The sequence below is a fragment of the Dipodomys merriami genome, unplaced genomic scaffold (assembly GCF_024711535.1).
Source record: "Dipodomys merriami isolate MVZ:Mamm:240054 unplaced genomic scaffold, mDipMer1.0.p SCAF_6, whole genome shotgun sequence".
In the NCBI taxonomy this organism is placed as follows: domain Eukaryota; kingdom Metazoa; phylum Chordata; class Mammalia; order Rodentia; family Heteromyidae; genus Dipodomys; species Dipodomys merriami.
In genome coordinates this window covers 5,321,617-5,393,705 of record NW_027206179.1, presented here as the reverse complement: position 1 = coordinate 5,393,705, position 72,089 = coordinate 5,321,617, and the positions used below count along the sequence as shown (strand labels likewise).

Below are 72,089 nucleotides of genomic sequence, written 5' to 3'. Positions count from 1 at the left end.
TTACCCTTCACTTCCCTTCCCCGCCTCCCCCCTCCCCCCACCCAAATTTACCCCCCTCCCCCCACCCAATTATACCCCCCTCCCCCCCCACACCGACATTGTAAAGCTGGTTTTGACATGACATTTTGTACTTCTCATTGTTGCAACAGGTCTACCTGAATCCTTAAACGACTTGTTTGTCCCCATCTCCTCCACATGTTATACTGACATCAAATATAGTGAAAGCGGGGGTTACACTGTGGGGGAGGGACATACAAAGCAACAAAGAAATAATCCTGTAAATGCGTTAGAAACACATGCATGAAAGAAACGAAAACATTAAAATACATATTTAAGGGTTCATTTTCCTAACATCACATTATCTGACCTTTTCCGCTTGACTCATACCTATACTAGATATTGCAAATAAGGGAAACCATGGGACCTATGCTTCTTTGGGCCTGGCTTACTTCACTTAATATAATTTTTTCCAAGTTTTTCCATTTCCTAACAAATGGGGAAATGTCATTCTTTCTGATGGAGGCATAGAATTCCATTGTGTATATATACCACATTTTCTTGATCCATTCATCTACTGAGGGGCATCTGGGTTGGTTCCAGATCTTAGCTATGGTAAATAATGCTGCAATAAACATCGTTGTGCTGGTAGCTTTAGTGTGGTCTTGTTTGTAAACATTTGGGTAAATGCCCAAAAGTGGGATTGCTGGATCATAGGGGAGATCTATGTGAAGTCTTTTGAGGAACCTCCATACTGCTTTCCAAAGTGGTTGAACAAGTTTACATGCCCACCAACAATGAAGTAAGGTTCCTTTCTGTCCACATCCCCTCCAGCATCTGTTGTTGTTAGAGTTCTTGATTTTTGCTGTTCTAACTGGAGTGAGGTGATATCTCAATGTTGTTTTGATTTGCATTTCTTTTATGGCTAGGGATGTTGAACATTTCTTCATGTGTCTATTGGCCATCCTTCTTTCTTCTTCAGAGAAGCTTCTCTTTAAGTCTTTCGCCCACTTATTTATTGGGCAGTTGTTTCTTTGAGGATTTGTTGTTGGGTGGTTTAATTTTTTGAGTTCCAAGTATATTTTAGATATGAGACCCTTGTCCGTTGTATGGCTAGTAAAGATCTTCTCCCAATCGGTGGGCTTTCTATTGATCTTGCCAGCTATGTCATTTGCCCTGCAGAAGCTCTGCAACTTTATGCAATCCCATTTGACCAACCTTTCTTTGATTTGTTGTGCTTCTGGGTCTCTATTCAGAAAATTTCGACCTGAGCCAAGGAGACCTAGGGTTTCTCCTATTCCATCCTGTAATGTTTTCAGAGTGTCTGCTTTGAGTTCAAGGTCTTTGATCCATTTGGAGTTGATTCTGGTGCAGGGTGATATATAAGGATCTAGCTTTAGTTTTCTACATGTAGTTAACCAATTTTGCCAGCACCATTTACTGAAGAGGCTGTCTTTATTCCATTCTATTGTTTTAGCTTCCTTATCAAAGATTAGATGGCTATAGGTCTGTAGGTTCATTTCTGGGTTTTCAATTCTATTCCATTTGTCCTGAGGTCTGTTCTTATGCCAATACCAAGCTGTTTTGATTACTATGGCTTTATAGTAGAGTTTGAAATTTGGTATTGATATTCCTCCAGCAGTGTTCTTTCCGTTGAGGAGCGTTTTTGCTATTCGGGGTCTTTTATTGTTCCATATGAATTTTTGGATTGCCTCCTCTATTTCCTTGAAGAATGAGGGTGGAATTTTGATAGGTATCGCATTGAATTTGTAGATAGCCTTGGGAAGTATTGCCATTTTCATGATGTTAATCTTGCCAATCCTGGAGCATGGGAGGTTTTGCCATTTTTTAAGCTCTGTTTTGATTTCCTTTTTCAAGATTTTAAAGTTTTCATCATAGAGGTCCTTAACTTCTTTGGTTAAGTTAATTCCTAGGTATTTTATTTTTTGTGGGGCTATTACAAATGGAGTTGCTTTCCTAATTTCAGCCACACTTTTCTCATTGTTGGCATATAGAAAAGCCATTGATTTTTGGGGGTTAATTTTATAACCTGCTACTTTGCCAAAGTTTTGAATCAGCTTGAGTAATTTGGGAGTGGAGTCTATGGGATTCTTTAAATACAAGATCATGTCATCTGCAAAGAGGGAGAGTTTTATTTCTTCTTTCCCTATTTGGATCCCCTTTATGTCTGCATCTTGTCTTATTGCTGTAGCTAGGCATTCTAATACTAGATTGAAGAGAAGTGGAGAGAGTGGGCATCCTTGTCTTATTCCTGAGTTAAGAGGAAATGGCTTTAGTTTTTCACCATTGAGTATAATGCTGGCTGTAGGTTTGTCATATACAGCCTTTATTGTATTGAGGAATGTTCCATGGATTCCTAATTTTTCCAGAACCTTCATCATAAAGGGGTGTTGGATCTTGTCAAATGCTTTTTCTGCATCTATTGAGATAACCATGTGGTTCTTATTCTTGCTCCTGTTGATGTGATGAATAATATTAATTGATTTGCGTATATTGAACCAGCTTTGCATCCCTGAAATGAATCCTGTTTGATCATGGTGTATGATTTTTTGGATGAATTGTTGAAGTCGATTGGCCAAAATTTTGTTGAGAAGTTTTGCATCAATGTTCATCAAAGAAATGGGTCTATAGTTCTCTTTCTTTGATGAGTCCCTGCCTGGTTTTGGGATGAGGGTTATGATGGCTTCATAGAATGTGTTCGGTAGTGAGCTTTCTCTTTCAATTTCATTGAAGAGTTGGAGGAGTATTGGTGTGAGCTCTGCTTTGAAGGCCTTGTAAAATTCCGCTGTAAAACCATCTGGTCCTGGACTTTTCTTAGCTGGGAGGTCTCTTATTGCTGTTTCTATTTCAATGCTTGATATGGGCCTGTTAAGCTGGTTTAACTCATCTTGGTTTAGTTTTGGCATGTCAATATTTGCTAGGAAAAGGTCCATTTCTGTCAAGTTCTCAAACTTATTAGCATAAAGTTTTGAGAAGTATTCCCTTATAATGTTCTGAATCTTGGTTGTTTCTGTGGTGATGTTTCCATTCTCATCTCTGAGTTTATTAATTTGGGTGTGTTCTCTCCTTTTTCTGATAAGGTTTGCTAAGGGTCTGTCAATTTTGTTAAGTTTTTCGAAGAACCAACTCTTTGTTTTGTTGATTCTTTCTATAGTTTTTTTGGATTCTAATTCATTTAATTCTGATTTAATTTTGATTATTTCTTTCCGTCTACTGGATTGGGGTTTATCTTGCTGCTCTTTTTCAAGGAGGTTTAGATGTGTCATTAAATTGTTAGTTTCCGATCTCTCCAATTTGTTGATGTAGGAGCTCAGAGCTATAAACTTGCCTCTGAGTACTGCCTTTGCTGTGTCCCAGAGGAGCTGGTAATTTGTGTGTTCATTTTTGTTGAATAGCATGAACATTTGAATTTCCTTTCTAATCTCTTCCATGACCCACTCATGATTCAGCAGTGTGTTGTTCAGCCTCCATGTGATACCGGACTTTCTTTGGTGGCTTTTGGTGTTGAGATCTAATTTTATTCCCTTGTGGTCAGAGAGAATGCAAGGTATAACTTCAATGTTTCTGAATTTAGACAAGTTTGCTTTGTGGCTTAAAATGTGGTCTATTTTAGAAAACGTTCCATATGCTGCTGAGAAGAACGTGTATTCTGTTGCTGCTGGGTGAAATGTTCGGTAAATGTCTGTTAAGTCTAGTTGATCTATGCAGCTGTTTAGATCTGGGGTTTCTCTGTTGAGTTTTTGCCGAGTTGATCTATCTAGTGGGGAGAGTGGTGTGTTAAAATCCCCAACAATTAATGTCTTTGGATCTATATGGGATTTGAGGGACAGTAGTGTTTCTTTGATAAATTTGGGTGCTCCATTGTTTGGCGAATAGATATTTAGAATTGTAATATCCTCCTGAAGGAGAGATCCTTTAATTAGTATGTAGCGACCTTCTTTATCTCTTCTCACGAATATTAGTTTGAAGTCTATTTTATCTGATATTAGGATTGCAACTCCCGCCTGTTTATGAGGGCCGTTTGCTTGGTAGATTTTGTTCCAGCCTTTAACTTTGAAAATATGTTTGTTTTTATGGGCAAGATGTGACTCCTGCAGGCAGCAGATAGAGGGGTCTTGTTTTTTAATCCAACTAGACAGTCTAGGTCGCTTAATTGGAGAGTTCAGTCCGTTAACATTAAGAGATAGGACTGAGAGGTATTTGGGGGTTCCTGCCATGTTATCCACCTTCTTGGGGGCTGTGAAAACTGGGTTCTTCCTAAGGTTCTTGGATTCTCAGTTTGGGTGCAGTTTCTTGGCCTTTGTTGCGTTCTTGTTGGTTTTCTATGTGTAGGACATATTTAAGAATCTTTTGCAGGGCTGGTTTGGTGGAGATGTATTGTTTCAATTTTTCTTTGCTATGGAAAGTTTTTATTTGGCCTTCAGTTATGAAGGAGAGTTTAGCTGGGTACAGTATTCTTGGTTGATAGTTGTTTGTTTTTAGGGCATGGCATACGTCATTCCAGGCTCTTCTTGCTTTGATTGTCTCTGCTGAGAAATCTGAGGTAATTCTAATTGGTTTCCCTTTATAGGTGATTAACCTTTTCTCCTTGACAGCTTTAAGGATCTTTTCCTTGGTCTGGGTTGATCCTGTGTGGATTATAATATGACGGTGGGATGTCCTATTCTGGTCTGCTCTATTTGGGGTTCTAAAAGCTTCTTGTATCTGAATAGGCCTATCTTTTTGTATGTTTGGGAAGTTCTCTGCTAGGATCCTGTTAAACAAATTTCCTAGACCATTAACTTCTGTTTCTAGGTGCTCCTCTACACCCATTATCCTTAGATTGGGCCTTCTGATGGTGTCTTCCAGGTGTTGGATAGACCTATCATATTTCTTGGACTTGTCTTGGATGGTTGTATGTTCTTTCTCTATAATATCTAGGCTGTCTTCAATCCCTGAGATTCGATCTTCTGCATGGTCTAACCTGCTGTCAAGACTCTCTACTTTGTTTTTTATCTCTTTTCCTTCTAATTGGTCAGCTTTGATGGCTTCAAGTTCTTTGTTGAAGCTCTGTTTTAGGTCTTGTATGATTTTCTTTACTTCCTTAATTTGGTGTTCAGTGTTTGTTCTCAAATCACTTAGTTGATTGGTTATGGTTTCTTTGGACTCCCATTCCTTCTGTTGGGTTCCATTCAGCATTCCCTTTGTGGTCTCCTTGACTTCCTTCAGCTCTTTGTTAATGGATTCCATGAATGCCTTTAGTGATCTTTGTGTATTCTCTACCTGGTCTCTTAATTCGTGAATTACTCTTTGATTAGTTTCCTCCCTTCTGTGGGATTCCTGCAGTTCTCTTTGAGTGTTCTCTGCCTGCTCACGCCATTCCTCCCTTTCTCTTTGAGTATTCTCAAGTTGTTCATGCAAATCCTGTATCAGTTTTTGAGAAGCTTCCTCACGCTTATGATATTCCTGTATAAACTTCTGGGATGCCTCCTCTCTCTCCCTATCACACTCATACAGAGTCCTTTGTACATTGTCAAACTTCTCATTTATCATGTTTGCTATTAGTGTTTGTAGAGCTATTTGGGAACTCTCCTCTGGATTATTCTTTATCTGTTCTAATCCCTGATTATCAAGGTTGGGAATTGAGATACCCGAATTTGCCATTTTTCTTGTGTTTTTCCGGCTTACTCGGCCCATTTGAGATAAAGATTGCACCAGTTTTGTGCTAGAACACTATCTTAAGGCAACCATCAACCAAAGTTTGCATTTGTACAGTCAATAGTCTACAGATACAATCTAGTTCAACAGATACATTTATTCAACATCAAACGACTATATGTTAAAGGACTTCGAACCGCAGAAAAGAATTTGGAAAACCAGAAATTATTAGGATTAGGGAGAGATGTGGGTAAAAAATAGGAATAGATTGGTGTGGGGAGGCACAGGGAGAGTTAACTATGTCCTAATCACAGTGCAGGAAATGGGTTGGGTAGGATGCAAGTAGAGAGATAGAGAAAAAGAAGAGACGGAAAGTGGAATAAAGAGAGACCAGAAAAAGAATAGAAACGTAAAAATTAATGTTATTATAGACGTTAAAAGACCGTCTATTGAGAGAGGAATGTGAATATGTTCAGAGAAGGGGAGGGACATAGAGGAGATGTGAAAAGCTTTAAGGATGGGAAAGGGAGAAGAAAAGATCAGAAGTTCAGTAGAGCTAGATAAAAAACAAAAAGATAATTAAGAAAGAAAGAAAAAGAGAAAGAACACAAGAAAAGAAAGGAAAACTCTCATTCACGTATTCCTAAAATAAAAATTATAAGATGAGGAAAAAAAAGTTACTGGAAAACAATTATTTTTTCAGAAGAGGCAAAAATTAAAGATTAATAAAAGTTTTAGAAGGGAAAAATTTATATATATATATATATATATATATATATATATATATATGGTAACAAAAAACAAAAAACAAGCAAAAAAAAAGAAAAGAAGAAGAAGAAGAAAAAAAGAAAAAAAAAGAAAAAAAAAGAAAAAAAAGTCTTTTGATTTTTTTTTTGTTGGGGGGGGGGAGGAGTGGGAAGAATCCTGTATCTCCCTTTTGTCTGCAACCAGTCTCTTGTTGGAGTCTCTGGTCAGCTTGAGGTCCTGTGGCTTGATTGGTTTCTTAAGTCGGTTGGTTGGAAGAGGCAGAAAAATGCTCTGCTTTACCCAAGATTTTGAGATCCCCCTCCCAGGTTAGTTTTCTGGGAGGGTGGTCTGCTTTGAGAGTCACAAAAGAGGGGGATGTGGTGATGAGGCTAGGTTCTGGGTAGAGTTGAGGCCTTTCAATAAACAGTAGCTTTTCCCTGGGGCTATTTTGTGATAAAGCTCACAGCGCCCAGCCTGGAGCCATTCTCCAGGTTTCCGTTTTTCAATTGATTGTGGTGGCTGCTAGAGGGAGGGGCAGCCTCTGGCTCTGGTTACCCAGTGAAGCAGGGCACTCCGCTGGCGCCTGAGCTGGGTGACTTTTCCCTGGATGGAGCTGAGTCTGGCAGGTCACTTCGCCGTTAAGTTCTTGTGACCTGCTAAATGACTCGTTTTATTCCAAGGCCTGAGCTGGAGCTAGCAGCTCCTCCGAGCTTTGTCGGTATCCAAGATGGAGATCACCGGTGCTGGGGGGGGGAGGGGTGGCCTTCCCTCCTCTGCTCCCTGAGGAGTGAGGATGTTGGGCTTGTACTCACGCCGAGTCTTGGATCCTGGGTCGTCTCTGGTCTGCAAACAGCAGGATGAAGATGTTCGCTCCTTGTCGGTTCTTGTTGGTGTTGAGTAGAATCCGCTCGTCTGCTGCGTCTGGCTCCTTCGTCCCCGACTCTCTGTGTCTCAGGTATTACTCCACGGCGGTGGTCGCCGCCGCGGCCCCGCCGCCGGAGCGGCAGCTGCTGCGTTTCCTTGGCTTCCCCTCTCTTGTCTAACTCTCTGTCCTGTGATGACACACTTGGTGTGATTCTCTGGCTTAGGACTGTTCACTGGAACTCTAAAACTCCTTTCTATGGGAGAGCTTGTTCAGATTCCAGCTTCTCCTTCGCCATCTTCCCGGAACCGTGGCTATATTTCTTAAATCTTATTTTGTAAAAATTACATACATGGAATGGACTTAGTCAAGCTATTTGAACCAATTAGTAATGCTTTCCTTATCAGAGTTTTGAAATGTGACAAATAAAAATGTTCATGTTTAAACAGATTGTAAGAAATGATAGTATAGGAAATAATCTTTTATATTTCATATGCAAAATTCTTTTTGTCAAGTTAATACATAGTGATGAATCAAACATAAAATAAAAATGATATTCAGGCAAGAAGGGGCTTATTATTATTAATAATGGACTTTAATATTAGAAGAAAATTCAAAAACTCTTATGAATTATAATCTTGAATGAAAGTTTATTTTTTGCAACACATACATGTCATTCTTAACTTATATGAGTGAAGCAGTGTGAGAGGGAAAAGGAAGAAAATGAAGGAGATGGAAAGAGACAAAAAGAAAATACTACTGGGACAGAGAGAACGGTCCCACAAAAGAGTCAGCATAATTTCAAAAGGTGAATGTGTGAGTGGAAATATACAGTTAGTGAACAAAACAGTATCTATGGACAACATTAAAAGATGTAAATTTATGAAGAAGAAAATATTAAGGAAATGGATTTGAGGACTCTGCAACAAATGTGGTGTGCAGACAGAAGTCAATATACTGAAAAATTTAAAATGAGATGTACAAGATGCCATGTCCAAAACGAACTTTACAATTTTGGTGGGGGTGGGGGGTGTAAAGGTAGAGAGACTGTAACTGAGCTGGTGGGAGGGAAGGGATGGTAGGGAAAAACAAAGAAGGAGGCAACAATGATGGATAAGATTTGTGCTGAATACCTTGCCCATGGAATTGCAACCCCTATGTATGGTATTTTCCCATTAAAAAATTTTAGAAGAGTTATTGAGAAAGACAAGAGTGAAAAGACATTAAGAGGAGGGGATAATAGAATTAACTGCAGATTGAATAGGTGGAGCCAAAAATACAGAAGCAAAACTCCAGTTTAAATTGTGACCACCATCACTTTTGACTAACACTGCTAAGAAAATGCACACTAGTTCCTTAGTCTTTGAAATAAAAATTCTATAATACAAATTATGACAAAAGAAGACATAATTACTGTAGTTTTAAATCAGACCTTGTGAATACTAAGCAAACCTATGTGCTTAATCTTAAGAATGACTATTTCTACTACTGTCTTTCATACTGAAGTCATGCAGAGAATTTCTATTTGGCATTAACAAGATGTTGTAACACTTTAGGACAAAAATGCATCCCAGGAGGCCCACACTGGAGGCCAAGATAGAGAGGACTTCCACGGCCACCATAATCTTCCCCTTGGCACTGTGGTAGACAGGCAGGAAAGTGAGCCACACACTGCAGAACACCAGCAGCATGCTGAAGGTCAGTAATTAGGCTTCATTGAAGGTGTCAGGCAGGTTCCTGGCCACAAAAGCTACAGTGAAGCTGGCCAGTGCCAGGGAGCCCAGGTATCCCAGGACACAGTAGAAGGCAGTGAGGGAGCCTGTGTTGCAATGAATGATGATGTGACCATGTTCAGAGTACAACTGTGTCCACAAAGGGAGGAGAGGTTCCCAGCCAGAGTCCACAGAGAATCACCTGGATGAGGGTGCAGATGGGGATGATGAATTTAGGAGCCCCTGATACCAGCAGCCACCTCATCCTTATTCCTCGGGAAATGGCCTTGAAGCCCAGGACCACAGTCACTATTTTGGCCAGCACTGTGGAAACAGCCACAGTGAACACAACCCCAAACGTGATCTGCTGCCGGATGCAGGTGACTGTGTTTGGTCTGCCTAGAAAGAGCAAGGAACAGAGGAAACAGAAGATGAGGGAGATCAGCAAGATATGGCTGAGAGCCCTGTTATTGGCCTTGACAATGGCAGTGTCTTGGTATTTCACAAACATTCCATGAACAGCAGCAGTTAGCATGGAGAAGCAAAGAGCCATGCTAGCCCAAGGGATCTTCAAATGCCAGGAAACTTGCAGTTTTCAAGAAGCACTGAGTCCTGTGTGTGTTGGCATACTGATGAACTGGACACTTCACACATTGCTCCATATCTGGTGAGACATGTATACTACAATTACTTTTATAAATGATCATTATTTTCTTCAAAGCTTTTAGGAAATTTTTCACTTAGGTGAAATCCTTAGATGTCAGTATTTAGTATCATAAATACGTCTTTGTATTTTTTCCCTGGCCATAACTGCCTCCCATTTTTATCTTATTCATTCAGACTTTTATTATTGTCAAGGTGATTGCAGAGTGATTACTATTAAATAAATAAGGTAATAATTATATTTCTTGTCAAACTTGCTACCTCTTCCTTCATTTTTCTCCTACTTTCCCTCCTCCAAAAACTCCCCACACAAGTTGTACAGAGATCATTTCCAACATACTGTCTTGTGTTGCATTGATTCCCCCTTGTCCTTTCTGTTACCATTTTGTTGTTTCCTTTCTCTAATTCAGCTAAACATTTCTAGGGTACCAAAATCAAATACTGTGACAAAAGGGGATACCAATAGGGGAAAGAATATACAAAAGATTCATGAAATAACATAGTACATTAAAAAAAACAACAACAACAAAGAAAAAGCTCTTCTGCTCATATCTTGGAGAACATTTTATTAGCCTCATCTTATAGGGTGATATGAACATAGCTATTGAGCTATTCTGCTCATCTGCTAAGATTATCCTAGACATATACTAATTATCGTAAATAAAGGAAACCAAGGACCCTATATTTATTTGGGTCTGGCTTATTTCACTTAATATGATTTTTTCCAAGTCTTTCCATTTCCTTACAACTGAGGTGGTATTTATGCTTCCATCAGTCTTTATTATTCAACCTTTTTTTCACTCAATGACTATTACATGCATTGATAATGTAACAGTTGGGCTACTATAGTATCTTTTTTTTTAATTGTGAAAATACCATACAGAGAGGTTACAATTACATGGACAAGGTAATGAGTACAATACTTACCAAGAACTGTTGCCTCCTCTTTGTTTCTGCTTACCATCCCTTCCGGTCTCCCCTGCCCCTGGGGCACCCCCGCACCCTGGGCCAAAGTTGTAAAGTTCATTTTTCGACATAATGTCTTGTACATCTCATTGTTGCAATGAGTCCATCTGTATCTCTATTTAAATGATTCGTTTTTTCCCTTCCCCTCCACAATTTATACCAACATCAAATACAATGAAAAGAGGGGATACCATGGGGAAGGGATATACAAAGCAACAAAGAAATCATCTTATAAATATGTTAGAAACAATAGCAAGAAACAAAATAATAGCAACTGAGTCCTTATCTTGATCTTTTTTACACTACTTCTCACTCATTAACAATTCTTCAATTGGATTAAAATTGTAATTATACAGCTTAAATTTCCCTACATGTTTTTGTAAAACAATTTTGCCCTGTGGCATATTATCCTTGATTCATCTCATTAGATTTGGCTTGCCTGCTCCCCTGTGAAGCTGTAGTTACAGATTGACCATTCTTGGGCACTCTATATTCATGCTCATTTTTTATACTGAATCTAACTTACTGGGCCCTTGTCCTGTGCCTGGGTACTGAGGAATGAAGATATGTGAGACCCATGTTTTCTGTGCATATAAAATATAACTTTTAAGATGAACACTCTCCTCAATAAGACATTTAATTTCCTGTTAGAATTTAGACTTGTCTTAATGATTAATTATAATAAGGATTCCTGGAGATAACTTTGCCTGGAATAGCCTGGAAAATATTACTAAATATATAATTCAAAGCTATGGTCTACTGTATTGCAATTAGCAATACCATCTCTTGTCAGAAGTTAGTTATTAACAGGGAGAGAGAATGGGCTCTGTAATCCTAATACACAATTTTTGCATTAATTTCTTTGGAATGAGGAAAACTAGGGAGAGATAAAGAATTTCTTCATTTAAGAGATAAAGTTTTGTGTAAGTTTACTGAAATCCTAACTCAGAAAAATTAGCGGGAGTATAAAAGAATATGTAACTTCACTGAAATCACATACTCTCCCAATAATTTCACATGATACAATGAGGATTCTGCATTTTACTCAATGATATAAGCTCAACTCTATTAATGAAATTTCTTAAATAGACAAGGAAGAAAGTACAAAATGCAATAGAAAGTGATGAGTATTTTGATTATATCTTGATTAACTTACTGAGGAAGTTGAAAATTAATTACATTTTCTTTCTTTCTTTTTTTTTTTTTTTTGTCAGTCATGGGCTTTGAACTCTGGGCCTGAGTGCTGTCCTTCAGCTCTTCAGCTCAAGGCTAGCACTCTACAACTTGAGCTACAGCAACACTTTGGTTTTCCTGGTGCTTTATTGGAGATAAGAGTTTCTCAGACTTTGCTGCCTGGGTTGGCTTTGAACCATGATTCTCAGGTCTCAGCCTCCTGAGAATCTAGGCATGAGCCACCAGCACCCGGCTTACATTTTCTTTGTTAAACATCATGCCCTCAACAAAAGAATAAGCACACAATATATTTTGCTGAACATTTTTATTGTCAACTAAAATTTTAATTTATAGAAAGCTATGGTAAGTTACTTAGCCATGTATGATTTAGAAATTTAAATGTGAGAAAAGGTATGAAATCAGCCTGATCAGGTAAGGGTATGAGACTCTTATTTCCAATAAGATGTCGAACAGCTAGAAAAGGAATGGTAATTCAAGTGGTAAAAGAAAAAAAAGCCTTGAGTGAGAAAGGTAAAGGAGATTATAGGCCCTGATTATAAGTATGCATAAATGAATCAAATTATTATCAGAAGAAACCTGTAAAGAACTCTTGAACAGACAAGAAATGAGTGCAATTATGTATATTTCTCTTAAATATGTAATTCTGTTAACATAGTATAGAGCCCACTAAATCAACCTATTTGAAACAATAATTACAGCTTGCCTTCTCAAGATTTGGACATGTGGCACATAAAAATTTTCCAGTTTAACAGATTGTAAGTAGTGATGAAATTACAAGAAATAATCTTATATATATTTAGTATTCGAAATACTTGGTGTCAAATTAATGCAGAGTGATTAACCAACCATAAAATAAAATGTATATCCAGGCAAGAGGACACATATTATTATGCATGACCGATTTTAATCTTAAGAGAAAATTCAAAACATCTCATAAATTGTAACCTTGAATCAAAATGCATTTTTGTACCATTTACAAGTCATTCCTAAGTTATATGAGGGAAGCAATGTGAGAGAGAAAAGAAAGATAAAGAAGGAGATGGAGAGAGAAAAAGAGAAAGATTGGGACAGAGAGGAAGGTCCCACAAGAGAGATAGCATAATTTCAAAAGGTGAAGGTTTTAGTAGAAATATACAAGTATTGAACAAAGCAATATCTAAGGACAACATTAAAAGATGTAAATTTGTGAAGAAGAAAATACTAATGAAATGGATTTGAGGACTCTGCAACATGGGAGTGTGCAACAGGAAGTTAATATACTGAAAAATTTAGAAGAGTTGTTGAGAAAGATAAGAGTGAAAAGATATTAAGAAGAGGGGATAATAGAATTAAGTGAAGACTGGATAGGATTAAGCAAAAATATAGAAGCAAAACTCCAGTTTAAATTGTGATCACAATCACATGTGTCTACCACTGCTAGGAAAATGCACACTAGATCCTTAGTCTTTGAAGTATACATTCCATAATATAAACTATGACAAGAAGAGATAATTACTATAGAATTAGATCAGACCTTCTGCATACTAATCAAACCCATGTGTTTAATCTTAAGAATGATTATTTCTCCTACTGTCTTTTATATCTGAAGACATGCAGAGAAGTTCTTTTTGGCATTAACAAGATGGTGTAACACTTTGGGACAAAAATGCAGCCTAGGAGCCCTGCACCAGAGGCCAAGATGGAAAAGACCTCCACAGCCACCATGATCTTCCCTGTGGCACTGTGGTAGACAGGTAGAAAGGTGAGCCACACACTGCAGAACACCAGCATGCTGAAGGTCAGGAACTTGGCTTCATTGAAGGTGTCAGGCAGATTCCTTGCCAGAAAAGCCACAGTGAAGCTGGCAAGGGCTAAGGAGCCCAGATATCCCAGGACACAGTAGAAGGCAGTGAGGGAGCCCATGTTGCACAGAATGATGATATGGCCATGTTCAGAGTGTGCATTTATGTCTACAAAGGGAGGAGAGGTTCCCAACCAGAGTCCACAGACAGTCACCTGGATGAGAGTGCAGATGGGGATGATGAAGTTAGGAGCCCCTGATACCAGCAGCCACCTCATCCTTCTTCCTGGGGAAGTGGCCTTGAAGGCCAGGACCACAGTCACTGTTTTAGCCAGCACTGTGGAAACAGCCACAGTGAACACAACCCCAAATGTGATCTGCTGCAGGATACAGGTGACTATGTTGGGACGGCCAAGAAAGAGCAAGGAACAGAGGAAACAGAAGATGAGGGAGATCAGCAAGATGTAGCTGAGTGCCCTATTATTGGCCTTGACGATGGCAGTGTCTTGGTATTTCACAAACATTCCAAGAACAGCAGCAGTTAGCAAGGAGAAGCAAAGAGCCATACTAGCAAGAGCTATGCCTAAGGGATCTTCAAAAGCCAGGAAACTTGCAGTTTTCAAGAAGCATTGAGTCCTGTGTGTGTTGGCATACTGATGATCTGGACACTTCACACATTGCTCCATATCTGTTGAGACATGTACACTATGATTATTTCTTTTTATGAACCTCGTTTGTTCCAAATAATTTAGGAAAATTTTCACTCAGGTGAAATCCACAGATGTCAGCATTTACTATAATTAAAGTGTTTTTATATTTTATATATTTATATTTTTCTTTTTATTCTGAATTTTTTATTGTCAAGGTGATGTACAGAGGGGTTACAGTTACATATGTAAGGTAATAAGTACATCTCTTTTCAAACTTGTTACCCCTTCCCTCATTTTTCTCCAGTTTCCCTCTCTGCCACTTTCTCCCCACAAGTTTTATGCATCATTTCTGATATAGTTTTGTGTATATTGCTGTGGCATTGGTTCCTCCCTTGGCCTTAATCTCACCCTTCTGTTGTTTCAATTCTCTTCCCTAATTCAAATAAACATAAACATATTTCTAGGTTACCAAAAGCAAATATAGCTAAAGCAGGGGATATAATATAGGGAGGAAAAGGTACAAAAAATTCACAAAATCACATAGTACATTAAAAAAACAAAAACAAAGAAAATCTCTTGTGTCCATATCTTGGAACTCATTTTGCTTATCATCAGCTTATATGGTCATATGTACATATCCATTGAACTTTTCTGTTCATCTGCTAAGATTATCTTAGATGTTTACTAATTATTTCATCGAGCCTATGTTTCTTTGGGTTGAGATTACCTCACTTTCCAAGTCTTTCCATTTCCTTACAAATGGGGTGGAGTTTTGCTTCTTTTTGATTCAACATTTTGTCACTCAATGGCTCTCACATGTATTGATGATATAACAGTTTGGGCATTATAATATCTTAAATTTTTTCTACACTAATTCAAACTCTCATTAACAGTTGTTCAATCATAATTGTAATTATATAGCTTAAGTTTTTCTACATGTTTCTGTAAAGCATTAATTTTACCCTGTCATATATTATCCTTGATTTCATCTCATAATGTTTGTCTCACCTGTGAACCTGTGGGAACAGATTGACCGCTCTTGGACACTCTATAATCATGCTCACTTCTTACACTGAATCTAGCTTACTGGACCCTTGTCCTTTGCCAAGAAGAGTTCTAGACACTAAGAAATAAAGATATGTGAGTTCTATGTTTTCTGTGTGCATAAAATATCTTTTAAGATGAATACTCTCCATAATAAAATATGTTTAATTTTCTATGAGAGTTTAGACTTGTCCTATTGATTATTGATAAGAAGGATTCTTGGAGATAACTTTTTCTGCAATAATCTGAAACATGTTACTAAATATATAATTCAAATCCATGAGATATCATATTACAATTACCAATACCACCACTTTTCAGAATTTAGTTATAAATAGGGAGAGGAGCATGAGCTCTGTATTCCTAATACACAGCTTTTGCATTAACTTGTTTGGAAAACTAGGGAGAGATAAAGAATTTCTTCATAAGTCACAGACTCACCTGTGCTATTAGCAATCTGATTTTCTGGGCAAGGTGTACAATCAAAGCAACAGACAGCCATTCCCTCCTTAGGAGATTTTCTGAATCCAGGATCACAACTCTTACTGCAGACAGAGAGAGGAGTCTGAGGAAAGGCAGGGATATGCCAGTGACTGTTCGGACTCATATCAAACGCTGCAAAAATCCATCATTTTAAAGACTGCGATTTTTAAGATTATGTTTTATACAGGTACGTGCAGTCGATTTATTGAATTCTGTTATAGATCCCATATTCCATGATTCCCAAAGGGTATGCGATACAACATTGATTTCTAGCCTGTTGAATGACTGAAAGTAATGGGATCTTTAAAAGGCTGAATGTATGGGTGAAAATGAAATTTCTATTGCACAGCCCTATGGGATTTTGGGATTTTCTTGAATTAATATTATTACAAGTTTCTGTATAAAATTTTATTGTAAAAATTCTATACAGACGTGTGACAGTTACATGAGAAAGGTTATGATTACATTATCTTTTTTTAAATTATATTAAGTGAAGTGAGCCAAGCCCAAAGAAACATAGGTCCCATGGTTTCCCTTATTTGCAATATCTAATATATGTATGAGTCAAGCAGAAAAGGTCAGATATGGTGATGTTAGGAAAATGAACCCTCAGATATGTATTCAAAAGTTATTTTTTCTTTCATGCAATTGTTTTTTTATTTTTTATTGTGAAAATACTGTACAGAGGGGTTACAATTAGATGGGCAAGATAATGAGTACATTTCCTAACAAGCATTGTAGCCTCCTCCCTTGTTTCCCCTTCTCATCCCTTCCAAGCCTCACCCCGCCTCCACACCCAATTCTCCCCCAACACCAAAGTTGTAAAGTTGGTTTTCGACATGACAACTTGTACTTCTCATTGTTGCAACGGGTCCACCTGTATCCTTATTTAAACGTCTTGTATTTCCCCTTCCCCTCTACAAATTATACCGACATCAAATACAGTGAAAGCAGGGGTTATACTGTGGGGGAGGGACATACAAAGCAACAAAGAAATAAACTTATAAATGCATTAGAAACAAATGCATGAAAGAAAAAAAAACTTGAATACATATCTTAGGGTTCATTTTCCTGATATCACCTTCTCTGACCTTTTCTGGTCGACTCATACATATACTAGATATTGCAAATAAGGGAAACCATGGGACCTATATTTCTTTGGGCTTGGCTTACTTCACTTAATATACTTTTTTTCCAAGTCTTTCCATTTCCTAATTAATGGGGCAATGTCATACTTTCTGATGGAGGCATAGAATTCCATTATGGATATATACCACATTTTCTTGATCCATTCATCTACTGAGGGGCATCTGGGTTGGTTCCATATCTTAGCTATAGTAAATAATGCTGCAATAAACACAGTTGTGCTGGTAGCTTTAGTGTGGTCTTGTTTATAAACATTTGGGTAAATGCCCAAAAGTGGGATTGCTGGGTTATAGGGGAGCTTTATGTAGAGTCTTTTGAGGAACTTCCATACTACTTTCCAAATTGGTTGAACAAGTTTACACTCCCACCAACAATGAAGTAAGGTTCCCTTCTGTCCACATTCCCTCCAGCATCTGTTGTTATTAGAGTTCTTGATTTTTGCCAGTCTAACTTGGGTGAGATGGTATCTTAATGTTGTTTTGATTCGCATTTCTTTTATGGCTAGTGAGGTTGAGCATTTCTTTTTGTGTCTATTGGCCATCCTACTTTCTTCTTCAGAGAAGTTTCTCTTTAAGTCTTTCATGCGATTGTTTCTAACACATTTATAAGATTATTTCTTTGTTGCTTTGTATGCCCCTCCCTCACAGTATAACCCCTGCTTTCTCTGTATTTGATGTCAGTATTATTTGTGGAGGGGAAGGGAAAAACAAGTCGTTTAAATAAGGATACAGGTGGACCCGTTGCAACACTGAGAAGTACAGGTTGTCATGTCGAAAACGAACTTCACAACTTTGGTGGTGGGGGGGGAGGATTGGGTGGGTGGGGCAGAGGGAAGATTGGAAGGGATTGGAAGGGGAAACAAAGGAAGAGGCTACAATGCTTGATAAGAAATGTACTCATTATATTGCCCATGTAATTGTAACTCCTCTGTACACTATTTTCACAATAAAAAATAAATAAAAAAAAACATTGTCTTTTTTTCTGTGTGTGTTGGGGTCTGGTCGCAGGGCCTGAACTGTGGGCCTGGGCTCTGTCCCTCAGCTCTTCAGCTCAAGGCTAATGCTCTACCACGTGAGCCACATTACCACTTTTGGCTTTTTACTTTTTGCTTATGTGGTGCTGAGGAATCAAACCCAGGGCCTCAGGCATGCAAGGCAAGTGTTCTACCACTGAGCCACCTTCCTATCCCCACATTGTATATCAAGCATTGTAACCTCCTCCTTGTTTTTCCACTACTATCTCTTTCTTCCCCAAATCCTCCCTCCTCCCCCGCCCAATTTGTAAAGTTACTTTTCAACATAGTGTCTTGTACATCTTATTGTTACAGTGGGTCAACATGTATCCTTATTTCAACATTTTGTTATTTTCCTTCCACTCCACCAATTAGAAACACACACACACAGACACACAGACACACAGACACACAGACACACACACACACACACACACACACACACACACACACACACACACACACACACACACACACACACACACACAGGACTCAGGGCACCTGAAGCAAATAGAGTGAAAACAGGAATTATATCATGGGGGAAGAAAAAATCACTGTTGTCTCCTAGTCATCTGTGCTATGGGGAAGAGCAAGGAGTAAACCTCCACTTTATAGGGTTATGTGAACACCGGGTCACATTATCTTTCTCATTGTTTCCAGTGACCAAGACATGAGACTCTTGACACAGATTCCTTCAATGATTCCTCTAAACAAAGATAGTTAAATAGCAACTCAATTAACCATTACATAAACCTCCACAGAAAGGAGCAAAAGAAACATTTCAACCAATTGAATTTACTCCTCAGGTACTTTATCACAGTGTTAGATACCTACTGGGAAAAATGTAATTTACAATATTCAAAATCAACATGTAGAAACACATTTAACTTTTTTGGTTCTGATCCTTGGGCTTGAACTCAAGTCCTGTGCACTGGACTTGAGCTATTTTTGCTCAAGGATAACATTACACTACCAGAGTCACAGTTCTTCTTCCAGATTTTTGGAGGTTAATTGGAGATAAAATTCTCACAGACTTTCCTGTGTGAGCTGACTCTAAACTATTATATTTCCATATAAGCTCTATTAATTGGTAGGATTATAGGAGAAAGTTGCTGGCATTCAGCCAGGTATAAATTTAAAGGGTGACTCTTGCTGATTTGTGTGTGCTTAAAATTATTAGGGTAGATCCAACTCACCTCTGTAGTTCCAATGGCCCACTCTACCATATCTTCAGATAAAGACAGTTGATTACCATGTGGAGCATATGGAGAAAACTTCCCTATCCTCACTGCAAGTTCCAAACCTTCTGGAAAATTCCAAATGTTCAGAATGTCATACTCTGGCTCCAGTTTCCTTTTCTCATCCCAAATCATTTTAGCTCTAGTTGGATTGTAAAACTGGATGCTCTTCAGAAAAGTGTGCAGCTAAAAGAGAGACCTCATCTGTGGTTAAGTGAATCCCAAAGTTAAGACAGAAAACATGAAGTAAGAAATGCTCCTGATTGCCTTTAATCTCTGATTCTGAATTCAAAAAGAGTAGAGACACCCAATGAAGTATCTCAGAAATTAAATCTATGGAGGAATTAAAAATAATCACTTCTTTCCTGATCACTCAGAAAAGTAGTAGAAAGACTTTTTTCCAGAGAAATCATTTTAACCCATCTTGCCACAACCACTGTTTTATGAATGTCTATAATTTGTGGTTGTTAGATGGTTAATGCCAAAAGTTGAATGAAACTTGGTCACTTATGAAAAATATGGATAATTTTCTTCATTTGGTTATCCTATGATTTGACTGAATAAAGTCATAGGGAAAAGCTCTATTTGCAGTTTTCAAAAAACTAGCTATGAACATGTTGAGGTTATTAGTAACTAATGGAATTCATGAGAAAGTTCCTATCGGCTTATGGATGTAAACTGAGCTATGCAAGTAGCTCAGTTCAGAATCATGCTTGGAAGCCAGCTTAGGCAGAAAAGTTCGTGAGAATCATGTCTCCAATAAACAATTCAGAAAAAGCCAGAAAAATGCTGTGCTTAAGTGGTTGAGCAATAGCTTTGCACATAAAGAGACTCAGTCACTTGCCAAAATTAATTTATAGAAAGATGGAATATATTTTATCCTTGTTACTGGAAGATAGTTTTCTTAACAGCATATCCATACATATCTAGAATACTTAAAAGACACTGAAAGAACGAATCATATAGGGTTTTGAAAAACACCTGAAATATTTAATATTTTAAATGTGAATCTACATTTTTTTTCAATTTTTGTGTTTATGGTTGTTTCTAATACTAGAAAATAAAAAGTTTAAGAGTTGAGAGAATTACTTCAAATATTGAAATATTCATTAATTTCAGCAACCAAGTTATGTATGACATATGAATAAAAACTAACATATATATTTGTGAATATAAACACACATCATATATGCATATACATATCCAGGAACACACATGCATACATACAAAAATATTTAATTTCATACATTAAGGAACCCCTCTAGAAAGTGCCTTTGCTCTTAGTGTGTTCTCCAACATGGAAGAAATTACCTGTTCAGGGGAAGGCACTTTTTCTTTTCTATTGTCCATTGTTTGAATTTCTGTTTGATGAAGAAGCATCACATGGAGAGTCTGGGCCACAGCATACACAGCGTTGTAAACATTGTAACTCTCTCTAGACATAGTCATATCAAAAATATGCACAGGCAACAAATCCAAAGAGGCATCATGAACACAGTTGTCCCATGTTACACAGTCAGACTCAGAAGCTGAGCAATTAAAAGACAGAAACCACAGCCTCGCAAGAAAAATGTCTTCTGGGTATTTTGAAGGCTTAGCTGCCTTGATAAAATCTTTGAATCCAGAAACATCTACATAATGGTGTGTAAAAATAAGAGGCACATGCAATGAGCCTAGCATGAAATATCTCCTTTTCAGTGTGAAATCCCACTGTGAGTTCATAATGCAAACTTTGCCATGTATAAAAATTTGCTCGATAAATACCACTAAACCTATCAGTGAATCATTATCACCATATATGATGAGAACACTTGCTGAAGATAGATTTATCTCATTATGAACTGCTACGAGTTTGAATATATGTGACGTGTCTTGGGTTGACATCACTAGCTCATAGGCTATACAAACTCTGTTCTTGGCCATCTCTTCTTTCAATTCAGCAAGAACCCATGAAGCATTCTCATCTTGTGAGGTCAACAGTCCCACCCAGTTCCAGCTGAAATGAAGAAGTAATGAGACCATGGCAGTGGCTATTGGTGTGTCTTTTGGGGCCATCTGATAGAGAGCAGGAAACTTGTTATGATCACTCAGGGCACGATCAAAAGGCCCAAAGGTAAACTAAAGAGAAAGAAAATTGGACACTTCATGAATGAGAAGATTGCCATGTATCACAATCTTAGTCTTGAAGTCTGTTAAAAAACAGTTGAAGTTGAAGTAGGTTTTATTTCAGTTTTGAAAAAAAATAATTTGTTTTTGTACAACATATCAATTGACTTGTAATTATCTCTTGATCTTCAACACTATTCCTATCAACTCTTCTCAACTATATCAACATTACCTACTCCTAATTCCATTTTCACATATGCCCATTGTATATTATGGGTTCTTTTCACCAACAACTGATTCCATATTCCTTTCTATTTTCCCCTTAACACCTACCCCTCTCAGACAAGATATTCTTCACGTTTTTGGTGTTCATTTTTCATGCTGTCAGTAGATCAGAAAAGTTTCACCATGGAGTTCCACCCTTATGTATATCATACTTTAGTCAGATTGATCATCTGTATATGTAAGTGGCTATGTGCATCTTCCATATTTCATATTAAATGTTCATATTTTAGATCTAACTTTCATATAAGACAGGACACATTTATCCTTTCTTGTTTTGAGCCAGATTTACTTCATTCATCATGGTATCTTTCATGTGTGTGTGTGTGTGTGTGTGTGTGTGTGTGTGTGTGTGTACATGAATGCCAGTACAAGGGCACAAATTCATGACTTCTTGCACTTCACTGTCAATCTTCCTCAAGACTTGTGCTGTACCAATGGAGTCACATATCCACCTTGTGCCCTTTGCAGGTTAATTAGACATACAAATTACCTGATTAGCTAGGATTATAGTGTGAGTCATCAGTACCTTGCTCAGTCTGTACACTGCAAAGTCCTCTCCATTTCCTGATTCATTAAAGAAAATTATTGCTATCAATTTAAACAGTGAATTATCTATTTGTTGGCTCAAATCTTCTTTTTCCAAAGTGTGAAAATATATATTTCCAACTATCTTTGAGTGAATACTCTTTGATACTACAAAAATGGATGGGTTCATAAAAAGAATCTCTTCCTATCATTCTCTTCTATCACCTGAAATGCCACCAAATTAGACATTATTATATACTTCTACACTTTGCATCTCACCTGTGGAAATCTGTAGAGACTTAGCAATGTCCCAATCTGGTCAGATGTTATTCCTGATGGTCCTGTAAGTACTGCTATTGTCATGCTGTCTAGAATGCAGGAGTAGTTTGGAATCTTGTACTTCCCAAAGAGACAAGTGAAGGGATTCTTAAACATTGTCCAAGTTCTGAATTCAACATCATAGATATCATATCCCAGAGTCAAGTTATGTAAAAGATGAGGATTTTTGTTGATCTCCTCAATAGCAAAAGCCAAGGCCAAAACAAACTGATAGTTCTTGAACATAAATCTGTATAATGAGCAAAGAAATTGAGGAGGAATATTTCAAAACTTAAGACTTCAATACTTTAAATGCTTGGTTAGAATTGAATCTGAATGCAGTGTCTTATGTTTGTGTAAATATCTACAAAAGACATGAAGAGCATTTGTCATAAATGAGATTCATAAAGTTATTTAAGTTGAGAGAGAGCTTGTTTTCCCTATCACCGCATGCACTAGAGCGAAACTCTGTTGTCTTTGATTCAGTTTTCATGAGACACCAAATGTTGTATTGCCTTTACATTAGGGCAATTAGCTATACCAGTGTGGAAAATGATTCTGGTGTTTCCAGTCACCCATTTTATATTATAATATATTAAATTATATTTGACATGTCAGGCTAACTAAGGAATGTTTAATTTGACTGCAATGTTCAGAAGACAAGTGTTATTTATGAATAATTCTATAGCAAGCTCTGCTCACAGACCATCATATTGAATAGTTCTTACTGATAACAAGAAAAAGAGCTAAACTATTGTTGATGGAGATTTAATTTTTGCTTATATAACAAAACAAAAAGGATGCATCCAATTTCAAGGAAGTCAATTTGAAATAAGAAACCCATGGCATGAGGGTTCAGGAGAAAATTGTAGGTAAGGTTTGCATAGAAAGCTCAGTTCCAAGGCCTCCATGGTTAAATTCATTTTTCGTTACTCTCTTCCCAATATGTTTAATTAGAGACTGGAAAGGAAGCAATAGAACAAAATAAAGAGGATCAAAGTACTTTTCCTTCTTTCTCTGTGTTCTGTTTGTGTGTGACAAGGTATGTGTGAGTGTCTGTGTGTGTTTGTGTGTATTTACATGCAAGCTTGAGAGTGGGCATATTCTAAAGAAAGTAATATAATGAAATCACTTGGTATTGTTTAAAAGGAAACAATGAAGGCACGTTGGGTATACTAGTGAAATGTTCAATATATACTAAAGGTATATGTGAAATGATCACAATTAAAGTCTGTCATATTTTAAAAGCTCTAAACAGAAGAAAATAGTGAGCTTGTACATACACATGTGGAGGAATAAAATTTAGTAATGAAGATGTGTGAAAGAGGTTTTTAAAAAGTTGAAGGTTGAGCTCCCCTGTGACCCAGCAATCCCACCTTTGGGCATTTACCCAAACAATCATAAACAAGGCTATACTAAAGTTACCAGCACAACTATGTTTATCACAGGATTATTCACCATAGTTCAGATATGGAACCAACCCAGTTGCCCCACGGTAGATGAATGAATCAAAAATGTTTTATATATATATATAACATTATATATATAAAACATTATATATATATATATAATGGAATTTTATGCCTCCATCATAAAGAATGACACTGCCCCAGTTGTTAGGAAATACAAAGACTTAGAAAAATTACATCAAGTGAAGTAAGCAGGCTCAGAGAAACATAGATCCCATAGTTTCCTTTTTCTGCAATAACTAGTAAATGTCTAGGACAAGCAGAAGAGGTCTATATATATATATATATATATATATATATATATATATATATATATATGACCTTATAAGCTGATGCTAAGTGAAATAAGCTGCAAGATAAAAATATTTCTTCTGGGTCGTTTTAATGTATTTATCATGTATAGCTAGAAAGAAACAGGAAGAAGAGATTTAGACTGCCACATCCAGACACAGAGGCCCCTCAAGAAGACTCCTGGGGGCTGGGAAGGTGGCTCAGTGGTAGAGCGCTTGCCTTGCATGCTCGAGGCCCTGGGTTCGATTCCTCAGCACCACATAAGCAAAAAGAAAAAAGCCGGAAGTGGTGCTGTGGCTCAAGTGGTAGAGCGCTAGCCTTGAGCTGAAGAGCTGAGGGATAGCGCCCAAGCCCAGAGTTCATGCCCCATGACCGGACCAAAAAAAAAATTAAAAAAAAAAAAAGAAGACTCCTGATACCCAGCTCAAAATTGACACTGGAATCTGTGAGTACCTCCTAGAGGACTCCTTCCTTGGATGACTAGTTCCAGGTGGTGGTCTAATAGCCAATAATAGTTAAGGCAATTGAAATGACCTAAAGCCTCCCATTCATGAAAACCTCAAGACTAAATGTATTCACAGGAGGAATCTTTAAGTTCTTCAAATATGAGCACACTCTATACTCCACAAACTCCAGGTATGAAATCAAACCACAGAAATGAGTAGCCTTCCTGTATGGCAACAGTGAGAAGACTGGTACTGAAATCAAGAAAGCAATGTCATTTGTAATAGCTTCACAATAATACATAAGAATTAACTTAACCAAAGATGGGAAGGATCTATATTGTGAAAATGTTTAAAACTCTTATAAAGGCATTGAAGCTGACTTTAGGAAATGGGAAAATATCACATGCTCCTGGTATGAAAGAATGAACATCATGAAAATAGCAATTCTGTACAGAACAATATACAAATCCAATGCAATACCAATCAAAATTCCAGCAACATTCTTCCAAGAAAGAGAGAAATTCATGTGAAATAATTAAAGATCTAGAGTAACAAAAATAAACTCCTTAGCAGGAGGAACAGTGCTGTAGTAAGATCAATACCAAACTTGAATATTACAGAGCAATAGTAATAAAAACATTTTGGTATTGGCACAAGAAAAGGCCTGAAGCCCAATGAAACAGAACAAAAGACACAGAAACAATCTCACAAACATATAGCCACCTAATAGTTGATAATGCATCCAGAAACAGAGCTTCCAAGGAAGATAGCCTCTTACAAAAACAGTGCTGGCAAAATTGGCTATCTACATGCAGAAAACAGAGGCTTTATATCCATATATCACAGTGCATCAGAATGAACTCTAAATGGATCAAATATCTCCATGTAAGGCCAGATATTGTGAAAATATTACAGGAAGGACTAGGGAAACACCTAATCCTTATAGCATCATGGTAAAAATTCTAAACAAAGATCCAGAATCACAACAAATAAAAGGAAGACTGGATAAATGGGACCGTATTAAACTGAAGAGATTCTGCATAGCAAGAGACTTAGCTAGTAGGATAAATGAATAGCTTACAGAATGGGAGAAAAAAATTTGACTAGCTCTATGTCAGACAAAGGGGTCATATCTAACACATACCTAGATCTCAAAAATTAATAGCACAGAATGAAACTTTCCAAGTCAACAACCCAATCAATAAAAGGGCCAAATACCTTAAGAAGGACGTCTCAGAGGAAGAAAATTGGTCAATTGATACATAAACAAACCACAGACAAAAGTAATGTTCCCAGAAGTGTGTTCATAACTTCTGGGAACATTACTTTTGTCTGTGGTTTGTTTCTGCTCTGGTTTATTCCCTGTGATTTCAGTCCCCATATTCTTCTATATAAGTTTATGAGAGCTGAGAAGGGAATGGGAATCAGAGAAACAGGGGGATAGAATGAACCATTGCAACAGTGATATTCACAAGAAACTATGTAGAAAATAAACTGGATATGTTGTGGGTGATATGGCTGGGAAAGACAGCGAGAGCTTGTTGAAAGAACAGACAAGATTCAAAAACAATTGTACTCATTACTCTTGTACTTATAAGCCCTCTACATATCAATTCTACAGTACCAATAATATATGATAAATAAAGTAAATTCCCATTAATAAAATAAACAGGCCATTCACAAGCAAGGAAATTGCATTGGCAGTAACAGACCTCCCTCTCCAGAAATGCCCAGAACCTGATGGAGTTACAAATGAATTCTAAAAGACTTTTAAAGGAGAATTTTCACCAGTACTCTTCAAACACTTTAATGACATAGAAAGGAGGGAACACTGATCATTCTATGAAGCCAACATTACACTCATTTCCAAACAAGAGAAGGCCACACTGAGAAAAAACAACTCTGTATCTTTCTCCTCAATTAATCTTAATAAAATACCTTTCAACAAAATACAGGCAAATAGAACCCAACAACTGATGCAGAAAATCATACCTTATGATTGAAGGGATGCATGCCAGGGATGCAAACCTGGTTTAACATATGCAATTCAATTAACATATTATAGAACATCAGCAGAAGCAAGGGCAAAAGCTGCATGGTTAACTCAACTGAAGCAGAAAAAATGTTTAATTGATATCCATACTCCTTCCTGATGAAAGGTCTGGAGAAGCTAGGAATCTTTGGAACATTACTCAATGTAAGAAAGACTGTATATGAACAATCCACAGCCAGTTTTATGCTTAATAGTGAACAACTAAAGATATTTACTCTAAATTCAGGAAACAAGGATGTCCACACTCTTTATTACTCTTCAATATAGTATTAAAATTTGTAGCAAGAGCAGTATGCAGGGGTAAAGCATTTGGTGAACCAAATAGGGAAGGATGAGTACAACCATCCCTTTATACAGATGACATGATCATGTACTTAAGGGAACCCCAAATCTCCTCTTCCGTTTCTACTACAATTGATCCTGAACTTTGACAAAATAGCCAGGTTCAAAATCAACGCACAAAAATGAATTGCATTTCTCTTTGCCATTGACAAAGTTCAAGGCTGAAATTAAAATAGCACCCCATTTGCAATTGTCTCAAAAATATAAAATAACTGGGAGCGAACAAATACTGGAAAGACCACTCTAATGAAAATTCTAACAATTTGAAAAAGGAAAGCAAGGAGGATTTAAGAAGATAGGAAGATATTCTGTGTTCCTGGGCTGGAAAAATTAGTGTTGTGTAAATGGAAAATCTGTCCAAAGTAATTTACAAATTCAATGCAATATCCAAAAATCTAAACAAAATTATTGAGACAGAGAAAGCAATCCAAAACGCAAAGGGAATTAGAAAAGACCATGCAAAGCAAAGCTATTATTAGTGGTCAGAAATGTGTTCGACAAATGACAATACTGAAATTCAAGCTCTATAAGAGCAGCATAGTAATGAAAACAGCATGATAAAAAGACAAGCCAGAGAAGCAATGGAACAGAAGTCCATGAAATGATCTTAAAGACCTATAGCCATCTAATATTTGATAAAGGGGTGACAAATATAGGCATAAAGAATGATGCTGGCAATACTAGACATCCATGTGTAGAAAATTGAAACTAGATATCTATACATCACCTTGCACCAACGTCAATTTAAACTGTATCCAAGAACAGAATGTAAAGCCAGAAAACATCAAACTTTTTCAGGAAGCGCAGGGCCCCTCAAAACAGATTAAAAATTTTCTAAGTGAAATTCCAGAATCAAAACAAATAAAATTTACAATGACTGATAAATGGGACTATACCAAACATAAAATTTTCTGCTCTGCAAACCACGTAGGGAACAATAGAAAGACCATAGAACAGGAGATTTTTACCAGGTATCCATCAGAGAAAGGTTGCATATCCAAAATATATGTCGAGCTCAAAATGTTGATTCCTCCAAGATTCAACATCCAATTTGTAAAGAAATGGAATGACTAGGAGAAGATTACATTAAGTGAAAAAGCCAGACCCAGAGAAGCACAGGTTGCATGATTTCCCTCCTTAATGGGAACTAGTATGTGTCCTATACATCTAGAAGTAAGCAAACTGGATTGCACCCAAGGAATTATCAATGAATTAACCAAAATATAATTCCTTAGCAAGATAAAGACAAAGGCCAACAAAATGAGTGCTTGGTGGGTTGTGGGAGGCCAAATGCAGAGGAATAGAAGCATGGATGTGGAAAATGAGTAAAACGCAGCTAAGTATGCATTGTATATGCCACAGAACTGGGGAAAATAGGGGAAGGACTAGGTAGAACAGGTGAAGCACGTTGAAGGGGTGAAATAGATCCAGATGCTTTGTATACATAAATTGCTATGTTAAATGGTAAACATCCAAGACATAATGTACATTTAAGAAAATTGAGGGATGGGCTTGTGGTGGGTGTGGTGGGTCAGAATCTTCAAAGGGGTGACATTGATCAAGACACACTGTATTCATTAACTGCTCTGTACAACTACTTTGTACAATTCTATAAAGAAAATAATATTTGAAAATGTATTAAATTTACTGGTAAGAGTATATATATTATATAATATATATTACAAATACAATATATATTATATATAATGTATAAAGAACATGTATATAACTGTATATTTATATATATATATATATAAATGTACAAGAAGTTTACTGATGTTTGGAACAAATATAAATGAAAACACAATATCAGAATCTATAGATATAGAAAAAGAGCAAAGAATTGAAACTGCAACACTTTGATGAAATTAGGAGTACACATGCTGTACTAAAGAATCTATGCTGAATCTCAAGCAACTAGAGAAACAAACCCAAAATTAGCACAAAGAATGAAAGTAGAAGAAAAAGAATTAGAGACTAAAAACAAAATGCCAATAATCAATAAAGCAAAATGGAGGTTCTACAAGAAAAGCAGGGTGATAGAACGGAAGTAAAATTAGCTAACCATAAAATGGGTAAATCATATTATACCACATATGAATCCACACCTTCCATTATACTGCATGCCAGAACCACTATAGTATAAATAGCTGTATTTCTGAAAAAACATCCATACAAGATTCAGTCTATATAAAAATTCCTATCACTTCCTTTACAAAAAAAAGGCAAAATTGAATTTTATGAATAAGAAAATTCTCCATAGGCCAGAGCTATTTTAAGACACAAGAACAACATGAAATCATCCTTATGCCTGTTGTAATACTTATAATAGCAGAAAACATTCTGACAATAACAGACACATGTATCAAAGAAATAGAAGACCATAAAGTAATTGTAAACAATAGATATCTGATTGTTGGAGAAGGTGTCAAATAAAACATGCCCAAACATGACACCCTTAGCAAGCGGTGGCATTGTGAGACTAGGCATGCCTGTGTGAAACACTTAAACTAGACCATATATTTTTAATTTCAAAATTGATTAGTTCTTAATAGAGACTTGAACTTTGCAAATAAAGTGAAAATGAGGGGAAATATAAATACACAGGTAACTTCAACAAAAGTCAATAGCTTATAAAAGAATAAGAAGAAATATTCTCTGGGTTTGATTAAATGTGAGAATTCTTAATCTCATTTACTAGGCCATAACTTCCACCCAAGCACTGGAATTGTAAAGTAACTGTGCTTTTCCAATTGAAAAGCTTCAGCACAGTGAAAGAAATGTTGGGAAAGCCAAATGAGAAGTTAACCATCTTGCTAGCTATCCATCTCACAGAGGATGAATAATGTAGGGGAAAAGTTCTAAAAATTAAATATTAGGATAGAAAAAATCCAATCAAGGAACAGACAAGTAAAAATTAGATAAGCACAACAGAAAACTGATATTCAATCATTTGGGTATTCATGACACCCATTAGTTATTTATTAACCCAGAGAAAAATTACAGTCTTGGTAATGGTATAAAATAATTAAAGTTTAGAGATTCTTCAAGAAATTCAAATTATCTCTACTGGTGGATAATACCTGCAATCCTACCTATAGAATTTAACTTGGACAGGTAAATGCCCCCACAAGAAATCATTCATAACACTGATCTTCCTGGTAACACCTGTGTTGTGGAGACTATCTGACATGAAACAATTCCACAAAGCTTAAGTTGTAAAAGTAACTGCTTGTGTGTGCTAAGAATGTGTATATATGTAACTGTGAGTGTGTTTGTGCATATGCACATGTGCACACTAGTTCTAGGGCATGAAATCAGTGCCTGGGCACGGTTCTTGTGCTTTTTTGGTAAAGGCTCACACACTATCACTTGAGACACAAAATCATTTCCAGCATTTGGCTGTTTAATTGGAGATAAAAGTCACATAGACACAATTAAAAATAGTCACATAGATTTTCCTGCTTGGGCTCATTTCAAACCTCCATCAATTCCATGAGTAATTAGGATTACAGACATAAGCCACCATAAGAAATTTTATTGACATTCTCAAAATATACATGTTACTAAAGAAAAGTTCTCAGAACACTGGTATAAGGGATAAGGAAATGAAGTGGCATCCTTTTAATACAGAACTCATGCCAGTGACTCAGGTTGATTGTAGTAACATCACTACATATTCCACAGTGACAGCTTAAATGGAAGAGATACAGGGATGCTAGAGTAAAGGGAAGAAATTACAGACCTGGAAAGTAGAAGATATATGGAAGTAAATGGAGTCCTCCCCTGCCAGCAGGCAGAAAATCAGTCAAAAGGAGATGTAAGACAACATAATAAAACTTAGCTGCTCTGAATGCAATAGTGATCAAGGTCAGTGTAGAGGAGAAAGAGATCGTTGATGTGTTCAACCTGAGTTTCCTCACCCATTGACCATCCTCAGAATAAAACAGTAATGGAAATAAAATATGAAAGTACTTACATCTTGTTCTCTTCTTGCCTGGAAGCATGGCTGTTACTGTGATCTACTCCCAAAGTGTAGAGAGGGAAAAACCCAGTGATCATCACATCTCCATGCATGTGTGCTCGGTGCTTCATTGTTGAAAAGCAGCTAGTGCTAGCCAAGGACCTGACAGGGAGAGGAAGATAGAGAAGGAGGAGTGTGAAAGCCAAAGGGCACATCCTTGAATCCTCTGCCAAGCAGAAAAGCTGGCAGGAAGTGATACCCAGAGTTTCGGTTATGTATATGTGCATATGTATCTTTTTATTGACAGAGATCTACACTATAACTCACCTCTAATCAAAGCCTCTTGTTAGTCCCCAGAAGTAATGTATAAGAGTATTCCCAGGGGCTCTGCATTTGTAGCCTTACATCAGGAAGAAAAACGTGAGTTAGAAAACATGTTTTCAGATTTGTCTTCTTCGCTGCAGGTGCTGTGATTTCATCTAAGACCACATTTAATGAGGCCCCAGAGATGGATTTATCTTGGTTGCAGTTTGTCCAAAGTCTGTGTCTAGACTATTTGCATGAAAGTTATTTGGGATGATGCAACTGGATTGCATGGGATGATATCATGTCTCGTGAATGGTGAAGTGGCCAGAAAATGTCTATGCATCTGAGTGGTCAACTAAAGTTATGAGGGCATTGTGCTTAGAGGATCGATTCACAGTCACCATATCCAGGTAAACATCCTCTTTTTGTAAATGATATGTCAGTTTTAATGCCATAAAGATACAAGCAGAAGGCTTTCCACCAACACAAACTCACTAATGAAGAACCTCTGTACACACTTGTCTGCCACAGCCTCCAAAGATGTCTAAGGGAAATTCAATCTACAGCATAAAAATCCACTATCAGACTTGAAAACCAGAGGATGTAGAAGAAAGAATCAGAGAATAGAACAGGTAGTACTTTCATTTTTCTGGATGAGAATGAATATGATTGAAATGCCCAGTTTACAAAGAAACTTGCTAGTTCATGTTCTTTCCAAATTTCAATGTTGTCCTAGGAAAAAATAATCTTTTAAAATTTATTTGGATTCACACAATGAAAAAACAAAATCATAAGGAAAATTTACAATGCTGGAAATATGGGAAACCTGATTTCAAATGATACTACACAACCACTGAAAGAAAATCACATTGACACTGGTCCCAAGAACATATGGAAGCCAGTAAACATAATGGATGATTCAGAACAATCCAGTTAACTGATTGTTGACAACATGGCCAATTACATATAGTGGACACAAGATTGCTTCTGTTACAAAATTTGTTTGTGAAACTGCATTGCCACTTGTTGAAGACTGGAAATAGTTCCCTGTCATTCCATTAGAGTCCTCAACTTAAGCACTTCAAATATGAAACTACATAGATAAATAAGGGAAACACTTGAAGCAATAGACAGAGGTAAAGATTTTCTAAGGAGTAATGCAATAGCTTAAGACAGAAGAGCAAAACTGGATGAATATGTCCTGGACAGTGGCTCAGGTAAAGGTCTTGGGTTGCCTCTACACACTAAGGAATTGAGGGAGGCATTGAGACTCATGACTAGTGCAACATGCTCACATGGCTGAGACTGGGATCACAGTTCACAAACAGCTTAGGCACAACTTTCATGAGACCCTATTAAGGTATTTGGGTCTGTGTGTGTGTGTGTGTGTGTGTGTGTGTGTGTGTGTGTGTGTGTGTGTGTGCGTGTGTATGTACATCTGTGTCTGTGTGTCTGTGTAGGTGTATATGGATGTATGCTGATGTGGTGAGTGTGCTGAGGAGGATGGCTGAGATCAGGAAGATTGTGATTCCAAGCCAGCCCAGGCTAAACACAAGATCCTGAGATTCTGTTTAAATAGAAGAAGGTGGATATTGAGGCATATGCCTCTCATTCCAATTGTGGCAACAAGCAACATTAGAAAGACTAGAGCCCAGGCATGGACATAGAGCAAAAGCAAGATACTATCATAGAAATACTCAGTGCAAAGAAGGGCTGGAGATAGGACACATTCTATAGTAACTCCCTATCATGGTCCTCAAGAAAGCATTGACAAATGGGTGTGCATCAGATTGGAAGAATCTGCATAGTCCACAAAGATGCAAAGGGATATCACTCAGGCCCCAAGTTCAAGCCATAGTATTGACACAAAAATTTTAAACAAAATAAATGGCAGAAATGAAATACAGGTCATGGCTTGTGGTGTAGAAAGAAGGTCAATGGAGATGTAACAGATTCCACATAACCAACATACTGAATATATGTTTGTGAATATGGGATAATCAAAACTGTATTTAATGGTTTTAAGAAGGGATGTTGTTGACAGATGTTACTTTTTGTGCTATAAAAAAAGAGTACATTATATATATGTATATATGTACATGTAAACATCAAAACACATATAAAATCTTATTTTATTTTATTTTTATTTTTAAAATTTCTATTGTCTGAATCATTGTAAAGTGGAGTTTCTTTTTAACAAAGAAGTTTATGAATAACATACATAACTTGATCAATGTTATCCCTTTCAATATTTCACTCATCCCTCCCCTATCCACTTCTTCCATCTTTTCATTTTGAAGTATATATAGATTGGATGTGTGACTGCATTCTCCTCTTCTGTTCTTCATATGTCCATTCCTTTCCCCTGATTTGATCCAACAACCTTTCGAATGACTGTTTCTTGGTGTTTTATTTTTCAGACAGTTGACTTTGCCTTTGTAGGAAATTACATTATTTGAAACCTCTAATGAGTGTTTCAGTTAATACATCTGAATCAACTTGCATATCACCTATGCTTTTACTTTATATATTAATTCTAGGTTCAATATCTAAAGGAAAACATTTATCTTTTGTTTCTAGGCCTGACTTACTTCATTTAGTATACATTTTTCCAGTTTTCCCATCTCATTACACACGGTACATCATTAATTTTTATGAATGAACAAAAACTCATTGTGTATGTAGACCATATTCTTGGTCTATTTATCCATTGATCAGAATCTGGGAAGATTTCAGACCTTTGTTTTATATATATATATATATATATATATATATATATATATATGTTTATATTTATATATATGTACGTATATATACACATATAATTTTGAGTGATGCAGATATTTTCACAATAGTTCTTTTCTCAGTTTATACCCAATGGAAAATTTTTCTTTTTATGTGTTATACTTTTTTGAAAAAACAATGTTTTACTTTGTAGATTTCTTTCACTAACTTGGTTACATTTATTCCTTGATATTTAAGATATTTTGTATTCATTGTATTAGGTGCTATTTGGTACTTCTCAGTCTGGTGATTTCGGGTGTATTAAAAACTTTGCTGAACAGGTTTAACGTATATTAGTGATTATTTTTCACAGTTCTCAGTCCATTACTTGGAGTGATATTTTTAACTTAGTAGATAGCTTTTGAGAGATGTTACTCTAGAATTGAGTCTATTAAGCACCTATTTTCCAGCATAGGAGTTAATGCAATCTTCAATGGAACTAATAGGGTCTGAGCCCTTAGTACCCCACCCTCACATAATTCTTTTTTTATTTATTTTTTTTATTGTGGACATACTATACAGAGGGGTTACAATGACATGGGCAAGATAATGAGTACATTTCTTATCAACCACTGCAGCCTCCTCCTTTGTTTACTCATCACATCCCTTCCCAGCCTCCCCTCCCCCCACTAAAGTTGTAAAGGTCGTTTTCTACATGACAACTTGTACTTCTCATTGTTGCAACGGGTCCACCTGTATCCTTAAACGACTTGTTTTTCCCCTTCTCCACAAATTATTCGTACATCAAATATAGTGAAAGCAGGTGTTATACTGTGGGGGAGGGACATACAAAGCAACAAAGAAATAATCTTTTAAATGCATTAGAAACAAATGCATGAAAGAAAAAAAACATTTCAATATATATCTATGGGTTCATTTTCCTCACATCACATTATCTGACCTTTTCTGCTTGACTCATACATATACTAGATATTGCAAATAAGGGAAACCATGGGACCTATGTTTCTTTGGGGTTGACTTACTTCACTTAATATAATTTTTTCCAAGCCTTTCAATTTCCTAACAAATGGGGCAATGTCATTCTTTCTAATGGAGGCATAGTATTCTATTGTGTATATATACTACATTTTCTTGATCCATTCATCTACTGAGGGGCATCTGGGTTGGTTCCATATCTTAGCTATGGTACATAATGCTTCAATAAACATAGTTGTGCTGGTAGCTTTAGTGTGGTATTGTTTGTAAACATTTGGGTAAATGCCCAAAAGTGGGATTGCTGGGTCATAGGGGAGCTCTATGTGAAGTCTTTTGAGGAACCTCCATACTGCTTTCCAAAGTGGTTGAACAAGTTTACACTCCTACCAACAATGAAGTAAGGTTCCCTTTTGGGCACATCCCCCTCACATAATTTTTACTAGCTGGTATCTTTTCCTTTGCCAAAATCACCATCAATTCTGCTCTTGCCCATTGTTTCCCTCCTTGGAAGCTGCTGAGCTGTGGTTCCATCCACAGCTAAAAGGAAAGCTTAGAGATGTAGCTGACCCCAGAATCCTGCTGACCTGAGGGCTCTCACCATTATTTTACTAACAAATTTTATTTGGATGTGTTCATTGTTTCTCTACTAAGATAATGTCTTCCATGGGTTTGTGCTAAATCTTGTTGATATCTGGAATTCCAGGGGATGCAACAACTCTGATGGTCATTTTATTTACCCTACCTGAAATCCATTCTAGGCTATTAATTGAATCCTAGCTACTTTGCTTTCCGCCCTCATTTTCTTAGCCCTTCAGGTTTAAGTCATGTGTGAGACTGGTTAGTTTAGTAGAGGATTCCCACAATGAAGACTAAAAAGTAATGTTACTCTATCACAATCCTGCTATGTCTCCTCTGCTCTGTGACTTTGGAGGTGTTTGTTCTTGTATTGTTTTTGTTTTACCTTGGTGCTATTCCTGGTCATTCACTGTCTGCACACTGGTTTTGAGCTTTTGGGTCAATGTTTTAATCTACCCCTTGGAGCCAAAGATCCATTTCCAGCTTTTTTATTGGTAGATAATTATGGATAAGGTCCTCAATGTCTTTCCTGTCCAGGCTGACTTTGAACTGCAATGCTCTGATCTCAACTTGGTGAATAGCAAGTATTACAGATAGGAGTCACCAACTCCCAGCTCACTCTGTGTATTTTTGTTGTAAGTTTCTCTTCATAGCTGTGCAAACAACTGCACTTCATCTGGGTTGGTTCCATATCTTAGCTATGGTAAATAATGCTGCAATAAACATAGTTAATTCTTTCAGACTTTGATCGCAGAGTGTCTTTCCATTTTCTTATCCACTGTCTTGTATCATAGCTTTCCTCTTCATTGTAGAGGTGTTTACAGATCTTTCTTAGGTTTATAGTCCTAGGTATTTGTTTTTCTGAAGCCACCATTTGAAGGGATATGTGAAATCAACATTGGGCACATCGTTAATTTTATTTTGAAAGATTAAAAAGTAAAGTTTGGTCCTAATAGACAAAAGACAGTTTAAGTTTCCAACTCTAAGTAGATTAAGTTTTAAATTTTATTTTTTCTGTTACCTTAAGATTTTACTATTGTATATATTTAAAATGGGTTTCATTATGTTAGTTTTATATGGCCATATAAAATCTTTTGTCTAATTATCCTTTATCCATTACATTTTATTTCCTGTAAAAATTTAAATCATCCTCATGGCCTCTATTACTTTATTCTCCTTTACTCATATGATATTTCCAATGTTTGATATTAGATATACGAACTGTTTTAAAGTAACAAAAATCTGATTAAAATATTTAGTATTTGCTTCTCAATAACACACACACAAACACACTCATACAGACACATACACACAGATGCACACACACACCACACACACACACACACACACACACACACACACACACACACACACACACACAATACATGGAAGATAGGAAAACCATGACTCAAGGGCCAAATCCAGTGTGATTCCTATGAATAAAGTTTTATTGTCACAAAAATAAAAATATTTTATATGACTACATTTTCCTTTATCCTTCCTATCCCTGTTCTTCTATCTGTTTATGCATGAACTTTTTATTTATATGCATTTAATTCCTCCTTGGCTCCCATCAATCCAATCTTACTTCAACATATAAGTCCAAACATATGCACATTCTTTTCATTACTTTATTTAAGAGAAAAAGTATTGTGTAACATCACTGAAAACCTTACTCAGAAAAAATTAGCAAGGACTACAAAATAATATGAAAAATCACTGAAACCACATATTTCCCCATTGATTTCTCATTATACAATGAGGGTTCTGCATTTTATTCAATTATATAAAATCAGCTGTATTAATGAAATTCCTTAAATAAATAAGGAACACAGTCAAAAATGCAATAGAATCTGATGAGTATTTTGATTATATCTTGATTAATATAATGAGGAAGTTGAAAATTAACATCATGCCACAACAAGAATAAGCACACGGGGCTGGGAAGATGGCTCAGTGGTAGAGTGCTTGCCTTGTGTGAGTGAGGTCCTGGGTTCGATTCCTCAGCACCACATAAGCAAAAAGAAAAAAGCCGGAGGTGGCGCTGTGGCTCAAGTGGTAGAGCGCTAGCCTTGAGCTGAAGAGCTGAGGGACAGCTCCCAGGCCCAGAGTTCAGGCCCCACAACCGGACCCCCCCCCAAAAAAGAATAAGCACACAATATACTTTCCAAACATTGTTTTATTGTCAACTAAAAATTTAATTTATAGAAAGCTATGGTAAGTTACCTAGCCATGTATCTTTTAGAAATGCACATGTATGAAGTTCAAATCAGCCTGGGGAGGTAAATGTACAAGACTTTTATTTCCAGTAAGAGACCAAATAGCAAGCAATGGAGACGACATTCAAGTGGTAAAGAAACCTTGAGTGAAAACTAAAGGACAGTATAGGCCCTGAGTATAAGTATGGATAAATGAATCAAATTATTATCAGAAAAAAAACTCTAAAGAAGTCTTGAACAGACAAGAAATGAATGTGTCTAAATCTCTTAAATATGTAATTCTGTAAACATAATATGGAGCTTACTAAATCAGTCTATATGAAACAGTAAGTAAAGCTTGCCATATAAAGAGGATTGAAATGGGACAACTAAAAATATTGCCCATTGGAACAGATCGTAATAGTGATGATATTACAAAAAATACATTTTTAAAATTCAAAATTCTTGGTGTCAAATTAATGTAGAGTGATTAATCAACCAAAGATAAAGAAATGCAGGCAAGAAGGAGCTTACTACTATGTATGACAGACTTTAATCTTAAGAGAAAATTAAAAAAAATTCCTATATTGTAACCTTAAATCAAAGTGTATTTTTATAGCATATACAAGTCATTCCTAAGCTATATGAGGGTAGCAGCGTGACAGGAAAGAGGATGACAAAGAAGGATATAGAGAGAGACAAAGAAAAAGAGAGACCAGGACAGAGAGTAAGGTCCTACAAAAGAGACTCAGGATAATTTTAAGAGGTGAACATGTGTGTAGAAATATACAAGTATTGAACAAAACATTTCCTAAGGACCACATTAAAAAATGTAAATTTGTGAAGAAGAGAATATTAATGAAATGTATTTGAGGAATCTCCAAAATGGTGGTGTGAAGACAGGAAGTTAATATACTGAAAAATTTAGAAGAGTTGTTGACAAAGACAAGAGTGAAAAGACATTAAGAAGAGGGCATAATAGAATTGAGTGCAGATTGAAAAGGTGGAACCAAATATAGAAGCAAAATTCCAGATTAAATTGTGATCACGATCACTTGTGACTACCACTGTTAGGAAAATGCACAATAGATCCTTAGTCTTTGAAGTATACATTTCATAATATAAACTATGACAAGAAGAGATAATTACTGTAGAATTAGATCAGACCTTGTGAATACTAATCAAAACTATGTGCTTAATCTTAAGAATGCTTATTTCTATTATTATGTCTTATATCACTGAAGCCATGCAGAGAATTTCTTTTTGGCATTAACAAGATGGTGTAACACTTTGGGAAAAAAATGCAGCCTAAGAGTCCTGCACTAGAGGCAAAGATAGAAAAGACCTCCACAGCTACCATGACCTTCCCCTTGGCACTGTGATAGACAGGAAGGAAAGTGAGCCACACACTGCAGAACACCAACATACTGAAGGTCAAGAACTTGGCTTCATTGAAGGTGTCAGGTAGGTTCCTGGCCAGAAAAGCTATAGTGAAGCTGGCCAGAGCCAGAGAGCCCAGGTATCCCAGGACACAATAGAAGGCAGTGAGGGAGCCCTTGTTGCACAGGATGATGATGTGGCCATGTTCAGAGTGTGCATCTGTGTCCACAAAGGGAGGAGAGCTTCCCAGCCAGAATCCACAAAGTGTCAGTTGGATCAAAGTACAAATAGGGATGATGAAGTTAGGAGCTCTTGATACCAGCAGCCACCTCATCCTTCTCCCTGGGGAAGTGGCCTTGAAAGCTAGAATCACAGTCACAGTTTTGGCCAACACTGTGGAAACAGCCACAGTGAACACAACCCCAAATGTGATCTGCTGCAGGATGCAGGTGACTGTGTTGGGACGGCCAAGAAAGAGCAAGGAACAGAGGAAACAGAAGATGAGGGAGATGAGCAAGATGTAGCTTAGAGCCTTATTATTGGCCTTGACAATGGCAGTGTCATGATGTTTCCAAAATATTCCAAGAATCATTGCAGTGAGCTTACAAAAGCATAGACCCATGACAGCCCAAGGGATCTCCAAAACCCAGGAAACTGGCAGCTCTCAACAAACACTGAGTCCTCTGTGTGTTGGCATACTGATGATCTGAACACTGCAGACATTTCTCCCTATCTGGTGAGAAAAGTTTACTACCATTACTTACTTTTAATAACCTTGTTTCTTTCAAAGAATTGAGGACACTTTTTACTTAGGTGAAATCTTTATCTTCTTTATTTATCTTCTTCTTTATTTGGACTTTTTTCTTAAACATTTTTTTGCTCAATGACACTCACATGTGTTGATAATATCACAGTTGAGGTATTGCAATATCTTATTAAAAATTTACACTTTTTCTCATTCTCAAGAGTACTGCAATCATATTAACCTTGGAATTATACAGCTTACATTACCATACATGTTTCTGTAAGACATTTATTTTTCTCTGTGGTATATTATCCTTGATTTGATTTCATTATGTTTCTCTTGCCTGCTCACATGTTAAGTTGTTGAAACAAATTGATCACTCTTGGACACTCAATAGTCATGCTCACTTCTTAAAATTTATTCTAGTTTACTGAGTCTTTGCACCTTGTCAAGAAGAGTGCTTTGCACTGAGAAATAAAGATATGTAAAATTCAAGTGGGTAAAATGAAAGATTTGAGATGAACTCTGTCTTTATAAGATTTATGTTTAGCTGAGTGCCAGTGGCTCAGGCCTCTAATCCTAGCTACTCAGGAGGATGAGATCTGAGGATCTCAGTGCAAAGCCAGCCCGGGCAGGAAAGTCTGTGAAACTCTTATGTCCAATAAACACTCAGAAAACTGGGAGTGGCGCTGTTGCTAAAGTGGTAGAATGCTCACCTTGAGCTGAAGAGCTGAGGGACAGCACTCTGGCCCAGAGTTCAAGCCTCATGACTGACAAAAACAAAAAACAATAAACCTTAAAGATTTATATTTAATTTCATGTTAGAGTTTAGACTGATCCTAAGGATTAGTGATAAGAAGGATTCCTGGAGATAACTTTGCTTGCAATATACTGTAAAATTTTTAATAAATATGTAATTCAAAGCCATGTTCTATCATATTTCCAGTAGAAATCCACCACTTATCAGAATGTGCTTATTAACAGAAAACAGGAGAATGAGCACTGTAATCCTAATACACAGTTTTTGCATTGACTTGTTTGGATTGAGGAAAACTAGGGAGAAATAAAAAAAATCTTTATAACTCATGGACTCACCTGTCCCATTAGCAATCTCATTTTCTGGGCAAGGTGCACAATCAAAGCAACAGGCAGCCTTTCCCTCCTGAGGAGATTTCCTGAATCCAGGATCACAGCTCTCACTGCAGACAGAGTGAGGAGTCTGAGGACAGGCAGGGATGTGACAGTAACTGTTCAGAACCATACTAAACACTACAAGAATCCATTCCCTGAAAATGGGATGTTTAAGCATAATGTTTTAAGCATGTAAGTACAGTTGGTTAATTTAATTCTGTTATACATTCCCTATTCCATGAGTCCCAAAGGCTATGTGCTTCAATCTTGATTTCTAGCCTGTTGAATTACTGGAACGTATGGGATTTTTAAAAGGTGGAAAGTAGTGGTGAGAACATAATTTCTAGTGTACTGCCCTCTAGGATTTCCTTGAATTCATGTCAGTATATGTTGTCTCCTACTCATCTGTTATATGGGCAAGAGAAAGGAGCAGACCTCTGCTTTCTAGTGTTATGTGAACATCTTATCTTTCTCTTCATTTTCCTATAGCCATGACATTAGAATCTTTTCCAGATGCCTTCAATGATTCCTTTAATCAAAGATATTTAAGTAACAGGTCAATTAACGATTAAATGAATCTCCACAGAAGGGAGTAAAAGAAAACTTTCAACCACATAAATTACCTCACCACATATTTTATCAGTGTTAGAAACCCATGGACACTATTCAAAATCAACATTAAGAAGCAAATTAACATTTTCGGTTCTCATCCTGCCTCTTGAGCTTGAGGTCTAGGCACTGGAGCTGAGATATTTTTTGTTCAAGCATAGCACTCTACTAGCCATTGCCCTACTTCCAGATTTTTTGAGGTTAATTGGTGATAAGAGTCTCACAGACTTTTTTGTGTGGGTTTACTCTAATAATCTCATCTCAGCTCTATTAGACTCTAGCAATATAAGAGAAAGTTGCTGGAACTCAGCCAGGTACATATTTGAAGGGTGATTTTGTTGATTTGTGTGTGCTTAAAATTATTAGGATTAGATTCAACTCACCTCTGTAGTTCCGATTGCCCACTCTACCATATCTTCAGATAAAGACAGTTGATTGCCATGTGGATCATATGGAGAAAACTTTCCTACTTTCACCTCAAGTTCAAGACCCTCTGGAAAATTCCAAATGTTGAGAATATCATACTCTGGCTCCGATTTCCTTTTCTCACCCCAAATCACTTGATCTCCATTTGGATTATAAAACTGGACATTCTTCATAAATGTGTGCAGCTAAAAGAAGACATCTTATGGTCAGGTATATCCCAGAGTTAAGACTGAAACCTTGAAATATTAAAAGTTCCTAATTGCCTTTAACTTCTGATTCTGAATTCAGAGATTAGAGACACTAGAGACACCTATGGAAGAATAAAAAAATCTTTGTGAAAAAATAACCTTTTCTGATTACTCAGAAAATGAGTAGGAGGATGTTTTTCAGGAAAAAAAATCATTCTGCTACAACTTGCCACAACCACTCGTGAATATCTATAGTTTGAGCATGCTAAATGTTTAATATCAAAAGTTGGTTAAGCTCGGTCACTTATGAAAAACATGAATAATTATTTTCAGCAAGTCAGCCTTTGCTCTGACTGAAGAAACTCATAGAGAAATAGCTGAATTTACAGTTTTCAAAACACTAGCTACAAACATATCAACTTTATTGGTAACTCATGAGTTCATAAGCAGGGTGCTGGTGCCTCAAGTATGTAATCCTAGCTAATCAGGAAGCTCAGATCAGAGGATCATGCTCCAAAGCAAGCCTGTGCAAAAAAGTCAGTGAGAATTTTGTCTCCAATTTTGTCTCAGGAAAAGCAGGTAGTAGTGCTGTGCTCAAGTGGTTGAGAAGTAGCCTTGAACACAGAATCAGAGACATAGCCCAGGCACTCTATACAAGCCCCTGCACTGGCTAAAATTAATTTATAGAAAGATGGAATATAGGGGCTTGGAAGGTGGCTCGGTGGTAGAGTGCTTGCCTTGCATGCATGAGGCCCTGGGTTCGATTCCTCAGCACCACATAAGCAGAATAAAAGCCAGAAATATGGAATATATTTTATCTTTGCTACTGGCTGTTGTTTTCTTTAGAGCATATCAACATATGTGTAGCATGCTTCAAAAATTTTGAAACGTGAAAAATTGCACAGGATATGAAATAGACCTGAAGTACTTAAAGTTTAATTGTGGATCTATATTTGTTTAATTTTGTACTTCCAATAGTTTCTGTTAATAGACAGGAAATTTAATGTTTCGTAAAACTATTTAAAATACTGAAACATATACACATTAATATCAGCAACCAAGATATATATGATGTATGAATACAAACATATAGATAGATAGATGTATGCATATACACATATCATATATATACAGAGAGAGAAAAAACACATTCATACATACAGATATATTTTATTTCATTATAAGACACTCCTCTAGAAAGTGCCTTTGCTCACAGTGTGTGTGTACTCCAACATAGAAGAAATTACCTGCAAAGAGGAAGGCAGTACTCCTTTTCTATCTCCCATTGTTTGAACTTCTGTTTGATGAAGAAGCATGTCATGGAGAGCTTGGGCCACAGTATACATAGCATTGTATATATTGTAACTATCCATAGACATAGTCATGTCAAAAGTGCATGCAGGCAACAAATCCAAAGAGGTATCCTGAGCACAGTTGTCCCATGTTACACAGTCAGACTCAACATCTGAGCAATTAAAAGAGAGAAACCACAGTCTGGCAAGAAAAATGTCTTCTGGGTATTTGGAAGGTTTAACTGTCTTGATAAAATCTGTGAATCCAGAAACATCTACATGATGATGTGTGAAAATAAAAGGTACATGCAATGAGCCTAGCATGAAATATCTCCTTTTCAGGGTGAAATCCCACTCTGAGTTCACGATACAAACTTTACCATGCATAAATATTTGCTCAATAAATACCATTAAAGCTATCAGGGAATCATTATCACCATATATGATGAGGACACTTGCTGAAGATAGATTTATCTGGTTATAGACTGCCATGAGTTTGTATATATGTGATGTGTCTTGGGTTGAGATCATTAGCTCATAGGCTACACAAATTTTGTTCTTGGCCATCTCTTCTTTCAATTCAGCTAGAACCCATGCACCATTCTCATCTTGTGTAGTCAGTAGTCCCGCCCAGCTCCAGCTGAAGTGAAGCAGTAAGGAGACTATAGCAGTGGCTATTGATGTGTCCTTTGGGGCCATCTGATAGAGAGCAGGAAACTTGTTATGGTCACTCAGGTCATGATCAAAAGGCCCAAAGGTAAACTAAAGAGGAAAAGAATTGGACACTCCATGAATGAGAAGATTGCCATGCATCCCAATCACAGCCTTGAATTCTGTAAAGAACTAGTTGAAATGGAAGGAAGGTTTTTTTTAGTTTTAAAAAATAATTTAATTGGTTTTGAATAATTGTACAACATTTCAATTTACTTGCCAATTGTGTCTTGATATTTGTCACTATTTTCATCAACTTTTCCTATCTATATCAAACTCAGTCACTCCCACGTCCCCACTGAATATTATGTTCCCCCCCTCATCCATTCTCTATTCTTTTGCATTTATTCTTTCACATCTACCATGCCTTTGCTTTGTGTTCATTTTCTACACTGCCAGTAGATCATAAATATTGCACCATGGACTTGCATCCCTTTGTATACCACACTTTAGTCAAACTGAAGTGTGTGTGTGTGTGTGTGTGTGTATGTGTGTGTGTGCAAATGGCTGTGTTCCATATTTATTTCATAATACATGTTCATATATTAGATCTAACTTTCACATATGAAAGGACACATTTATACTTTCTTGTTCTGAACTTGATTTACTTCATTCAACATAATATATTTCACGTGCGTTTGTGTGTGTGTGTGTGTGTGTGTGTGTGTGTGTGTGTGTACATACTAGACAATATGGGGCACAAACTCAAGATTTATGCTGTACCAGTGGAGTCACACATTCACCTTGTATTCTTTGCAGGTTAATTGGAGATACAAATTTCCTGATTAGGTAGGATTACTGGTGTGATCTATTAGTACCCTGCTCAGCATATCCTTACATTGTAAAGCCCTTTTCCATTTCCTGGTTCATTAAAGAAAATTTTTGATAAGGCTTGAAAAAATAAATTATCTAATTATCTGCTCAAATCTTCCATCACTTTTTCCAAACTATAAAAATATATTCCCCATTAATTTTGAGTAGTTACTCCATACCACAAAATTTGATTGGTTCATAATCTCTTCCTATCCTTCTTTTCTAACATCTGAACTGCCACCAAATTAGATGTTTTTCTAAACTTCCACATCTTTTAACCTCACCTGTGGAAATCTGTAGAGTCCTAGCAATGTCCCAATCTGGTCAGATGTTATTCCTGATGGTCCTGTAATTACTGCTATAGACTTGCTGACTCTCACACAGGAGTAGTTTGGAATCTTATACTTCCCAAAAAGAAAAATGAAGGGATTCTTAAACATTGTCCAAGCTCTGAAGTGAACATCATAGATATCAAATCCCAAAGTTAAATTATGTAAAAGATCAGGGTTTTTGTTTATCTCCTCAATAGCAAAAGTCAAGGCCAAAACACACTGATAGTTCTTGAAGCTAAACCTGTATAATGAGCAAAGAAATTGAGGTGCAGTATTTCAAAGCTTAAGACTTTGATACATTAAATGCTTGCTTCTTAGCCAATTTATATGTTAAAATATTGCTCCAATCAGAATGGAATATAAATGTGGTCTCTTATGCTTCCATATAGAATTAGGTATGGACACAAAGGGAATTTGTCATGAATGAGATTCAGATACTTATTTAAGTCCAGGGAGAGCTTGTTTTTCTCCATTGCCACATGCATCACAGCTGAACCATCACCACCCTTGGTCCTATTCCCCTGGATCCCTCTAGCAAAACCTTGTAATTTCTTGTAACAGTCATTAGCTAAACCAACACCCAGCCACCGCCTTTACCCATCCTAGCCAAAAATGCTTAAAAACCAATGTGGACTGGCATGCGGGTCCATTTCCTGGGATTCTGGTCCTGGCCCATCAGCACTTTTCACTCAATAAAATCATTTACATTTTCACTGTGGACTGAGTAGTCTCACTGCATATCCACACTACAATGGGACCCATATCCCATAGGTATGCACCCATATGCATAATAGCTAATGTCTTAGTAGAATCCATATGTCAATAGAACATGGCAAGAGATGTTTAGAGATCTGAAGATAAAAAATCTAAATTATCCACCCAGAGTATTATACCTAGCAAAGCTATCCTGTAGAAATGAAGGAAGGACAAAGATTTTCCCAGAGAAGAAGAGTTAAGGGATTGTATCTCCACTAGACTCTTCCTATATTAAATACTAAAGTAAGTTTTTTTCAGGCCACAAAACAGAATCATTAATGAACAAGAAAAATACACAAGAATGTATAACCTGTATCCTGTGAACACAATGAAAGTTGAGCACAACAGAAAATGAAATCACAGAAAATACTGAAACTCATAGAAATTGAGCAATTCATTGCTGAGTTTCAGGAATTCTTTGAAGAGAGAGAAAAGATTTAAGCCTTTCTCTTTTTTATATATGTTTTATTGTAAAGATAGTGTATGGAGGGTTTACAGTTACATGAGTAAAGTAATGAGTTCATTCCGTATGGAACATTGTTACCTCCTCCTTTGATTTTCCCCTACCATCTCTTCTGTCCCCACCCCCCAACTCCTCCCTCCACCCCTGAAGTTGTAAAGTTCATTTTCAACACAGTGTCTTGTACAACTCATTGTTACAATGGTCAATCTGTATCCTTATTTCAGCATTTTGTTATTTCACTTCCCCTCAACAAATTAGAGAACTGTATATACAAGATGCAGGGCAGCAGAATGAAATGCAGTAAAAACAGGGATTATACCATGGGGGAAGAACATACAAAAGAAAAAACAATTCACATGGTATATTATAAATACATTAAAAACAACAGCAAAAAAAGATAAAACACATAAAATATCAACTCCATTGCCCCACAACAAAGGCAGTTCTCAGAGTACAGTCAGTGATTGTAAATGGTTGCATCAACCAATTAGAAAACTCTCAAGTCAATACATTAATGATGCACTTCATAGGCAGAAGTGATATGGGAAGATGGTGGCATCATCACATGTAAACTCCTTAGATGTGTCTGAAAAACAGCTATTTAGATTCCCTGCATCCATTTCACTTCAAGAGATCTACACCAATCAAACTTTAAACAGATAGAGACTCATTCAAATACAGAAGATATCTCACAACAGAAACACAGGAGCAGAAGACAGCAACACAGCATCCAGATCCCTGATGAGTGGCTGCAGCCTAAGCATCTTACCTTCCCAGGAAGCCCAGGGAGACCCAGAAGGACGTGCCTGAAGTGCCCCCAGTCTAACATTAAACAGAGAACAGTGTGATGCTGACAAAACCACACAGCAAAACACTAACCCTAGATAAGCATACATATATATTATTTGTACTATATACTATGTATAGTATATAAAGAACATGTATGTCATGATATATAGGAAATTATAGATAATATATATATATCTATATATATAACTATGCATAAAGTGTACATATTTTTTCTTTTTTTATCATTATTAAGAATTTTTTATTGTGAAAATACCATATAGAGGGATTACAATTACATGAGCAAGGTAATGAGTACATTTCTTTTCTGCTTATGTGGTACTGAGGAATAGAACCCAGAGCCTCATGCATGTGAGGCAAGCACTCTACCACTGAGCCACTTTCCCAGCCCCAATGAGTACATTTCTTATCAAGCATTTTTGCCTCCTCCTTTGTTTCCCCTTATTATCACTGCCCTCCCATCTCCCCCTCCCTCCCCACCAAACTTGTAAAGTTCATTTTTTGACATAGCATCTTGTACCTATCATTGTTGCAATGGGTTCACCTGTATCCCTATTTAAACAATTTGTTTTTTTTCCCTTCCCCTCAAATTTTTGTGAAATAGCAAAAAATTCAATATATAATCCAAAATAAAAAAGAAGTTGTTGGGTCAGACGACAGGGTGAGAATATTAAAAAGGGGTGACATGTTTCAAAAGTCACTGTATTCATAAACTGCTCTGAATGACAACACTTTGTACTAGTACAAGAAGACAATAATATTTTAAATATGCATAAAACTTACTTACTATTCAAGTGAGCTGAGAATATTCTAAGATTGTAAGTATGGTAGACAAATCTTACATAGTATTTATATGAAGAGGGAAAATTATTAACATATCTAACTATTGCCATGGGAAAATGAAAAATTAAATATTCAATTTATAAATGATGTGAGGATCAGTTGTCATTTTCATTTGTACGACACTAATATTTTATCTTAAAATGTTTTTACTTTCACGTTATTGCCAATGTCATGTACAGAGGGAGTTCCGTTCCACTAATAAGTGAGTAAGTACATTTCTTGGAAAACATGTTACCCCATCTTATCGTAACTATTAAAGAAAAACTTTCATGAAAAATTAAAGGAAAAGAGTTCATTAAAACATGTTTCTACATTCATACATTTGATAAAAACCTCTACTATTTGTGTGTGTATATTTTCCTTTTCCCTTATGTTCATAATCACAGATAATTGTCATCTTTCAAAGTAGGTTCTTGTTATCGTATTTTAAGCCCCATAAGTACCATGAAATTTATAGCAGACAAATGAAAACTCATAATCCAAACGCCAAAATTCACTACTATTGAACTAAATAAACACTGAAGTCTCTGAAAAAGAGGAGGGAAGGAAGAAGTTTCAATAAACCAGGAAAATTAGGTACTTAATGGCAATGTTGACAAGTGTTCTGTCAATAATGACTGTGAATGTAAACTCTACAAAAAAGAGTTAGAATGCTTGATTGAATAAAACCCTCAGTCCAAAGGATAGATTGATTCCAAGAAAGTCAATTCACCATCAATGGCCTTCAATGAGTGTAAGAAAGAAATGTAAGCCAGATCTACAGAAACGTAAGTTGTATGCTTTCTTTGAGTATAGAATGTACCTATAAATCTACAAGTAAACCAAGAAAAGGGTAAAAAAATTAAACAACACTTGCACATGATAAATTATGCATGTCTCTAGGCATTCCCCACAGTGAGAACAAAGGAGAATATACTCAGGAGAGGAACAGACAGGTGTAATATCTATATTCATCTGATCATATAAAATAATATTTGTCAAAAAGAACTCCAGGAAATGTGAACAAAAGTGTTTACTTCTTGTTGTTGTTTTTGTAAGCACAGAGTCACAGCAAAGGTGGAACAAAGGGTGAACAAATGCAGCACTGCTGCTCACTGGACACTATGTTGAAAATAAACTATGGAACTTGTGGGTGTGGATGGGGTGGAAATATAGCAAAGGAAGGGGTGAAATTATTGGAAAATAAATGTTCTCTTCATCTTACTTATGTAACTGTAACATCATCTTTATAATAGCAATAAACAATAAATACATCAACGGTGGGAGGGTGGTAAAAAGAAGTGGATTAGAGTAGTCCAAACAAATCAAAGGGAAAAGAAAGCAGAAGTATCCATAAGTTATCACATCAAATAGACCTTAGTCACAGCAATTAAATATGCCATGTTGATAATGCAATGATAAAACCATCAGATCAACAAGATGACATAACGATTGTTAATGTATGTTAAGACATGATCAAAGCACTTAACTCTATGTAAGTAGACTTAGAGATAATACTCAACACAATAAGAGCTGTGGATTTTCTGGAGAGACACTCCAGACCAAGGCAGCACAGAGCCATCAGAATTAAAATTCACCCTCGTTGAGATGAGCCTTACATATACCTACAGAACATTTCACCCAACATCTGAATAAACTGTCTCTCATCAACATATTGACGATTAGACAGGAGAGATCATGGGATAGGATAAAGAATTTGTTTTATTAGGTGTACAGGTTGACCCATTGCAACAATGAGATGTACAAGATACTATCCTGAAAAATGAACTTTACAATTTAGGCAGGGATGGGGGGTAGTGTAGTTGTGGTGATGGGAGGGAATAGATGGCAGGGGAAAAACAAAGGAGGAGGCAACAATGTTTGATATTATATTGCTCATGTTATTTTAACACCTCTGTAAAGTATTTGCACAATAAAAAACTTACTTAAAATATATATGAAATGTACATAGAGCATACTTGAAAAAGACACAGTGGTAAGGCTAGAAATTAACAAGGAAAACAACAAAAAATATTCCCAAACATTAAAATGAAATGAATTCCTTTCCAATCAGAAATAAAGTCTTTAATTAATATTTAATTTAAAAATATTCAATTTAATTAAGTGATTAATACATGATTAAAAGACATGCTTTTCTGTTTGTTTTCTAATGGGAAAATGCTGTACAGAGGGGTTACAGTTACATTCACAAGGTAATAAGTACATTTTCTATTGAGCATTGGTGCCTCTTCCTTTGTTTTCCCTCCCACCACCACAACTACTCCCCCACCCCATGCCCTGGCTAGTTGTAAGTTCATTTTCAACATAATGTCTTGTACATCTCATTGTTACAATGGGTCAGCCTGTATCATTATTTAAGCATTTTGTTTTTTCGCTTCCCCTCCCCAAATTAGAGAAGTGTATATACAAGATGCAGGGCACCAACATCAAATACAGTGAAAACAGTTGTTATACTATGGGGGAGGAACATAGAAAGCAACAACAAAAAAATCACATGGTACATTATAAACATGTTAGAATCAATACCAAGAAAGAAAAAATATTTGTGTCCCTATCTTGGGGTTCATTTTGCTTAACATCATCTTATATGGTCATGTGTACATAGCTTTGGGCATTTTCTGCTTGTCCTACACATGTAGGACATGTACACTAGTTATTGGAAATAAGGGAAACCATGGGATCTATGTTTCTTTGGGCCTGGCTTACTTCACTTAATATAATTTTTCCAAGTCTTTCCATTTCCTAACAAATGGTGCAATGTCATTCTTTCTGATGGAGGCATATATATATATATATATATATATATATATATGCATATATATATATAAAATCACATTTTCTTGATCCATTCATCTACTGAGGAGCATATCTTAGCTATGGTAAATAATGCTGCAATAAATATAGTTGTGCTGGTAGCCTTAGTATGGCCTTGATTGTGATCTTTTTGGTAAATGCCCAAAAGTGAGAGTGCTGGGTCATAGAGGAACTCTATGTGGAGTCTTATGAGGAACCTCCATAATACTTTCCAAAGTGGTTGAACAACTTTACACTCCCACCAACAATACAGTAGGGTTCCCTTCTGGCCACATTTTCTCCAGCATCTGTTGTTATTAGAGTTCTTGAACTGGGGTGAAGGGGTATCTCCATGTTGTTTTGATTTGCATTTCTTTTATGGCTAGAGAGCTTGAGCATTTCTTCATGTGTCTATTGGCCATCCTTCTTTCCTCTTCAGAGGAGTTTCTCTTTAAGTCTTTAGCCCAGTTATTTATGCGCAGTTGTTTCTTTGAGGATTTGTTTTGGGGGTTTAATTTCTTAAGTTCCACATATATTTTAAATATAAGACCCTTGTTCATTGTATGGCTCGTGAAGATCTTCTCCCAATCCATGGGCTTTCTATTGATATTGCTAGCTATGTCCTTTGCCATGCAGAAGCTCTGCAGCTTCATGCAATCCCATTTGTCCAACCTTCTTCGATACGTTTTGTTTCTGGGTCTCTATCATGAAAAAGTCGGCCTGTTGCAAGGAGACCTAAGGTTTCTCCTATTCCATCTTGTAATATTTTCAGAGTGTGTGCTTTGAATCTGATCCTCAAAAATCAATGGCTTTTCTGTATGTCAACAATGAGAAGAGGGTGGCTGAAATCAGACAAGCAACTCCTTTTGTAATAGTCCCTCTAAAAGTAAAATACCTTACTAAAGAAGTGAAAGACCTATATGATGATAACTTTAAAAAACTGAAAAAGGAAATCAAATCAGAACATAGAAATTGGGAAAAGCTTCCATGCTCCTGGATTAGAACGATCAACATTGTGAAAATGGCAATACTTCCCAAGGCTATCTACATGTTCAATGTGATACCTATCAATATTCCAACCTCATTCTTCAATGAAATAGAAGAAGCAATCCAAAAATTCATATAGAACAATAAAAAACCTCGATTAGCAAAAACGATCCTTAACAGAAAGAACAGTGCTGGAGGAAGATCAATACCAAATTTCAAGCTACTACAAAGCCACAGTAATCCAAACAGCTAGGTATTGGTACAAGAACATACCTGAGGACCAGTGCAATAGAACTGAACACCCAGAAATGAACCCACAGACCTATAGCCATCTAAAATTTGATAAGGGTGCTAAAAATGAAATGTAAGAAAGACAGCCTCTTCAGTACATGGTGCTAGAAAAAGTGGTTAATCACTTGTAGAAGAATAAAGCTAGATCCTTATACATCATCCTGCAACAGAATCAACTCTAAATGGATCAATAACTTGTTTTTCATGGCAAAGTTCAAGAAGTTTACCAATCTTTGGAACAAATATAAATGAAAACGGATTATCAGAATGGATAGATGTAGAAAAAGAGCAATGAAATGAAACTGTGACAACCTTTGCTGAAATCAGGCGTAGAGAAGCTGTACTAAAGAACCTATGCTGCATCTCAAGCAACTGGAAAAACAAACCCAAAATTGGTAGAAGGATTGAAATAATCAAGTAGAAGAAAAAGTAGAGACTGAAACAAAATGCCAATAATCAAGAAAGCAAAAAGGACATTCTACAAGAACAACAGGGTGATAAAACTGAAGTAAAAATCATTAACCTTAAAATAGATTAGCCATAAAATTCTACATATGAACCCACATCTCCCAATATTCTACATGACAGAATCAGTAGGATATAAATAGCTGTATTATTGAAAAACCATCTATAGAAGATTCAGTAAGACTATATCAAAACTTCTATCACATCCTTCAAAGAAAAAGAGGCAAAATTAATTTTATGAACAAGGAAACCTTCCATTAGCCAGAGCTATTTTAAGACACAATAACTACAGGAAAGCGTCCCTGTACCAGTTCTTTACTTATAATAGCAGAAAACATTCTGATAAAAATGGACACATGGATCAAAGAAATAGAAGACCATAAGGTTATTCTAACAATAGACATGATTCTTGGTGGTTTTCAAATAACACATGGCCCAAACATGACACCATTAGCAAGCAGTGGCATTCTGATGCTGGGTGTGTCTGTGTGAAACACTCAATGTAAACCATATATTTTTTAATCTCAAAATTGATTATTTCATAATAGAAACTTGAAGTTTGCAGTAATAGTCAAAATGAGAGGAAATATAAATACACAGGTAACTTAAACAAAAGTCAATAAAAGAATAGGAATAGTCTCTGGGTTGATTAAATGACAGATCCTTTGTCTCACTTCCAAGGCCATATCTTCCACTCAAGCACTGGAAATGTAAAGAAACTGTGCTTCTGTCCAATTGAAAAGCTTCAGCACAATGAAAGAAATGGTGCAACAGCCAAATGAATACTTAAAAATCTTGCTAGCTAAACATCTCAGAGAGAAGGAATAATATAGTGAAAAAGAGTTCTAAAAATTAAATATTAGAATAGAAAAAATCCAATCAAAGAAAGGACATTTAAAAATTAGAAATAGAAAATCACAACAGAAAACTGATATTCAATCATTTGGGTATTCAGGACATTCATTACTTATTCATTAACATTAACAAAAATTACAGTTTGAGTAATGGTATATAAAAATCAAAGACTGGACATTTCACAAGAAATTAAATCTGTCTATACTGGTGGCTTAGACCTGCAATCCCACCTAAACAAGAAACGGACAGCTAAGGATCCTGAGTCAAAGTGAGCTGTCACAGAAAAGTCCATGGCACATTTTATGTGAGGTCAACCAACAAAAAGCTAGAAGTAGAGGTATAGTAGCAGAGTATCAGGTTTGAGATAAAAATACATGCAAGATTCCAATGTAAGCCAGTTACCAACATCTTATTCCTAGCTACCTAAGAAAAGTGAAAATGAGTAAAATAATTTAGAGACATGAGAGAGAAAAATGATTATAAACGGTTACAAAATGGTTATAAAAGGCCGGGTGTGGTGGCTCATGCCTGTAATCCTAGCTACTCAGGAGGCTAAGATCTGAGGATCCTGGTTCAAAGCCAGTCCAAGCAGGGAAGGCTGTGAGACCCTTATCTCCAAAAACCATTCAGAAAACCGGAAGTGACACTATGGTTCATGTTGTGGAGCGCTAACCTTGAGTTAAAGAGCTGAGGGACTGTGCTCAGAACCAGAGTTCAAGCCCCATGACCAACAAAAATAAAAAATAAAAAAATACATTGTTATAAAATAGTGAGTGAATAAACTCAAAGCATGTGATATACAGTGTGGAACTGCAACATGAACCAGGTACTTGGCACAAGCACCAAAGTATATTGGCAAACATCAGCTAACATCAGCTAAGTATAAATTGGCAAACATCAGCTAACATCAGTGGGAATTGACTTCAGTCAAATCTCTCACCTACTGATGTTTAATTGCACTAATCATATCACTGACATATAAAATGAAGACATGTATCTTCTATAGTACCGAAGAAAGTGATTCCTATCCTGGGATCTTTGCTCTCAATTTTGGGCAGCTGCCTCTGGCTATAATTGTCATATCAGCACTTAAAAAGCAGTGCTTATGAGGGAGAAAATGACATTTTCTTTTGCAATAGAAATCAGATAGTTTGCTAGAATTTCTTGAAGTTCTGTTTAGTCAATTTTCTTTTTTGTCTTTTAGTATAACCACTTATTAATGAGATACTGTATTACAGACGAAGTGTCAAGAATATTCATGTGCACAAGTAAAGAAGAACTCCTCTTGGGCACATAAAATTCCCCCAGAAGGAATCTTTCATAATAATGAGCTGCCTGATAACACCTGGGTTGTGGAGCATATCTGACATGAAACAATGCCACAAGGCTTAATTTGTAAAAGTAACTGCTTGTGGGCACTAAGATTCTGTATGTATGTAACTCTGTGTGTGTGTGCATATGCACCTGTGTACACTAGTTCTAGTTCATGAAATCACTGCCTGGACACTGTTCTTGTGCTTTTTGGCTCAAGGCTCACATACTGTCACTTAAGGCACAACATCATTTCCAGCATTTGGCAGGTCAGTTGGAGATAAAGTTCTCATAGATTTTCCTGCTTGGGCTGGCTTCAAACCTCCATCCTCAGATATCAACCCCATGAGTAGTTAGGATTACAGGCAAGAGCCACCATGAAAATTTTTTATCAACATTCTCAAAATATTCATGTTACTAAAGAAAAGTTCTCAGACTTGTGTTATAGAGGATAAGGAAATGAAGTGGCAGCCATTTAATACAGAAATCATGCCAGTGACTCAGGATTGTAGTGACATCACTACATTTTCCACAGTGAAAGAAGAAATGGAAGAGATCTAGGCATGCTGGAGTAAAGTGAAGAACTTTCAGTCCTGAAAAGGAGAAGCTACATGGTAGGAAATGGAGTCCTCTCCTGCTAACTGGCAGAAAATCTCTCAACAGGACATGAAAGCAAAATAATGAAACTAGGCTGCTCTGGAGGCAATAGGGATAGAAGTCAGTATAGACGAGAAAGTGATCATTGATGCAGGCACCCACAGTTCCCTCACCAGTCGAACATCCTCAGAATAAAACAGTAATGGAAGTAAAATATTGAATTACTTACATCTTGTTGTCTTCTTGCCTGGAAGTATGGCTGTGACTGTGATCTATTCCCAAAGTGTAGAGAGGAAAAAACCCAGCAAGCATCACATCTCCATCCATGTGCGCTCGGTGCTTCATTGTAGAAAAGCAGCTAGTTCCAGCCAGGGACCTAACAGGGAGGGGAACATGGAGAAGGAGGAGTGTGAAAGCCAAAATGCACATCCCTGAATCCTCTGCCAAGCGGAAAAGCTGACAGGAAGTGAGGCCCAGAGTTTAAGTTATGTATATGTGCATATATGTCTTTTTTTATTGACCAAGATCTACACTATGGTTCACCTCTAATCAAAGCCTCTTGTGAGTCCCTAGAAGTAATGTGTAAGAGTATTCCCAGGGGCTGTGCATTTATAGCCTTGCCTCAGGAAGAAAAACATGAGTTAGAAATCATGTTTGTAAATTTGCCTTCTTCACTGCAGGTGCTGTGATTTCATCCAAGACCACAGATAGTGAGGAGGCCCCAGAGATGGAATTATCTTGGTTGTAGTTTGTTCTAAGTCTGTGTCAAGAAACTATTTGCATGAAAGTTGTTTGGGATTAGGCAACTGGATTGCATGAGATGAAGCCATGTCATGTGAATGGTGAAATGGCCAGAAAAGTCTATGCCTCTGAATTGTCAACTAAAATTATGAGGGCATTGTACTTAGAGGTTGGATTCACACATAACATATTCAGGCAAACATGCTCTCATTTGCAAAGAAATGATATCTCATAGTTTCAATGTCGTAAAGATGCCAGCAGAAGGCTTTATACCAACCTAAACTGCTGAAGAAAGACACCCCCGTACTTAACTGTCTGACACAGCCTCTATGAATGTCTTAAGAATATTCAACATAAGGCATCAAAGATTTCTGTCAAACTTGAAAACCAGTCACATGTAGTAGAAAGAATTAGAGAAGATAATAGAACAGGAAGCACATCCCATTTCAATGGATGACACGAATATTGTTGAAATGCCCGATTCAAAAAGAAACTCACAGATTCATTTCCCTTCAAAATTCAAATATTGACCTTCATAAAATAAAAAATAATCTCTTAAAATTTGTGTGGAGGGTCTAGGAAGGTGGCTCAGTGGTATAGCGCTAGCCTTAAGCTGAAGAGCTAAGGGACAGTGCCCAGGCCCAGAGTTCAGGTCCCACTACTGGACCCAAAAACAAAAATAAGTGTGTGGATTCTCACAATAAAAGAACAAAACCATGAGGAAAAAGCACAATGCTGGAAATATGGGAAACCTAATTTCAAACTGTACTGTACAACCACTGAAACAAAGTCACATTGAAACTGGTACTAAGAACATCTGGAAACTAGTAAACATAATAGATGATCCAGAACAATCCCACATAGCTTCAGTCAAATGATGTTTGACAACATGGCCAATTACATATAGTGGACATAATATTGCTCTGTAACAAATTTTGTTTGTCAAACTGCATTGCCACTTGTAGCAGACTGGAAATAGTTCCCTGTCATTCCATTAATGTCCTCAACTTAAGAGCTTCAAATATGAAACTATTAGTTAGATATATGAGGGAAACACTTGAAGCAACAGACACTGGTAATGATTTTCTAAGTTGTACTGCAATAGCTTAAGAAAGGAGAGAAAAACTTAATGAATACTTCCTAGTCTGTGGCTCAGGTTTAGATTCTGGCTTCCATATCCAGCACACTAAAGAACTGATCCAGGCCAGGAGGCTCATGACTGTAGTGCAAGGTGCTCATATGACTAAGATTGGGATCACAGTTCACAGACACAGTTCACAGGCACAATTTTCATGAGACCCTCTTAATCAAAAGCTGGATATGATGCTACATGCTTTTTATTCAAGCTATTTTTGTGAGTGTTCTGAGAAGGATGGCTGAGATCAGCAGGATTGTTGATTCCAAGACCGTCCAGGCTAAATACAATATCCTCAGATTCTGTGTAAATAGAAGAAACTGAATATTGATTCATATGTTGGTCATTCCAGCTGTCGCAGCAAGCATCAATAGAAAGACTATAGCCCGGGCATGGGCATATAGAAAAAGCAAGATACTGTCACAAGAATACTCAATGCAAAGAAGGGCTGGAGATATGGCTCATACTATAGTACCTGCCTATTATGGTCCTCAAGAAAGCATTGACAAGTGGGTGCATGTCAGAATGAAAGAATCCACACAGTCCACAAAAAAGCTAAAGGATGTCTCTCAGGCACTGAGTTCAAGCCCTAGTACTGGAAGAAAAATGATTTTTAAAAATGAATGGTAGGGCTGGGAAAATGGCTCAGTAGTAGAGTGCTTGCCTTGCATGCCTGAGGACTTGGGTTCCATTCCTTAGTACCACATAAGCAAAAAGAAAAAAGCTGGAGTGGTGCTGTGGCTCAAGTGGTAGAGCGCTAGCCTTGAGCTGAAGAGCTGAGGGACAGCGCCCAGGCCCAGAGTTCAGGCCCCATGACTGGCCCATAAAAAAAATGAATGGTAGGAATGAAATACAGTACATGTCTTATGGTGGAGGGAGATGGTCAATGGGAATATAACAGCTTCCATATAACCAACATACTTAATATACATTTATAAATATGTGATAATAAGTACTATAGGAATCATTTTAAGAAGGGATGGGTTTAATGGGTGTTATTTGTATCTAAAAAGAGTACATTATATACATACATGGAAACATCAAAACAATTAAAAAACTTTAATTTTTTATTTTTATTTTGTAAATTTAAATTTTCTTTAAGTCATTGTCCAGTGGAGTTGCCTTTTACAAAGCAATTTACAAATTCAATATATAACTAGATCAATGTCACCCCTTTCTATGTTTCACTCATTCCTCCCCTTATTCACCTTTTCCATCTTTTCATTTTGAAGTATATATATATATATATATATATATATTGGATGTGTGACTTCATTCTCCTGTTCTCCTCTTCATTTGTCCACTTCTTTCCCCAATGATCTTATCCCTTAGGATTGCTTGTTTCCTGGTGTTTTATTTTGCAGAAAGTTGACTTTGTCTTTGAAGGAAATTACATTATTTGAATTCCCCAATGAATCTACTGTATTGAATACACTGGCATACTACCCAAGCTTTTACTTTATAAAATAATTCTAGCTTCCATGCCTAAAAGAAAACATTCATCCACTGTTTCTCTGGGCCTGACTTACTTCACTAACAATGCATTTTTTCCCAGTTTTTCCATCTCATTACAAATGGTACCTATTCAATCTTATGAATGAACAACAATGGAGAATTTTTCTTCTTATGTCTTCTATTTTTTGGAAAAACCAATATTTTACTTTGTAAATCTCTTTCAATTCCTTGGTTACATTTATTCCATGATATTTAAGATACTATGTATTAGAATTAGATGGGTTCCTTATCTTCTCAGTCTGGTGATTGTTGGTGTATTATTGACTACTTTGCTGAAATGGTGTAACATACATTTGTGATTATTTGTCACAGTTTTCAGTCCATTGCTTGGGAGTGATGTATTTAACCTAGTAGGTGGCTTTTGAGAGGTGTCACTCTAGAATTGAGTCTATTAATCACCCATTTTCCAGCATAGGAGCTCAATGCAATCTTCAATGAAACTACTAGGGGTCTGAGCTCAAAATACCCCAGCCTCACATAATTCTTACCAAGCCTGTGCCTTTTCCTTCACCCAAGTCAACCATCAATTCACAGTTTATTCTGCTCTTTCCCATTGTTTCCCTCCTTGTAAGCTGCTGAGCTGTGGTTCCACTCACATCTAAAAAGAAAGCTTAGAGATGTAGCTGGCCCCATTTTCCTGCTGAGCTGAGGCCTTTCACCTTGGTTTTTATGTAGGTGAGTTCATTGTTTCTCTGCTAAGATAAAGTCTTTCCATGTGTTTGTGCTCAAGGTTGTTCATACCTGAATTTCAGTGTATGCAACAACTGGATGGTCACTCTATTTACCCTACCTGAAATTCAGGACATTGATTGAATCCAAGCTACTTTGTTTTGTGCCTCATTTTCTTAGCTCTTCTGCTTAAAGTTGTGTGTGAGACTAGAGGATTCCCACAATGAAGATGGAAACATAACATCACTCCATCCCAATCCTGCTATTTCTCTTCCACTTTGTGTCTTTGGAGGTTTTTTTTTGTTTGTTTTGTATTTATTGTACTTTGTTGCCATTCCTGGACACTCAGTGCCTGAACACTGTTTTTGAAATTTGAAATTTCCCAATTTGAGTCAAGTGCTATTTGTAGCTTTTTTTGTTAGTTAATTGTAGATAAGTTGCTCAATGTCTTTCCTGTCCAGGCTGGCTTTGAACTGAATTGCTCAGATCTCAGATAGGTAAAATAGCTAGTGAATAGCTAGTATTACAGACATAAATCACCAACACACACCTTGGTGGAATTTTGTGATAAGTTTTCACTTCATAGATATGCAAACAAATGGACTTCCATGCTTAGTTAAGATTCCATCACAGCTGTGATTATAGGCAGGCACCACTGTTGTGACTTACATCCACATAGGACTTCCCTGGAACTCTCATTTCCTCAATCTCTACCTCTTACAGAGCTGGGATGACAGACATCTGCCCACCCCACCCAGGTAAGTCATCCCAGAAACTTTTTTCCCCAGCCTGGTTTCAGAGAAGAATCTTCTTAATCTCAACTAGGGTTATCAGAGTTTCCCATTGTTTTGTTTTTTTTCTTAGTATTGATTTTTATATTCCTGAAAAAATGCACTGTAATTTTCCATGGAATATCATTGAAAGAATGGTAGCTTTGGGGAATATAGCCACTTTCACAATTTTAATTCTGCCAAAATCTTAACACAGGATGTGTTTTCATTTTCTTATCCAATGTCTCATATCATGTCTTCCTTTTCATTGTAGAGGTCTTTATAAATTTTTCTTAGGTTGAGAGTCCTAGGTATTCGTTTTGGGAAGACACCATTGGAGGGTATACATGAAATTTAGTCCTAATTGACAAAAGAGATGTTATTTTTCCAACTTTAAGTAGATTGATTTTTAATCCTCAAATGATTATGAGGAGAAACACGTAAAGAATTCTTGACCAGACAAGAAATGAGTGAAATTGTGTGTATATCTCTTAAATATGTAAATCTGTAAACATAATATAGAGCCCACTAAATCAACCTATATGAAACAATAAGTAAAGCTTGCCAAACTAAAGCTTTGAAATGGGACAAATAAAATTTTTCCTATTGGAATAGATTGTAAGTAGTGATGATATAACAAAAAATCATATTTAAAATTTTAAATTCTTGGGATCAAATTAATGCAGAGTGATTAATCAACCCAAAAATTAAAAAAAAATACCCAGGCAAGAAGGTCTTACTATTATTCATGACAGACTTTAATCATAAAAGAAAGTTCAAAAAAATCTCATAAAATGTAACCTTAACTCAAAGTGTACTTTTGTAGCATATACAACTCATGTGAGAGGGAACAGGAAGACAAAGGAGAAGATGGAGAGAGACAAAGAGAGAGACTGGGACAGAGAGAAAGGTCCCACAAAAGAGACTCAGGATAATTTCAAAAGGTGAATATGTGAGTGGCAACATACAAGCATTGAGCAAAACATTCTCTAAAAGATGTAAATTTTTGAAGAGGAAAATATTAATGAAATGGTTGTGAGGGCTCTGCAACATGGTGGTATGCAGACAGGAAGCCAATATACTGAAAAATTTAGAAGAGTTACTGAGAAAGACGAGTGAAAAAATATTAAGAAGAAGTGATAATAGAATTAAGTGCAGATTGAAAAAGATGAACCAAAAATATAGCAGCAAAACTCCAGTTTAAATTGTAATCACCATCACTTTTGACTACCACTGCTAGGAAAATGCACACTAGATCCCTAGTCTTTGAAGTATACATTCCATAATATAAACTATGACAAGAGATAATTGCTGTAGATTTAGATCAGACCTTCTGTATACTAATCAAACCTATTTGCTTAATCTTGAGTGCTTAATTCTCATACTGTCTTATATCCTTGAAGCCATGCAGAGAATTTCTATTTGGCATTAAAAAGATGAGATAACACTTTGGGGCAAAAATGCAGCCTTGGAGCCCTGCACCAGAGGCCAAGATGGAGAAAACCTCCACACCCACCATGACCTGCCCCTTGGCACTGTGATAGACAGGCAAGATGGTGAATCATATACTGCAGAACACCAGTATGCTGAAGGTCAGGAACATGGCTTCATTGAAGGTGTCAAGCAGATTCCTGGCCAGAAAAGCCACAGTGAAGCTGGCCAGGGCCAGAGAGCCCAGGTATCCCAGGACACAGTAGAAGGCAGTGAGGGAGCCCTTGTTGCACAGGATGATGACATGGCCATGTTCAGAGTGTGCAACCGTGTCCACAAAAGGAGGAGAGGTTCCCAACCACAGTCCACAGAGAGTCACCTGAATGAAGGTGCAGATGAGGATGATGAAGTTAATTGCCCCTGATACAAGCAGACACATTATTTTTCTCCCTGGGGAAGTGGCCTTGAAGGCCAGAACCACAGACACTTTTTGGCCAGCACTGTGGAAACAGCCACAGTGAACACAACCTCAAATGTGATCTGCTGTAGGATGCAGTTGGCTGTGTTGGGAGGGCTAAGAAACAGCAAGAAACAGAGGAAACAGAAGATGAGAGAGATGAGCAAGATGTAACTGAGAGCCTTGTTGTTGGCCTTGACAATGGCAGTGTCTTGGTATTTCACAAACATCCCAAGAACAGCAGCAATTAGCATAGAGAAGCAAAGAGCCTTGCAGGCCAGAGCCATGCCCAATGTATCTTCATAAGTTTAGGAAACTTGCTGTTCTCAGGTGGCACTGAGTCCTCTTTGTGTTGGCATACTGATGATCTGAACATTTTACACATTGCTCCATATCTGGTGAGACATGTATTCTACCATTACTGTTTTTTTTGCTTTTCTTTTTTGTTTTTTGTTTTGCCAGTCCTAGGGCTTGAACACAGGGCTGAGTGCTGTCCCTGAGCTTCTTTTGCTCAAGGTTGGTACTCTACTACTTGAGCCACAGTGCCACTTCCAGGTTTTTCTGTGTATGTGGTGCTGAGGAATCGAACCCGGGGCTTCATGCATGTGAGGGAACCACTCTGCCACTGAGCCACCTTCCCAGCCTCCATTATTGGGTTTTATGAACCTCGTTTTCTTCAAAGAATTTAGGAAATTTTTCACTTAGGTGAAATCCTCAGATGTCAGCATTTACTATCTTAAAAGTGTTTTTGTATTTTTTCCTAATCCATAACTGCCTCCCACTTTTATCTTCGTTTTTATTCATACTTTTTTACTTGTCAAGGTGATGTACAGAGGGGTTACAGTTACATAAGTTAATAAGTACATCTCTTTTCAAACATGTTACCCCTTCCCTCATTTTTCTCCTATTTTTCCTCCTTCCAAGACTCCCCCCACAAGTTGTACAGATAATGTCCAACATATTGTGTATTTTACTGTTGCATTGTTTCCCCTGCTTGACCTTTGTTTCAATTGGTTGTTTCCATTTTCTTCCCTAATTCAGATAATTATATATATACTTGTATGTATGTATACATATATATATATATATATATATATATATATATATACACATATATTTCTAGGGTTTCAAAAGCACATATAGTGACAAAAAGGGGATATACCATAGAGGAAAGTATGTACAAAAGATACTGAAACATACAGTACATTAAAAAGAACAACTAAAATGAAAAATCTCTTGTGTCCATGTCTTGGAGTTCATTTTGTTTAGCATAATCTTATATGGTCATATGTATATAGCTATTGAGCTTTTTTGTTCAGCTGCTAAGATTATCCTAGACATATACTAATTATTGCAAATTAGGCAAACCATGGAGCCTATGTTTCTCTGGGCCTGGCTTACTTCACTTAATATAATTTTTTCCAAGAGTTTTCATTTCCTTACAAATGTGGTGGTGTTTATGCTTCCATCAGTCTTTTTTATTCAATATTATGTCACTCAGTGACTATCATATATATTGATAATTTGGCAGTTGGGCTACTATAGTATCTTTTTTTCATGATAAAACATTCTTTCATTTACAACCCCAACACAAAAAAAACTATTTGTAGGAAAAAATGGTTTTGTACATGGGATGAAACAATATAAATTCAAAACTTACAGATAAGGGTTAGCTCTGTCACTCATCTCTTTAAAAAGTTTATATGAATATCCAGTCAAAACCAACAGGGTATCTCTCTTGAAATGTAATCTCTATGGATTCCAAGTAGACCACAGGCTACACACTGTCTTGGAATGTCCTCAGAAGGCTCTGTCATTTAACAGGTAACAGAGTAAAAACCTCAGAATCCTTTCTTTCAAATGGAAGAGGGAAACACAGGAACAGAAGGAACTACTCAAACTTCGTCTTCTTTCCTTGTGGTTTGAACTCTCCACCTCCTCCTCCTCTTCCCCTGCTTCCTCAGAAGCTTCCCCGGCCTCCAAAACTGCCCCGGCCACCTCCGCCTCCTCTGCCTTGCCCTCCAAAGCCTCCTCTGCCTCCACCTCGATCCCTGAAGCCACTTTCACCCTTGGGCTTAGCCCAGTCCAAAGTAACGTTGTTTCCATCAATTTCACAATCTTCCATGGCATCCATGACCTCCTTGGCGCTTCTTCACTGTAGAAGTCTACAAAACCAAACCCCTCGGAGATCCCGTTTCCCGGTCAGTTACTATTCTTGCAGGAATAGAACCCTCAAATGATTCCTTTAAGGTCTCTTCAGTGGTTTCCTCAGACAGACCTTTGACAAACAGAGTTTTGGATGCATGTCCTCTGGCATTAGGTGATCCCCTGGGTCCTTGCAACTCCAGCCTGATAGCTCTGCCCTCAATTTCCCTTTTATTGCATGAGTTTAAACCTTCTTTAGCATCTTCAAATGAAGCAAACTCTATGAATGCATACCCTTTAGTTTTGCCATTTGGGTTCTGAGGCACTTTGATAAAAGTTTCCTTCTCAAATACTTCCTGAAGAGTTTCTTCTGTTGCACTTTAGGAGAGGTTGCTTAAAACCGGAGTTTTTGATTCACCTTTGAATTCTTGCCTCTGTCCTTTTTCTCCAGTATAATGCAGGGCAATGTTTCGTCCATTGACTTCTGCTTCCTGTTTTTCTTCAAAGGCTTTCTCTGCATCAGCTTCTGTTTTAAATTCAATATAGGCAATCCCTTTACTTTTCCCACCATGGATGACTACTCTGATTTCCATGGCATTTTCAAACACTTCTTTCAAATCATCCTGAGTAACATTGAAGGAGAGATTTTTGGCCAAAAGTGTTCTTGCTGCACGAACTTTCTTACTGTCTCTTCCTTTGGGTTTCTCTAGTTTAGTTTCATTGCCAAAGACTTTTAAACCAGTGAGTTCCAATGCTTTCTCTAGGTCTTCAGCAGATTCAAAATCCACATAACCAAATTTCCTGTTTGTACCAGTTCTGACATCCACAACAGTAAGATCATTTTTAGCAAAAAGTTCACTGATGGCAGCTTTTAGGTCTGGAACAGATTTGCTTGGATTCAGGTTTCCAATAAACAGATTAAAAGGTGTAGTTGGTTCTGAGCCTTCCACTTTCTGTTTCTTGGTTTCAGGAACTTCCTTCTGTTTGCTCTTTCCTTCTTTCTTTTGCCAGGTGCTTCTTTAACGGGCTCTTCTTCCTTTTCTTCCTCATCTTCATCTTCCTCTTCTTCCTCATCGTCGTCCTCCTCTTCATCGTCATCATCATCATCATCTTCATCCTCTTCTTCATCTTCCTCTTTAGCCACACTCTTGGCTTTTACAGGAGCAGCTTTTGCAGGTGCTTTCTTTCCTTTAGCTGGTACAGTATCCATAGCTTCTTCCTCAGAATCATCATCTTCCTCCTCATCTTCATCCTCCTCTTCTTCATCCTCCTTGTCCTCTGAGGCAGCAGCAGCTGCTGTTTTCATCACTACTGGTTCAACTTCATCCTCTTCTTCATCCTCCTCCTCTTCCTCATCACTCTTCGTCCTCTTCCTCATCATCCTCCTCTTGCTCATCATCTTCCTCCTCCTCTTCACTCTCTTCCTTTTTGGCATTTTTACCATTCTTTGCTCCCTTGGCAGGAGTGACAGCACCCTTTTTACCAGGAGTTGCTACCACTACTTTCCTTTGTGTGGCTCCCTTCTTGCCAGACACTGCAACTGCTTTCGCTGGTGTAGCGGTCTTCTTGGCTGGGGTGGCTGCCGCCTTTTTGCCTGGAGCAACAGCTTCTTTCTTGGCAGGTGTGGCCACTGCAGCCTTTTTTGTTTGGGCAACAACCTCCTTTGCTGAAGTTGGAGCCTTCTTGCCTTTCTTCGGCGGAATGATAACCTCTTCTCCACTGCTTTCATCTTCTTAATCTTCTGACATTTCTTCATCTTCACTATCTTCTTCTACCTCCTTCAGGGGAGGAGCCATTTTTTGGGGGTCACCTTGATTTTTACCGGCCTTTGCAAGCTTCACCATGATGGTGGGTTACGACCACGGAGGGTGTGGGGACGAGTAGTGCAGATGAGGCAAGAGGGATCCGAGAGACGTTGATGGCCGCCACGGATAATGGAGATGTTGGAGCGGGAACTACTGACTGCCAGCTACCGCTCGCTACTATAGTATCATATTAAAATTTTATTACACTATTTCTCACTCTCATTAACAGTTCTTCAATCATATTAAAATTGTAATTATACAGCTTACGTTTCCCTACATGTTTCTGTAAAACATTAATTTTACCTTATTACTCTTGATTTCAACCCATTACGTTTGTCTCACCTGCTCCCATGTTAAGCTGTAGAACAGATTGACCACTCTTGGACACTGTATAGTCATGCTCACTTCTTATACTGAATCTAGCTTACTGAGCCCTTATCTGGTGCCAAGTAGAGTTCTGGGCACTGAGAAATAAAGATATGTGAAATCCATGTTTTCTGTGTGCATAAAATATAACTTTTAAGATGAACACTCCCCTTAATAAGATAAGTTTAATTTTCTATTAGAGTTAAGTCTTGTCATAATGATTAGTGATAAGAAAGATTCCTGGAGATGACTTTGCCTGCAATAAAGTGGAAAATATTACTAAATTTAAAATAGAAAGCCATGATCTATCATATTACAATTAGCAATATCACTTTGTGACAGAATTTAATGCACAACTTTTGCATTAACTTGATCAGATGGGGAAAACTAGGGAGAGGTAAAGGATTTCTTTTTGAGTCTGGACTCACCTGTCCCATTAGCAATCTCATTTTCTTGGCCAGATGTACAATCAAAGCAACAGACAGGATTTCCCTCTTGAGGAGATTTCCTGAATCCAGGACCACAACTCTCACTGCAGAAAGAGTGAGGAGTCTGAGGAAAGGCAGGGATGTGCCAGTGACTGTTCAGACTCATATTGAACACTGCAAAACTCCATTGTTTTAAAGAATGCAATTTTTATGCAACTTTTTTATTGTAAAATATACTGTACAGGGGGTAACAGTTACATGAGTAAGGTAATGAGTACATTTTTTATTGAGCATTGTTACCTCCTCCTTTGTTTTTCCCTTACCATCCCTTTCTTCCCCACCTCCCCAGCAACTCCCCCCAACCCTTGCTGAAGTTGTAAAGTTCATTTTCAACATAGTGTCTTGTACATCTCATCAGTACAATGGGTCAACCTGTATCCCTATTTAAGCATAAAGAATGTGATTTTTCGTAATAATGTTTTATGCAGGTAAGCGCAGTCAATTTATTGAAATCTGTTATAGATTCCATATTCCATGACTCCCAAGGGCTATGTGCTACCAGCTTGGTTTTTAGCCTGTTGAATTACTGAAAGGTATGGGATCTTTAAAAGGCTGAAAGTAGTGGTGAGAAAGTAATTTCTGGTGTATAGCCCCATGGTGTTACCATGAATTCATGTCATTATAGGTTGTCTCCTACTCATCTGTGACTTGGGGAAGAGCAAGAAAGAAACGTCCACTTTATAACATTGTGTGAACACCTGAGACATCTTATCTTTCTTTTCCAATGACCATGACATGAGTCTCTTGTCACAGATGCCTTCCATGATTCCTCTAAGCAAAGATGGTTGAATAGAAGCTCAATTAACCATTAAATGAACCTCCACGGAGGGGAGTAAAAGATATATTTAAACCACATAAATTAATTTTCAGGTACTTTATCAGAGTATTAGATTCCTACTGAAATAAGGTAATTTACATCTTATGACAATATTCAAAATCAACACATAGAGACACATTTAACTCTTTTGGTTCTGATCTTGGGGTTGAACTCAAGGCCTGGGCACTTGAGCTATTTTTGCTCAAGGATAACATTCCACTATCTGAGTCACAGCTCTACTTCCAGATTTTGGGTGGTTAATTAGAGATAATTGTCTCACAGAGTTTCCTATGGGAGCTGACTCTAAACTGATATTCCCATATCAGCTCTATTAGTTGCTAGGATTATAGAAGAAATTTGCTGGCACTCAACCAGGTGTAAAGGGTGACTCTTGCTGATTTGTGTGTCCTTAAAATTATTAGGATTAGATCAAACCCACCTCTGTAGTTCCAATGGCCCACTCTACCATATCTTCAGATAAAGACAGTTGATTACCATGTGGAGCATATGGAGAAAACTTCCCTATTCTTACTGCAAGTTCCAGATCTTCTGGAAAATCCCAAATATTCAGAATGTCATACTCTGGCTCCAATTTCCTTTTCTTGTCCCAAATCACTTGATCTCCAATTGGATTGTAAAGATGGATGTTTTTCAGAAAAGTGTGCAGCTAAAAGAGAGAACTTATGGTGAAGTAAATTCCAGAGTTAAGACAAAAATCTGAAGAAAGAAACAGTCCGCTTGCCTTTAATCTCTGATTATGAATTCAAAGAGTAGAGACATCTAATCATGTATCTCAGAAGAAAATCTACAGAGTAATAAAATAATCACTCTGAAAAATAATCCTTCCTGATCACTCAGAAAAGGAGAAGTAGGACTTTTTTCAGAGAAATCATTCTATTTCTTCTTGACACAATCACTATTTTATGAATGTCTATTGCTGGAGGTTGCTAAATGTTTAATTCCAAAAGTTGAATGAAACTTGGTCACTTATGAACATATGGATAATTCTGTACAGTAGGCCATCCTTTTCTTTGACTGAAGAAACTCATAGGGAAAAGCTCAATTTAGGGTTTTCAAAACACTAACTATGTACATGTTGAGGCTATTAGTAATTAAAGGAATTCATGAGCAAGTTGCTGGTGGCTTATGGATGTAATCCTAGCTACTCAGGTGGCTCAGATCAGAGGATCATACTTGAAAGCCACCCTGGGAAGAAAAGTAGGTGAGAAACATGTTTCAAATGAACAATTCAGAAAAAGCAAGAAGAATTGCTGTGCTCACATGGTTGAGCATTAACTTCTAGCACAAAGAGACTTGGTGATATAGCCCAGGCACTGTATTCAAGTCCCTCCACTGGCCAAAATTAACTTATAGAAATATGGAATATATTTTATCCTTATAACTGGCCTGTTGTTTTCTTAACAGCATATTCACACATGTCTAGAGTACCTCAAAGACACTGAAACATAAAGAATCATATAGGGTTTTGAAAAGCACCTGAAATATTTAAATTTTAAATCTGAATATAAATTTGTTCAATTTCGTGTGTATAGTAGTTTCTGAAAAAGAAAGGAAAAACTTAAGAGTGGAGAAAATTGCTTCAAATACTGAAATATTCATTAAATTTAGCAACCAAGTTATGTATGACATATGAATCCAAACATATATATTTGTATATATAAACACATATATATTCATATACAGAAACAAACATGCATACAAGCAGAAATACTTGATTTCATACAATAAGAAACCCCTTAAAAAAGTGCCTTTGCTCATAGTGTGTGTACTCCAACCTAGTAGAACTTACCTGTTCAGGGGAAGGCACTGTTTCTTTTCTAATTCCCAACGTTTGAATTTCTGTTTGATGAAGAAGTATCTCATAGAGAGCCTGGGCCACAGCATACACAGCATTGTATATATTGTAACTGTCTGCAGACACTGTCATGTCAAAAATGCGCCCAGAAAACCAATCCAAAGAGGCATCCTGGGCACAGTTGTCCCATGTCACATAGTCAGACTCAGAATCTGAGCAATTAAATGACAGAAACCACAGCCTGGCAAGAAAAATGTCTTCTGGGTGTTTGGAAGGCTTAATTGCCTTGACAAAAATCTGTGAATCCAGAAACTTCAACTGATGGGGTGTAAAAATCAGAGGTACATACAATGAGCCTAACACAAAATATCTCCTCCTCATGGTAAAATCCAACTGAGAGTTCATGATCAAAACATTGCCATGTATAAATACCATTCATGCTATCAGGGAATCATTATCACCATATATGATGAGGACATTGCTGAACATAGATTTATCTCATTATGAACTGCGATGAGTTTGAATATATGTGACATGTCTTAGCTTAAGGTCACTAGCTCATAGGCTACACAAACTCTGTTCTTGGCCATCTCTTCTTTCCATTCAGCAAGAACCCATGGACCATTCTCAACTTGTGAGGTCAGCAGTCCCACCCAGCTCCAGCTGAAGTGAAGCAGTAAGAATACCATGGCAGTGGCTATTGATGTGTCCTTTGGGGACATCTGACAGAGAGCAGGAAACTTGTTATGGTCACTCAGGCCATGATCAAAAGGCTCAAAGGTAAACTAAAGGGAAAGAAAATTGGAAACTCAATGAATGAGAAGATTGCCATACATCACAGTTTCAGTGTTGGATTCTGTTAGGAAGCAGTTGAAATATTTAGAAGGAAGGTTTTGTTTTAGTTTTTGAAAAAATAATTTAATAGCTTTTTCGAAGTTGCACAACATATCAATTGTCTTGTAATTGTCTCTTGATACTTTTCACTATTTCCATCAATCTTCTCATCTACAGCAACCTGACCCACTCCTAATTCCATTTTTCATATGCTCATTTGATATTATGTTTCTTTTCGCCACCCATCCATTGCATATTCCTTTGCATTTTTCCCTGTTAAGCACCACTTAGACAAGATATGCTTCACCTTTTTGGTATTCATTTTTTGTGCTCTCAGTAGAGCAGAAATGATAGACAATATACATAAATCTATAACTATATTTATAAAACTATACATACAGTGTACATAAATTTTCTGTTAAATCACAAAAAGTACAATATGTAATTCAAAAATTAACAAAAGGAAGGAGTGGGTTTGGAGATGTGGGTGAAAATGGTAAATATGGTAACATGGTTCAAGAGACACTGTATTCATAAACTGCTCTGTTCAATGACAGCAGTTCATACTACTACCAAAAGAAAATAAAATTTTAAAAATGTATAAAACTTACTGATGACATTGACTATATAAGGAGCTGAGAAGGTTCTACCATTGTAAATTGTGTAGACAAATGTTAGACATGATTTTTATGAAGAGGGAAAATTATTAACATATCTAGTAAGTTCCATAGAAAAATAGAAAATTAAATATTCAATTTTCAAATTATGGGAGGAATACAATGTAGTTGCCATTTACATTTGTATGACTTTAATATCTGAAAATATTTTTATTTTGATTTTTTAACAAGGTGATGTACAGAGGGAGTACAGTGATATTAGTTAGGTAGTAATTACATTTCTTGTCAAATTTGTAACCACATCTTATCTTAAAATATTAAACAAAAAGTTTCATTAAAAGTTAAAGGAAAAGATTTCATTATAACATGCCTCTACATTCAGTTATGGATTTGAGCAGAGCCCTATATTAATTGTGTGTGTATGTTTTCTTTTCTTTTATCCTCATCATCACAGATTTTTGCCATTATTCCAAAGTAGCTTCTTGTAATCTATTTTAAGCCCCAATAAGTACCTCAAAATCTGTAGCAGACAAATGAAAATTCATAATCCAAAAGTCAAAACTCACTACTGTTGAACTTACTTAATAAACATCAAAGACTCTAAAGGAGAGGAAGGAAGGAACAAGTTTCAATAAACCAGGAGAATAAAGTATATAATGGCAATGTTGAGAAGTGATCTGTCAATAATGACTGGGAATGCAAACTCTACAAATACAAATTGGAATGCCTGAATGAATAAAACCCTCAGTCCAAAGGATAGTTTGATTCCAAGAAAGTCAGTTGACCATCAATGGCCTTCAGTGAGAGTAAGAAAGGAATGTAAGCCAGATCCACAGAAACATAGGTTGTATGATTTCTCTGAGTATAGAATGCACCTAAAAATCTACAAATAAACAAACCAAATGGTGAAAAAACAAAACATCATGGGCTGGGAAGT

At 36.9% G+C, this 72,089-nt stretch overlaps 2 protein-coding genes and 2 pseudogenes across 2 annotated transcripts; all 4 read right to left on the bottom strand.

Annotated features, from left to right (window-relative positions):
* Positions 1 to 13,365: 13,365 nt before the first annotated feature.
* LOC138813703 (vomeronasal type-2 receptor 116-like) lies at positions 13,366 to 22,668 on the bottom strand (the record flags this gene model as incomplete). Its single annotated transcript, XM_070002086.1, has 5 exons — positions 13,366 to 14,267; positions 15,715 to 15,838; positions 19,111 to 19,338; positions 20,464 to 21,270; positions 22,348 to 22,668. Coding segments are annotated over 5 exons (2,382 nt in total), but the record flags the coding sequence as incomplete, so codon positions are not given.
* A 13,210-nt stretch (positions 22,669 to 35,878) lies between these two features.
* On the bottom strand, positions 35,879 to 55,873 carry LOC138813702 (vomeronasal type-2 receptor 116-like). Its single transcript, XM_070002085.1, is given in 8 exon segments — positions 35,879 to 35,966; positions 39,002 to 39,757; positions 39,759 to 39,864; positions 40,972 to 41,095; positions 42,000 to 42,227; positions 43,478 to 44,284; positions 45,331 to 45,619; positions 55,776 to 55,873. Coding segments are annotated over 8 exon segments (2,496 nt in total).
* Positions 55,874 to 61,748: 5,875 nt separating this feature from the next.
* Positions 61,749 to 70,106, bottom strand: LOC138813701 (vomeronasal type-2 receptor 116-like; annotated as a pseudogene).
* On the bottom strand, positions 63,950 to 66,378 carry LOC138813432 (nucleolin-like; annotated as a pseudogene).
* Positions 70,107 to 72,089: the final 1,983 nt, after the last annotated feature.